Genomic DNA, 60593 nt, shown 5'->3' on the forward strand with positions numbered 1-60593 from the left:
CTGTAACAAATTACCACATGCTTGTTGACATAAAATGACAGAAATTTATTTTCTAACAGTTCTGGAGGCCATAAACCTGAAATCAGTATTACTGGTCAAAATCAAGTTATCAGAAGGGCTGTGCTCTATCCATAGGCTCTAAGAAGAATCCATTCTTTGCCTCTTCTAGCTTCTGGTTGCTGTCATCATTCCTTGGCTCCTGGTGGCATTACTCTAATCTTGAAGGCCAGCATCCTCTTATCTCTCTCTGTTCTGTCTTCACATTGCCTTCTCCTCTGTGTATCTCTTCAAATCTCCCTCTACTTCTTCCTCCCTCCCTTTCTTCTTTCTTTCCTTTCCTTTCCTCCCTCCCTCCCTCCCTCCCTCTCTTTCCTTCTTTCCTTCCTTCCTTCCTTCCTTCCTTCCTTCCTTCCTTCCTTCCTTTCTTTCTTTCTTTCTTTCTTTCTTTCTTTCTTTCTTTCTTTCTTTCTTTCTTTCTTTCTTTCTTTCTTTCTTTCCTTTCTTTCTTTCTTTCTTGTGCAGTCTTTATTTTCTCTAAAATTTGAGCTAAAGAGAACTCTTTAGAAAAAGAAACCATCTACATGATTGAAAATGGGAAGGGTCTAACTTACACAATGCTATATGTCAATTATATCTCAGTAAAGCTGGCATTTTTTTAAATCCTAAAAAAAGAACTGGAAAAAGAAAATGGGAAGGCACAACTTCATATAGTGACTCTAGGATGCTCAGAGGAAGGAACTAACATTGGCCAAGGTTAGCCAAGATTTTTCTGAGTTGCCCAGACTCCAGAGTTGTGACTGGTATTTCAAAGAGAAAAGAGATCAGTCAAAAGTTTGAGGCATATAGCACCTGATAATATGTAACCCTCCTGTCACCTCAGCTGAGCATGTTGGCTGGAGTTTCTGCTAATGGTGAGGTCATTGCTCTCAATTTCCCAGGCTCTTCTGCCTTCCCTGTGCCCACCTGAGATATGCCCAGACCTCTTGCTCCACGAGGGCAGTGGACTCTTGCAAGTATTCAAGAAGAATGCTCCGCAGATGTGAGCATCTCATGCCATGAGCCAGCTTCACAAGAGAGTTGGGTGTGCAAAGGTTTCCAGAAGGGTCAGCAGAATCAGAGCAGCACAGGCTTTGCAACAGTAGTCAGCCAGAAGGACAATCCTTCAGGGTGGGCCTTCTCCTTAGTCTCCTTTCATTATGATATGGACCCGGTCTGATAAAGCTGTGGCTCTTCCATCAGCTCTGCCCCAGCTGGATTCCTAGGAGATCACAGCTTATGTTCCACAGTCACTCAGCTATTTGTTACTTCAGACCCTTGGAGACACCTAGGTCCTCTTGTGGTCATTGAAATACTTGGCACTCAGGGGCTCCAGGCCTTCAGCCAGGGAACAGCGCAGTTTGGTCTGCGCCCACTCTCACACCAATTTGACAAAGGGGTGAGAAGAGCCGCCAGAGCAGGCAAAGCAGGGATGATTGCTGGACCAGCGCAGAGTGGACTATGCCTGGCTGCACCGCATAGGGGTGGCCTCATGCTTTGGAGCTTCTTGGCCAGCTCCCAAGTAACAAGCACATTGGCTAGCTTGCTGTGGCGGTATGAAAAACTCCACCTGTAGTACTTCTTACTCTGAAGTCGTGGAAGGGAATCTTGCCAGCATGGTGAGCCACCAGTGACAGGCTCACCAGGAGTGGATTCCTTCAGCAGCTCCAGCAGCGAGCAGGTGAGAAGGAAGTGGCCCAGGTGGTTGGTTCCCAAGTGAGTTTCAAAGCCATCGGTTGCCTTGGGAATATGAACACATCATCACTCCTGTATTGTTGATCAGAATGTGGAGCTGCTTTTGCAATGCCAGAAAGCCCTCATTAAAAGCTGGGATGGATTTGGTATTGGATAGGTCCAGTTTCCACACAAGCACCTGGGAGTTCTTTGTATAAGCTCAGGTTTCACTGACGGCCAACTCCCACTTCAGTACGTATCAGCAGGCAATGCCTCTCTGCTGGGGAGCTTTCTGGCAGTCTCCTTGCTGATGCCCGTGATCACCACTACCTTCCCTGGAAGCTTCGCATTCATTCTCCAAACCCCACCAGCAAAGAACTTCTAATGGATGGGGCTATCACAAAGCGAGGAGATGAGCACTCCTAAGATAACCAGCATATTTTCAACTTCTTTAGTTGCTGCTGCTTTAGCAAAAGCAGCTTCTACTCCAACTCTGGCTCTGGCTTCTGGTCTGGCTCTAATTCTTGGCTGCTTCTCTCTGCTTCTCCCTCCCACTCCTCTAGTTCCTCTCTCTCCCGGGATCTCCACAACAGCTTGGCTTGCCTCTCTTGCGTAAGGACACATGTGGTTGCATTTAGGGCCCACCCAGGTAATCCAGGATAATCTCCATATCTCAACAGCCTTAATTTAATCATAGTTGCAAAGAATTATTTTCCAAATAAGGTAGCATTTATAGCATCCAGGGATTATGACCCAATATCTTTGGGGGCCATTATTCTGCCTGCTGCCAAGAGTAAGTCTTGTTCTGAAGTTCTGAGGTCCCTGGGTTTGAAAAGGAGTGAATAGAGTTCTTTGAGGACCAATAGGATGGAAGGTAGTACAGCCTGGTGGAAGGGAGGTGGGCTCTGTAGTCAGACAGACCTGAGTTTACTTCCCAGCCCCAACATCTGACGACTGAGTGACCTTAGGCAAGTCACTCAACCCCCTGATCCTCTTTTCCTCCTCTGTGAAATGGGGTAATAACCACACCTCCTTCACAGGGCAGTTGTAACTTGTGCTTGTAAAGCACATAGCATAGGGCTAGGCGCATTGTGAATCATCAGGAAACATTAGACGTTGTTATTGTTAGCTCATGAACATGGTGATAATAATACTATGCATCTATTCTGGGTTCACAAGGAATCTTAACATATGCTCCCAGGAGCATGTGATAGAGATGGTCTTATTGTCCTATGTCACAGATGTAGATTTAAGAGGTCAGTATTTGCCTAAGTTCAGACAGTTAACAAATAGTAGAGGAAGGAATGAAGACCATGTCTGGCTAATTCTTTACCACAGTGCTAGTCCCCACTGTGGGAGGGAGATTTGTAAACGCCAGCAGCTGCAGAGAGCATATGTAAATCATGGACACATCTACAAGTAGGGAATTCTGTGGCCAGTTGTTTGGAAGGACTTGCTGACTGTCAGGGCTACAGGCTATGGTGTGGGAAACCAGGATGGTGGAGGTCTCCGTGCTCAGCACTTTTCCACAAAGGGAACAGGAAAAACTCTGCACTGGTGGTGGTGACAGACCTCTGTGTGAGGGCGAAGCCTGCACCAGGACCCAGGATGCTGTGGACCTTCTGACTCCAGGGTAGATGAATAAAAAAGCCAGCATTATGTGGCTCTGGGAGTTTCCTATGACTCCCTAAGAATATTGTTCATTGATCCCAATATTCTTTTGCTCTATAGTATATTTCCACCTCTTTTTTATTTTTAAATTTTTTCCACTTCTTTTTTAAAAGGGTAAACTTTATATTGAAGAATGACATAAAGATGGAATTTTGCACAAATCATAACTGTCCCACTTGAGAGAAGTTGGGGAACTCAGGATTTGAGAGTTAGTGTTATTTTTCTCAAGATAAGTTATTGCTGCTCAGTATAAGATCAGAAAAATATATCTATCAGTTTCATATTTCAACGTCTTAGATTTTCCTGCATGTATTTCTGGCATGACTGACCATACAGATGTTGCTATCAATGACATTAAGAAAAACTGCTTTATTGAGAAATCACTGCCATACAATAAATTGCACATATTAAAAGTGTACAATTTGGTAAGTTTGTATTACATATAAATATATTCACCATACAAGATAGTAAACACATTCATCACTCTCTCATCCCCACTTGCACACACCTAAGCACACATCTGCTTTCTGTCACTATAAAGATTTGCATTTTACAAAGTTTTATGTAAATGAAAACATACCCTATGTACCCCTGTTTGTATGGCTTTCTTCACTCGGTATAATTATCTTGAAAGTATAATTATCTTGAAATTATCTCCAATTTGTTTATTCATTCACCTGTTGATGGACATTAAACTGCTTTCAATTTTTGACTGTTACAAATAAAACTGCCATGCAAATCCTGTACACGTCTTCATATGGACATATCTTTTCTTTTCTCCTGGGTAAAAACCTAGAAGTTAAATCGCTATTAAGCCCCCCAACTGTGTTTATATGGTAAGTGCGTTGTTAGATTTTAAAGAAGCTACCAAACTGTTTTCCAGATTGGTTGTACCATTTTACATTCCCATCAGCAGTGTATGGGAGTTTCAGCTCTTCCACATCTCTGCCAACACTTGCTATGGTCAATCATTTTAAAATCAGCCATTCTAATAAGTGTGTAGTGGTATGTTTTTATGTTTTAAATTTATAGTCCCCTAATGATAGTGGTGCTGAGCACCTTTTCATATATTTATTTGTCACCTGTGTATCTTCTCCTCAAATCTTTTGTCTATTTTTTGTTGGGCTATCTTCTCATTGTTGAGTTTTGTGAGTGTATTTTACACTCAGATATATGTTTTTGCAAAGACTTTTCTTAGCCTGTGGCTTATTTTGTAAAGATCTTAACCGTGTCCTTTAAAGAATGGATTTTTCAGTTTGGTGAGATCTAATTTATCAATTTTTCTTTTATGAACTGTGCCTTTGTTGTCAAAACAAGTATTTCCTAATCCAATGTTAAAATTTTTTCCTGTGATTTCTTCTAGAAGTTTTATACTTTTAGGTTTTACATATAGGTCTATGATCCATTTTGAGTTAATTTGAAAATATATTGCAAAGTATGGATCCAAGTACATTCTTTTGCATATGGATATCCAATTGCTCCAGCACCATTTGTTGAAAAGGCTATACTTTCTCCACCATGATGCCTTTGTACCTTTAAAAAAAACTCAGTTGTCTATTTATGTGTGGGTTTATGTCTGGAGTGTCTACTGTGCCCTGTGGTCTGAGCTTCCTAGCAGTGAAACTGATGTATTAATGGAGCTGTATAACCTTGGTCCCTAAAACAGCAGCCCAAGCTAGCTGGATCACTAAGTCCAATATCCTTGACGGGTGGTGGTGACGCCCAAGCTCAGCACCCCTTTCAGGTGGACGTTGAGTTTCACACTGCCTCTTGGTAGCAAAATCCAAGTGTTGATCATCAAATCCATCAAATCCATCAGGTATTCTTTCTCTGGCCCAGGAATTCCCATGGCCCAGTTGGACCCTCATTCCTTTCAATCTTCAGGGCTGCAAAGCAAAGCAACTTAGGCCATCTGCCAAGAAGCCTGGGACACAACATTCTCCCCTAAGGCTTTTAAATCTGCTGGTGCAGCTGGTATGTCCTGATACCTGGCTACCTGGAGGCAGAAGTTTGGACAAAATGACCTGCTGGGGCATAGACAGCACAGAGAGGGGATACTTTCTGTAGCCCAGTCCCAAGGGTGTTAGATGTGGGTTCCTCACTCCTGCCCTGAGGATACCCCAGCTGCTCCAGGGCAGAGAGACAGTTTCTCTGCTTCCCTTAGTCCCTCCCAACCCCCTCCCCAGGCTTGTCCAGTGAGAGGGAGGCATCAGCCCACATTCTGAATTTTTTCCTTGAGAGTGTTCTCCACAGATTTTGCTGGCATGTGAATACATCCTGGAGGGGTGACAGTGGGCACTCAGTAAGACAGATGACAGGGCAACGGCTCCTCCAGAGAGAGGCAGGTGTAGCCTGATCCTGACTTGGATTCTCATTGATTCCCCTCCAGTTTCGCCTGTGAGTTGGGTGGCCGTTCCTTGGGCAGAAGACCCTCTATTCCTGCCTCCCCAAGTCGCCCACTCTCTGTCTGATTTTTTTTTAATGGAGGTACTTGGGATTGAACCCATGACCTCATGCACGCTAAGCATGCACTCTACCACTGAGCTATGCTCCCCTGCCCCTGAGTCTTTAGACAGAATAACCCCACAACCAAAAGTTTAGGTGAATCCCCTCATCCTTCAACACACCCCACCCAGGGAATCTAGAAGGCAGGGACATTTGCAACCAGGACTTTGGAGACATTTATTGCAGAAGGGAACTGGAGCATAGAATCATGGGGAACCCCTCTTCCAGGGCCCAACAGTTTTACCCTGAGCCTGCACATGGGATAATAATGAATGAATTGTTATCTAAAGGGTATGGGTGGGAACGTGGTAGAAAGACGGAGGGGATGGGAACTAGGGATAATTGGGAAGCAACACTTCTCTATCTTTTTGCAGAGCTTTGACTCTTAGAACCATAGTGATGTTTCACATACTCCAGAAAAAGAATAAAGGAAGTAAGAAAGTGGTTGAAAAAAATAAACTAGGATGACGGGGGCAGGGTATAGCTCAGTGGTAGAGCATGTGCTTAGCATGCATGAGGTCCTGGGTTCAATCCCCACTACCTCCACTAAAAATAATAAACCTGAGGAAAAAAAAAACACTAGGATGAGAGGGGAGCCCCCAGTGGAATGTAAACAGGAACAATGGAACCGAACTGTATTTCAAATGAATCATATAACCACACCAAAGGGCATGGGGAAGAAAATAACTAACCTTAGTAGTTTTGGGAAACAAGATTTATTTTGGCCAGATACTATAAGGCTCAAAGCAAAAAGAACTGTACACAAATATTGTACTTTAGTTAGTAAATTTGGTTTTACACAGGGGTATGGTTAGGAATTCTGAAACTACTTTATGTGTAAATGAAGATCTGAGCAAATAAATATATCACAGATAACGAGTCCTGTTTCTCATTGTCAGAGAAAGGCATTTCAAATATGGAAAGGAGATAAGGCTACAATAAACCCTGAGGTCTTGGATAGGAATCAGAGATATCAGTATGACTCCACAGGACTGTCTACAAAACAGCCTGCCTATGTTCTACAAATATGTCAATGTCATACAAGATGAAGAAAGTTTAGATTAAAAGAGATTGAAAGATGTGACAAGTAAATGCAACACACAATCCTGGACTGGATCTGGGAACAGAAGAAAAATTGCTTTCTTTTGCCAATAAGGGCATTATTGGGACTATTGGCACATTTTGAAAAAGGTCTGCAGATTAGATAATAGTGTATTGATGTTAGTTTCCTGACTTTGATGATTACTGTACTGTAGTTACATAAGATGATGATTTGCTTTTTAGGAAAAATACACTAGTATTTAGAGGCATTTCCTTTCAAATCTTTCAGAAAAATATACATATATATATAAAATGAATACATATGTCCTTCATCCAGATCACCCAAATGTCCAAGTGTTAGTATTTTACCCCATTATGTGTATTATTACTATTACTACTACTACTCTTGAAACTTTTTCCGTAAGTGTGAAATTATTCTAAATAAAAAGTTAAAATAAATATGCAGATTATTGGACCTCACCTTTGATCTGTTGGATCAGAAATTCTGGGTCTGATGCCCAGGAATATGAATGAAAGGCATTACACACTGAGTCAAAAAATTCTTGAGAAGGGCTTTAACTTTAACTTGATGAAAATTTTTGATTCCAAGGGGTCCTGTCATACTTAGTTCCCCATATATTTGAGGGAATTCTTAAAGATATACATAGCTTTGTATTAGTCTGTGAGGGCTGCCATAACAAAACACCCTAGACTGGATGGCTCAAACAACAGAAATTTATTTTCTCACAATTCTGGAGGCCAGAAAGTCCAAGATCAAGGTTCTGGCAGGGTTTGGCTTCTGGTGAGAGCTCTCTTCCTGGCTTGCAGAAGTATTGGTGTTGTGATTGTGGCTTTTGTCAGGACCACACTGAAGATTATGTGTCCCTGTTGCCCACACTGAATCTGGGTCTTGGGTCACACTTCTACCATCTACGTCCCTCAGATTTGAACCTTGATCCTGGTCCTCTGTGAATGCTTATACTTTCACTGCCACTCAGGTCTGACCTTGCATCTGGTTCTCTGTTCAATTTCCTCTCTACACAAGCTTCTATGAATACTTCTGCCACTAATGCGCCACTTGTTGGGGCATCTAACTTAAGTCTCTATTAAGTAACTATTCCATCATTAATTCAGTCTGGCATGAAAACCAAGCCTGAGTTCTCTTTTTGTTTCTTCCTTCATCAATGCCTCCTCTGATCTGTGAATCAAATCCAAGCCTCTTGACACTATCAGTTCCCTGCTCTGATCTACATATTAAACCTAGATCACAGTTGTAGATTTTACCACCAATGGCCCTCTTTTCTGACTTTGAATCTGGCTATCTGTTAAATCTTTAGTCATCAGTGACTCTCAGCTTTAATTTCAAACCCAGGGCTCTGTATTCCATCATCAATGTGTCTATGTTCTAGATCTTAAATTTGAACCTCTGTTAACCTTTCCATCATCAATGCTCCTGTGACCTTGGTCCAGAATCTTTATTGAGATTTCTGTCAATTTCCTTTGATCTGATCTCAAACCCAGGCATTTGAGATAATTTTGATGTAACAGCCTGAGCCCTTCATTGATGCCCATCTGGTCTGAATTCAAGCTTGATCTACCATCAGTAGTGTTTCCCTATTAATACCCTATCCTTCAATCAAATCTTCCACCACAATTGACCCTCTGGGTTGACCTCAAAATTGGGCGTTATGGAAGACGAAATAATGGTCTCCCAAAATGTTCACGTCCCAATCCTTGGAACTTGTGAATATGTTATCTTACATGGAAATAGGGACTTGGTAGATATGGTTAAACTAAGAATCTTGAGATGGGAAGATTATTCTGGATTATCCAGATGGGTCCAATGTCATCACTGGGGTCCTCATAAGAGAGAGGGAGGAGGGTCGGAGTCAGAGAAGGAAGTATGATGATGGAAACAGAAGGGCATGGTCAAAAAGAGATTTGAAGATGCCATATTGCTGGCTTTGAAGATGGAAGAAGGGGTCAGGTACCAAGGAAGCTGGAGAAAGCAAGGAAATGGGTTCTTTCTAGAGCCTCCAGAGGGAGTACAGCTCTGCCAATACCTTTATTTCAGTGCAGTGAAACCCATCTCAGACTTCTGACCTCCAGAACTGTAAAGTAATAAACTTGTACTGGTTTAAGCCAATTAGTTTGAGGTAATTTGTTAGAGCAGCAATAGGAAACTAATACAAACATCTTTGAAATATTCCACCATTGATGCCCATCTGGTCAATATTCAAACAATGTCCTTGTTAACACTCCACCACCCATACTTCTCTGTGTGACCTCAAATCCCAGCCATTGTTAGCCATTCCACCATCAAAATGCCTTATCCATATCTTCCAATCTAGGCCTCTGTTAACTTTTCCAACCTAAATCAATCTCTGATTTTACCTTGAACTCAGGCAGCTGTTGTCTAGTCCATCATTAATGGGTTCTGATCTAGGTATAGAATCTAGGGTTTAGAGGGTACAGAGTCAATGGTCCCTTTGTGTCTGTGTATTACACGTGGAGGTCTGTTCACTTTCTTACTATCAGAGCAATTTATGCGTGAATCTTTTCTCAAGTCTGTTAACTCTTTCCCCATCATTGCCCCTTGTGTCTGTACCTTGACTACAGGCCTCAGTTAAATCCTCCCCATCTATGATCCTTTGGTGTGTATGGAAAATCAAACCTGCGCTAACTCTTCCGCCGCTAGTGCCTCTTCTCCTATGGGCATCAACCCCAGCCCTCAGTTAATGCTTCTATTAGGAATTCGATTTGGTCTGACCTTGAAGTCAGGTCTTGGTTAACTCTTCCACCATCATTGCCCCTTTGGAATAGGTTGTGAATTGTGGGTTTTTGTTAATTATACCACTATTGATGCTTTTCTGGTCTGTCCCAGACTTTGGCCTAAGTTAACATTACCATTTTCAAAGCTTCTTGGGAATAACTTTGGAACTGGGCCACCATTCCGCCATCAGTGCCCTCCTAGTTTGACCTTCAAGCGAGGTTTTTAAGTTTTCTCCATCCATACATCTTGGAAGAGGTCTTGAATCCTAGGTCACTCGTAACTACTTTACCATCAGAAATCCTCTATTGTATAGGTATGGAACATATGCCTTTGTCAACTATTCAATCTCATTCTAGGCTGACTCCAATCTAGCCCTTGTTTTCTAAAACCAGCGCCCCTTAGGCTTTGCGTTGAACATGTGACTCTAACTCATTTAGCTTTGATAATGGGCTGCAAAAGGTCGCTTCTGCCAACTTTAATTGAGGCGGGCAGAATGTTCAGGTTGTGAGTGACAGAAGGGGGCGGGCCCTTCTGTGTTAGAAGGAGCCAATGGAAGACCAGGAGCGCAGAGAAGCCAGGGCGGTGAGTGATAGGAGAGGGCGGGCCCTGACTCGACTAAGGGCGGGAGGGCGGTGACGCTATTCTGGGAGTAGTGCGCGGGAAGTGTGTTTTGAGCCTGCAAGTGAATATGTATTATTATGTCAAAGGTCTCTCCACTTTCTCCAGATGCTTTAGAAATAAGGCTTCCGCAGAGCAATCTCTCAGGTGGTGCTTCCACCATCCGGCCTTAGTACTCCCCCTCTCTCCACCCGGTTCCCACCGAACCCCGCAACCGGCCGCGTTGCCACACCTTTGCTCAGGCTGTGCCTCCGCTGATGGTCAAGAACACCCATTCTCCCGCCGGGGACATTCGCGGCGCTTCCCAGTCTCACACTGCTTTTGAAGCACCGATTTTGAACATCCTGCCTAGGAAATATCATGGGGACTCCTCGGGCTCCAAAACGCATATTTCCTCTGGCTGGAATGGTAGCCTCAAGAAGCAGTGAGAAGCACTAGCCATTTCCCGGCCGGTGATTGGGTTGCTGGCACAGACCGAGTGGCGCCATTTTTGTTACTGGCAGAGCTGGGGGGCCGTGGCTGATTCTGAGCGTGCGGAAGATAATCCAATGCGTCACGCAGACCCACCGAGCAGGGCTAGAAGGGAAAAGGGAATTTCGGGGGATGTTGAGCCCGTCTGTGCAAGCGGGAAGCCAAGCCCGGTTTGAGAAGGAGCTTTTGGGTCCTGAGAACAGAGCCAGAGTGAGGGGCCAAGCTGAGTGATGGGGGGTCTGTGTGGTCGGTGAAAGGGACCTGTGGAAGGAATAGTGAGGGGTCCTCTGGGCTGGATGATGTGGACAACAGTGATAGGGGAGTCTGGAGGGTCAGAGATAATGGTGTGTGGGGTATGCGAGCTTATGGGGGTGAGTGATGGGGGATCCGTGTGGTGAGCAATGGTGTGTGTAGGGTGAATAATGGGATTTCAAGGGGGTGAGTGAAGGGGGGGGTCTATGAGGTGAGTGAAAGTGAGGCGGGAAGCCCCATAAAAAGACCGGCAGGACCCCTAGGCAGGGCCGCTGCTCTCCTCCCAGCACCGTCCGGTTCCCTGGCCCAGAGACTCTTATCTCACTTTTTGCCTCTAAAGCGGCTTACTTACACCTAGAATTCTATTGGTTCCCTGAGCTCACTTCTGATTGGCTATTTCCTTCACTTCTGATTGGTTATTACTCTCACTTCTGATTGGTTATTACTCTCACTCCTGATTGGTTATTCCTCTGACTTCTGATTGGTCCACTTCCCTAACTTCTGATTGGTCCATTTGTAGTACTTCATTTGCATGGAGCTCACTCCTGATTGGTCTATTTCTACAAAGCTTGTTCCTGGTTGGTCGACTTCTGTTATACTTCATTTGCATATGATGTTGCAAAGTGTAAAACTGGCAGCCTATAAAAGGCCTGTGTAAACTTACTGACGGGGTCTACAGCATGAAGTGTTAATTCCTTTGGGCTGGCTGGCGTGGTAAATCTGAGTTTTTCAACTCTCTGAGTGCTGCTTGGTCTGTTACCCGGATCCGGGTTGCTGTCACAACTGAGCTGTAACACACTTTTCCGCAACAAAAGGGGTTTGGAATGAGTGATGGAGGGTCTGTTGAGTGAATGATGGGATGTGTGGGGTGAACAATAGAGGGTCTATAGAGTGAGTGATGAGGGTCCACTGGGACAGGAATGGGAATGTGTAGGGTCATGTTGGGATTCTCTGCGGTCAATCATACATCCGTGAATAAACAAAAATCCCCGCCCTTGTGGTTTCAGCATTCCAGTGGAGGAGTCAGACATTGAGGTTTTAATTTATATTTCCCTGATGACTACCTTTTCATTTATGTACTGATCACTCGGAGAGCCTCTTGTGAGGTGCCTGTTCAGATATTTTGCTCATTTTTCTATTACCTTGTCTACCTTTTCATTATTAATTTGTAGGAATTGTTTTCTTATGTTCTGATAACATTTATTAGTGACATGTGTTTTGCAACTATCTCCTTAATTCTTGGTTTCATGGCTCTGAATATTAAGATTTTAAGTTAATTTTAAACTATAAAGTGCAGTGTAAGTTTAATGTTTTGCTATTCCTGAGTTAAAAGCCAGACAATGTTCTCTGTAATTTAGGAGGAAGATTAATTTTTTTAGGGCCTCCAGAAGCTGGCTGAGAGTTGCATCTCTGAAAACTGTGGTACATCAGCTAGTGAGGAGTTCTCTGCTTTTTGTTTTCTCACCACCTCACCCTCTAATCCCTGGCTGTGTGATCTCAGACAAGTCACTGTCCCTGTCCAGGCCTCAGTGTCCTGTCTAAGAAATGAGGATACTAGGGCCTATCCTGTGAGGGTTAGGATGATAATTAAGTGAGTTAATAACTGATTATTATCTATTCACCATGGTTTTGTGGTACTGATCTTTATTTCATGGATCATCCATGAACTCAGCGTCAGAGCTGCTCATGTGATATCCAAGGAAATCCAATGAAAGAAATTAAATACCAAGGAATAAGATTGCATCAGATAGAGTTGAGCCTTGGCGGGCCCCAAACCATTGTAATATCTGGGGGCCAGATGTCTGTTTTTTTAAAAAAATTTTTGGTTTTCTTCTTTTGTGAGGGAGGGGAGGCAGTTAGACTTATTTATTTATTTATTTTGGGAGGAGGTAATTAGGTTTATTTATATATTTTTAAATTAATTAAAAAAAATTTTTTAGTGGAGGTACCGGAGATTGAACCCAGGACCTTGTGCACGCTAAGCATGTGCTCTGCCACTGAGCTATACCCTCCCCCTATTTATTTATTTATTTATCTATCTATCTATTTACTTATTTATTTATTTTTCTTTTTTCTTTTAATTTTTATTTTAACCCAGGACTTCCTGCATGCTGGGCATGCACTCTACCACCAGAGCTATATCCTACCCCCTTCGGATGTTCGTTTATTAAACAGTTGGGAGCATGCTCTTGTGGCCTGCCATTCCTTCATTTCATAGCTATCTCCATGCCATTAACTTTATTTCCATAGTACTACTTAGTTTACTCTATGGAAATTTTTAAAAATTCACAAAAATAGAAGGAACTATATAATGAACCCCCATTATGCATATCACCCAGTCTCATCAGTCATCAACTCATGGTCATGGTCATGAAACTCATTGTTTCATCTAAACCAGGGGATGGAAAACTGCAGGCAGTGGGCCAGATTGGGCCTGCTGCTGTTTTTTTTTTTTTTTTTTTTTTTTGCTGTTTTTATACAACCATAAGCTAAGAATGTTTTTCACATTTTTTTAATGGTTGGAAAAAATCAAAAGAATAATATTTTGTGATATGTGAAAGTGATACAAAATTCGAATTATACTGTCCATAAATGAAATTTGATTGGATCACAGCCAGTAAGAATAATGGGGGGGGGTAAACAAAGTTTATTCTAGGAAGAGCAACTCATTGAGGGATAAAACCATTTTAAAATTTACATATGTTTACTGTTCATTGTTTCTAAGAACAGTTTAGAGCTTTAGCTTTTTAAACTTACATAATTATCAAAGGAATAAAGCCAACCACAAAATAAGAACCAACAGAATTTAGTAATCCAATCATAAAGGACAGTCAAATGAAAATACACAAATATTAAATATATAGCTTAATAAATTTTTATATATGTAGCCCTTTATTATTTTGAAACAAATCTCAGATATGTTGTTTTATTCATAAATATTCCATTATGCAGCTGTAAAAGATAAAGACTTAAAGGCCATACCATTATTCAAAGTAAAATAATTAATAATATCTTTAGATCATCAATGGTTAAATTCCTTAATATTGAATATCTAGTCAGGGCTCAAACTCTAATGATTATCTCAAAGAATTTTTTTTTGTCTGTTCAAATTATGATTCTAGACAAGGTTTTGGTTTCTGTGTCTCTTGAGCCTCTTAATCATCTATAGTATTGCTTTTAGTGGTCGCTTCCTTTCCATCCTTTGGAGGGTCCATAACTTATTTTCTCAGTCCTCAGTGATTGGGCATTTAGGTTATTTTCAATATTATGGTGTTAAAGACAAATTTGTGATGAAGATTTCTACAGTTAAATCTGTGCACACATCCATGATTATTACCTTAGGATAAGGTTCTAGTAATGGAATTACTAGTCAGATGAGAACCAGAAGTTATCAATGAATGAACAAGCAACATATTTCACATCCAGCCATTGAAGATTGGATAATCCAACTTGGTCTCTGAAGACTCTGTACCCCACTCCACCACAATTCCTTTCCAAAGAGAAAAAGAAAATGATTGAGTCCCAGGTAAGTTGCATTTGTTTCCCACCTGGTTCTTCCCACAACAAAATGGGAAAGGGCAATTAGTTGAAACTGAGAACTAGAGAAATTTAGAGAGAATAGAAGATCAAGATATAGGTAAAATTGCTGGGAAGATACACAGATCATCTGGCCTTGCGTCATATAAACTGAGGTAAACATTTTATCTGTGAGCTTTCTGGCAGCCACAATGAAAAGGGCAAACATGATCAGTAAGATGATTTGCATTCTCCATCAAGAGAAATCAGTTCATAAGTCCAGCTCCTCAGATTTCTGGGCCTTTTGCCTAAGAAATTTTATTGTTGTTTTCCTAAGGGCCAGTGGTTTTCAGGTCAGTGTGGCATCATCAATAGTTGTTCCAAAGAGGCTGTTTTTAGTTTAAAATTTCTGGCATGGAGCATGTGCGGTGTCTTGGAGCATGAGCGGTTTCTTGATTTTCCATGGCTCCTTTGCCGTCTCAGAGTTTGTGGAGTCATGCTCTAACTCAAGGCCATCTCTGCTCTTCCATTTTCAGTCTTTATTACTTTTTTAATCCTTGTAAGGGTAACATATATGTGGGGGCAAAGATTGTAAACAATATAGCAAAGTAAAAATTAGAAAGTAAAATATCTGTGTAATCTAACTTCTACCTCCTTCCCAAATTACATAAACTAGTATGTAATTTGGGAATGATCCTTCCATATTCTTTTTATTATACTTTTAACCTCATCTATGTGTGTAGGTGTGTATGTATAAGTATGTGTGAGTGATCTTGTTATAATCATGTATTTTTCTTTACCATACACACAAAATACAAACACTGCATCTTCTGTTCTGCAAGATTCTTTTTTTACCTGTTGATAAAATATATCAATAAATGTAATTTTAATATATTTTATTATAGAAATTTCAGTTTTAAAATGTATACAAAAATAGATTTTACTGACGCCCTTTGTGCTTATCAGCCAGTTGCAAATATTAATTGGTGGCCAGTGTTGTTTTCTCTGTCATTTATCTCCACACACCCCTATCATCATCATCATCATCACCATCACCATCACCATTATCACCATCCTCGTCACCTTGCCAGTTCCTTGTTATTTTGTTTAGGATTTTTACTACTGTGTTCATGAGACATGGGCATGTAATTTTCCTTTCTTGTATTATTCTTGTCATGTTTTGACATCACGATTATGTTGGCCTCACATAACAATTTAGGAAGTATTATCTGGAAAAGTTTGGGAAGATTATTGGTATTATTTCTTTCTTAAATGTTTGGAAGAATTCCCTAGGGAAGTTATCAGGGTGTGGAGTTTTCTTTGTGGGTAGGTTTTAATTTATGAATTCAGTTTATTTCAAAGATATAGTATCATTTAGATTATTTCTTTTTATGTCAAGTTTGGTAAATTGTGATTTTCAAGTAATTTGTCCAGTTTGTCTAAATTAGGGGCCAGCAAGCTTTTTCTGTAGATGACTAGATAGAAATATTTTAGGTTTTGTGAGCCATATGGTCTCAGTTGCAGCTACTCAAATCTGCTATTGTAGGTTGAAAGCAGCTGTAGATAATATGTAAATCAATGAGCATGGCTGTGATCCAATAATATTTATTTATGGACACTGAAAGTTGAATTCTATGTAATTTTCACATCATAAAATGTTCTTTTGGCTTTTCCCCCCAACCATTAAAAGTGTAAAAATCAGGGTGGGTATAGCTCAGTGGTAGAGCACATGCCTAGCATGCACAAGGTCCTGGGTTCAACCCCCAGTATCGTCATTAAAATAAATAAACAAATAAACCTAAATACCACCCCTAAAAAAAGTATAAAACCCATTCTTAGCTTGTGGGCCACATTTGGCTTGTAGGCCATACTTTACTGTCCCCTGATCTGCACTGTCAAATTTCTTGTCATAAAATTGGTCGTAGTACTCTTTTATTATCCTTTTAATGTTTGCAGTATACCAGCCCCTTGTTAATGGGCCTTTTTATTGTTTCTAATTTTTCTTTAATATATAATAGTATAACAATAATAATAATAATAAGAATCACAGCTACTGTTTCTTAAGTGCTTACTGTGTACCATGCACCATTATAATAAATTCTAAGATAATTAACTCATCTGATTTACCCAGGAACGCTTTGTAATAGGTACTATTATTATCCTCATTTTTCAGATGAGGAAACTGAGGCATAGCTAGTACATAGTCTAGCCAGGACTCTAAAGCAGTGAAGTCATAAATAAGGGAAGAACTGTAATACATCTTTGTATATTTGTCAAATATTTATGTAGGCCAAATTCTTAGATGTGGGTGTCTTAGGTCAGAGAGCAAGCATGTGTAAAATCTAAAGAGTATTTCTCAAATTGTAATTTGATGTTGTGTAATTAGCTTCCACACGTGGCCACAAATCATTTACAAGGAAGCTCTTGTCCCAGTATTTTCCCAACTACCAGATAAAATCAGTGTTTTTCATTCTTGCTATTTTTACAGTGGCATATTCTCTTATTTTCATTTACTTTTCTTTAATGGTTAAATGAGCACCAGCATCTTTTCACATATTTATTTGCCATTTTTTAATGGAGGTACTGGGGATTGAACCCAGGACCTCATGCATGCTAAGCATGTACTCTACCACTGAGCTATATCCTCCCCACCTTTGTTAGCCATTTTGTATTTCTCTTTAAGTCTCTCCTTTCTTTCTTTGTCTTTTGCTTACTGCTTTCTAACGGCTTTCTGTGTATGAGTAATATGAATTTTGAAGTACACATTAAAACCTTTGTTTTTCCTTTTGATTAGGTGATGTTTTGTCTCTCAAGCTTGTTGTGTGTCTCCCCTCACTAGAATATAAGATCCTTGAGGGAAGGTATTTTGGCTGGGTTTCTTTCCTTCTGTGTCCTCAGTCCCTAGAACAGTGTCTGGTATTCAGCAGGTGCTCAATAATTGCTTTCTGAGTGGATGGATGCTTTTTTTACTTAGCAATATAGCAACTTGTTACCTGTCAATCTACGTAGAGCTTCTTTGTTGCTTTTAATGGTTGTGTATGGTATTTCCTTGTGGGGATTGAAGCATAGTTGATACTCATCTAATCCCGCATGAGGCTGTTTTCATTCTTTTGCTATTATAAACAGTACTGTAGTGAAGTATCTTCGTATTTGCTGATTTGCTCACATATATATGTATTTATGTAGAATAATTTCCAGAAATGGAATTGCTAGTCAGAGATATGTACATTTAAAATTTTGGTGCATATTGCCCAATTAATTGCTCTTAAAATACATTGTACCAGTGTATACCCACCATTTGAGTGTGCTTGACATCTTCACCAACTAGGTGACTTAAGAAACGCTAATCTTTGATAATATATAAAGGAAACATGGTGTCTTGGTTTACTTTGCATAGCTCTTCATGTCAGTGAAGTTGAGCATCATTTCATATGTTTAGAATCCATTTGCCTTTCCTTTTCTGTGAATTGATGGTCATGTCCTATGATTATTTTTTGAGAAGTTAAGTTGTTGATCTCTTTCCTTTTGCTTTGTAGGAGCTCTATCTATTAAGTACATTAGCACTTTGTCCATCATATGTGTTGTGTATATATCTTCTCTCCAGTTCATTACTTGTCCTTGCGTTTATGGTATATTTCACCATATATTACATAAAGTAGTCAAATTTATCAGTGTGTCCTTTTGTGGCATCTGGGTTTTGTAGCATGATTTGATAGAAGAGTCTTCTCCACTCTAAAATTATTTTTAAAAATTTATCCTCTCTTTGTTTTATGGCTTCTCTTTTTCTTTGTTTAAATTTTTGTTAGATCTAAAATTTATTTTTGTGTATGGTGTGGAATAGGGAATCCAACTTTGCATTTCTTTCTGAAAACTTCCCAGTTTTGAGTAATCTGTCTCTTTGACACATTTAAAATGCCACCTGTATTATACATTAAATTTCCCGCTTTTGTTTGCATCTATTTTTAGACTCTCTAGTCTGTTCCACTAGCTGTTCTTGCTAATGGCAGGATTTTACATTGTTTTTCTCATTAAGTATGCTACACAAAGTGCAAAGTAGGCTTCCTACAGGTATTGCTGTGGTAAAAATGATCAGAAGGAGCAGATTGTACAGGAATATGCTGTTATAAGAACCAGTGACATTTGAGGATGTGGCTGTGGACTTCACCCAAGAAGTGTGGCAGCAGCTGGACCTTGCTCAGAAGACCCTACACAGGGATGTGATGCTGGAGATCTGCAGCCACCTAGTCTCCGTGGGTAAGGGCAAATTCTCCGTAACAATGAATCAAATCCTCTTTATCTTTCAGCGCTGTCAAGACCATGACCTTTGTGATTTTCCATTAAAAGGATGCTTTCTTTTATAGTTTCAGTTTTTTATGTTTATATTTTTGTTTTATCTGGAATTTATTTTTGTGAATTAAAGATTAATTTTTCCTGGGAGTTCCCTGAAATTTCTTCTTCTCCTCATGAATTTCTCAGCTGCCAAGGCCAAGGCCATTGTAATTTTCCCTTAACAGGGTGTTCAGGTATAAAACCAGATATAATCTCCAAGCTGGAACATGGAGAAGACAAGTGGATCATGGAGAGTGAGTTGTCAAGGTGGATCTACTCAGGTAAGTGAGAACTGGGGAGATGGTTGAGAAGGTGTTTTCTTCTTCCTGACATGAGTGGCCTCCTTTCTTCTTTAAAATTCATAAAGCCTCCTTTTTTAACATCCATCTTACGTCAGCCACCTTTTTAGAACTTCTGTCCATTGCTGTTTTCTTTTTGGTGTCTATTTGATCTTACCTTTTTTCCCTCCTTCTTTCAGACAGAGAGGAAAGCCCTGACTCTTCCCAGCAGATTATTTCTGGAGAACTTTCATTTCAAAGGGAGACATTGGAAAGAACCCTAAAGGATAATTCACTGTACTCTCTCTTTAAAGTCTGGCATACTGATGGTCAGATGGATAAATATCAAGGAAACCAAGACAGAGTTTTAAGGCAGTTCACTGTCATCAGCCGTGAAACAATGACCAAGAAGAGAGGCCCTAAATGAGATACATTTGGGAGAATACTCAGTGGATGTATAGATCTTGATCTTTCATGTAAAAAACTCCATCACTTTGATTCATGTGAAAAGAGCTTGAAATCTAATTTAGATTCACTGACTTGTAATAGGAGCTATGCAAGAAAGAGCCGCACTGAGAGATTTGGATGTGGGAGACCACCTAACTATAGTGCTTCTTGTTCTGTGCCTGAGAAAATTCACATTGGAATGAAATCACATGGACATAGTGTGAAAAATTTCTCAATCATAAGCAAGCCCATATTCAGTATAAGAAAGTTCAAGCTAGGGAGAAGCCCATGTTTGTAGTGTGTGTGGGAAGAGCTTTATTAAGAAGTCACAGCTCATTATACATCAAAGAATTCATTCTGGAGAGATACCGTATGTAGGTGGAGATTGTGGAAAAGCCTTCAGTGAGAAATCACACCTCATTGTGCATCAGAGGATTCATACTGGGGAAAAACCCTATGAATGTACCGAGTATGGAAGAGCCTTCTCCCAGAAGTCACCCTTCATTGTTCATCAGAGAGTCCACACTGGAGAGAAACCTTATGAATGTTTTGAGTGTCAAAAAGCCTTCTCCCAAAAGTCACATCTCATTATACATCAGCAGGTTCATACTAGAGAGAAGCTCTGAATGCAGTGAATGTGGGAAAGCCTTCGGTGAGAAGTCTCACCTTTTTATACACCAGATGACTCATACTGGGGAGAAACCCTAAGAGTGTACTGAATATAGGAAGACCTTCCCTCGGAAAACACAACTCATCATCCATCAGAGAACACATACTGGAGAGAAACCCTATAAGTGTAGTGAGTGTGGCAAAACCTTTTGCCAGCAGTCCCACCTCATAGGACATCAAAGAATTCATACAGGAGAGAAACCTTATATATGTACAGAATGTGGGAAAGCCTTCTCTCAGAAATCACCTCTTATTATACACCAGAGAATTCATACAGGGCAGAAACCATATGAGTGTAGTGAATGTGGCAAAACTTTCTCCCAGAAATCACCCCTCATTATTCATCAGAGAATTCATACAGAGGAACCCTACGAGTGTACTGAGTGTGGAAAGGCCTTTTCCCTCAAGTCACACACATCTCATTGTACATCAGAGAGCTCATACTGGAGAGAAACCTTATGAATGTAGTGAATGTGGAAAGGCCTTCTGTGAGAAGTCCCCCCTAGTTGTACATCAGAGAACCCATACTAAGAAGAAACCTGAATCTGCTGATTATGGGATAAGCTTTTCCCAGAAATCACAGATGATCACATATCAGAGAACACACATGGAGGAGAAACCCTCCAAATGCAGTGACTGTGGGAAAGTCTTCTGCCAGCATATACACCTCACTGGACATCAGAATCCACATAGGAGAGGAACCTTATACATGTACTGATTGTAGGAAGGTCCCCCCTGCCTCAGAAATCAGACCTCAGTGTGCATGGGAAAACTCACACTGAACAGAAATCCTATGGGTATGTTGGACATGAAAAATGTGGCACCTTCTTAACTGTAGAAGAGACTAATATACTCCTAAGTATATCTGATTATGCCTCCACAGAATAATCTGGTCAGGCCTCCAGAGTGTTTTTTTTTTCCCAGTCTTGATCATTTTTTTTTTAATTGAGGTATAGTCAGTTTATGATGCTGTGTCAATTTCTGGTATACAGCACAATTCTTCAGTCATACATGAATATACTTATATTCATTTTCATATTCTTTCTCACTGTAAGCTACTACAAGACATTGAATATATTTCCCTGTGCTATACAGTATAAACTTGTTTATCTATTCCACATATACCAGTCAGTATCTGCAAATCTCGAACTCCCAGTTTATCCCTTCCCACCCCCCTCCCCTTGGCAACCACAAATCTGTATTCTATGTCTGTGAGTCTGTTTCTGTTTTATATATAAATTCCTTTGTCTTTTTTTTTTAGATTCCACATATGAGTGATACCATATGGTATTTTTCTTTCTCTTTCTGGCTTACTTCACTTAGAATGACATTCTCCAGGGACATCCATATTGCTGCAAATGGCGTTATGTTTTCATTTTCTATGGCCGAGTAGTACTCCACTGTATAAATATACCACAACTTCTTTATCCAGTCATCTGTTGGACATTTAGGTTGTTTCCATTTCTTGGCTATTGTAAATAGTGCTACTATGAACATTGAGGTGCAGGTGTCTTTTTCAATTAAGATTCCCTCCCTCAGAGTGTTTTCAGTACTGTAAATAAGCAATGGATTTGCTCATCCTCAAGGTATCTTATCCCCTACACAGAATAAACATATCTGGAACAATTAACACTGCTTTTGTGTTGTTTGGTCCTTAAAGATTTTGTAGAATTCTCTTATGGATATATTTGGGCATGGTGCATTATTTGAAGAGTATCTCTTTGTCATCCTTCTCTATTTCTTCCTTCATATTTTCTTTGTTTAGATTATATATTTATTTACATTGTAATTTTCATAAAAATCATCAATTTCCTCAAGTTTCTTAATTTGTGAAATTTTGAATAAGTATTCTCTTATGATTCACTTAATTTTCTCTATATATGTAGTTATTTCTTCAGTATTATTCTCATAGAGTGTGTTTATGATTTCTTTTCCCTCAATTAGATAAACTAAAGTTAATGTATTATTTATTTTATGCCCCTCACCTAAGACTATTTCTTGCCTTTATATCATTTTTCTGTTTTCTGATTCATTCATTTGTGCTTTTATTTCATTAAAATCCTTCCATCCACTTTTCTGTTTTTTCTTTTTCTAACTTCTTTAGTTGAATGTGTAAATCAATTAATCTAACAATTCCTGGTTTATTTATAGATATATTTTGGGCTATGTATTAATCTGAGAAGAGACTTAGCCATTTGTGGTCCAATCTGAGTGTATTCTATTTTTTGATAGGTAGATCCTACTGTTTAGCCCAATTTTGCTTGTAAGTATGACAGATCTAATTAGTCTTAGGTATCCTAGCATATTTCCTGTTGTGCATCCTGTTTTCATTGCTTTTATGTCTTTTAATATCTCATTATGGGGCCCTGACTGCCTTGTACTGTTTTGGATGTGTTACTTGTGTCCCAGAGCATAGCAAAGAGAGGGTGCTTCCAAAGGGTTTTCAGGAAGCTAGCATAATCCTGATATCCATAATGTTGATAATCCGTAATACTTGGGAGATGGATTTGAGGCTGAAAAGAAACACGATGGCAGGCCTGTGGTTATAGATATTCAGAGGATTTTTTTCCTTACCTTTCCACCTAATACCATGATTTAAGATAGGTAATTTCCTTTACTGTCCATTGAGCGGAGGTGGTTTTATTTCTACTTCATTCTTACAATGAGAGTGAAGACTTTTTGTTCCCAGGTTTATGTCAGCAGTCTTTGCTCACCTTGAGTAGGACATGTCTTAAAACTGCAGTGTGAATAACCTGAGTTTGACAGATGCACTTGAAGTGAAGAGTAGGCAATAGTGGAGTGTCCATGTTTGCTGAGATTGCTGTAGTCAAGCTTCTGGGGTCTGGCCTCCTGTGGAGTCAGTGACACAGCAAGAGTGGGGAATTTCCTAAAAATGTCCCAGAGTGTGGATAGACAATTCTTCATATTCAGCAAATCTTTATTCAACAAATAGTACACGGCAGGCACAATTTTGAGGATTCTGCAGTGAATAAAGCAGACAAAAAAATCCCTGCCTTCATGGAGTGATGGATACTAAAAAAGTATATATTACATATAATACTACTATATATTATGTAGGTATTTTGATTATAATAAAAATAAAATAAAAAACATTAATGCAATATATGTAACTTTTTATTATCCATCTCTCCATGAAGGCGGGGACGTTTTTGTCTGTTTTGTTGCTTTACTTTCACCCACAACACTTACGTACTGGTCACTGGAGGATAGGAGATAGATAGATAGAATATGATAAATATAATGTATAAAATGTTATATATGATGCTATATATAACATATATTGTATATATAAATATAGTTATATAGCTGTTTCCTCTGTTGATAAATGCTTAAGTGCTGTAGATAAAATAAAGCAGGGTAAGGAAACAGAGAGTGGCCTGTGGGATGTAGGGTGAGTAGGGAAGGCCTCAATGATAGGGTGCCATTTAAGCAGAAATGAAGAAAGTGAAAGTGTGTTTGAAGAACAGTATGCCAGGCAGAGGGAATAGGAAGTGTAAAGGCCCTGAGGCAGAGGCATACCTGCCATCATGCAGCCTGAAATCACATCCCCAATGTGTTTCAAAAATACCTCAAGGATTTACCTTAAATGGTCCCAGATTCTTGTGACCCAGGTGCCTGAAAGAAGTGAATATAATCACCACTCCTATTCAACATAGTCCTGGAAGTCCTAGCCACAGCAGTCAGGCAAGAGAAAGAAATAAAAGGGATCCAAATTGGAAAAGAAGAGGTAAAAGTGTCATTATATGCTGATGACATGTTACTATATATAGAAAACCCTAAAAGGTCCACACAAAAGCTACTAGAGCTGATTGAAGAATTCAGCAAGGTAGCAGGTTACAAAATTAACGTTCAAAAATCAGTTGCATTTCTTTACACTAACGATAAATCAACAGAAAAAGAAAGTAAAGAAACAATCCCCTTTAAAATAGCACCCAAAGTAATAAAATACCTGGGAATAAATCTAACCAAGGAGGTGAAAGAATTATACACAGAAAACTATAAACCATTGATGAAGGAAATTAAAGAAGACTTTAAAAAATGGAAAGATATTCCATGCTCTTGGATTGGAAGAATCAATATTGTTAAAATGGTCACACTGCCCAAGGCAATCTACAGATTTAATGCAATCCCTATCCAATTACCCAGGACATATTTCACAGAACTAGAACAAATCATAATAAAACTTATATGGAACCATCAAAGACCTAGAATTGCCAAAGCATTACTGAAGAGAAAGAAAGAGGCTGGAGGAATAACTCTCCCAGACTTCAGACAATACTATAGAGCTACAGTCATCAAGACAGCATGGTATTGGTACCAAAACAGACATATAGACAAATGGAACAGAATAGAGAGCCCAAAAATGAACCCACAAACTTTTGGTCAACTCATCTTCGACAAAGGAGGCAAGAATATACAATGGAATAAAGACAGTCTCTTCAGCAAATGGTGTTGGGAAAACTGGACAGCAGCATGTAAAACAATGAAGCTAGAACACTCCCTTACGCCATATACAAAAATCAACTCAAAATGGATTAAAGACTTAAACATAAGACAAGATACAATAAACCTCCTAGAGGAAAACATAGGCAAAACATTATCTGACATACATCTCAAAAATTTTCTCCTAGAAGAAATAAAAGCAAGAATAAACAAATGGGACCTAATGAAACTTACAAGCTTCTGCACAGCAAAGGAAACCAGAAGTAAAACAAGAAGAAAACCTATGGAATGGGAGAAAATTTTTGCAAGTGAAACCAACAAAGGCTTCATCTCCAGAATATATAAGCAGCTCATACGACTCAATAAGAAAAAAATAAACAACCCAATCCAAAAATGGGCAGAAGACCTAAACAAGCAATTCTCCAAGGAAGACATACAAATGATCAAAAAGCACATGAAAAAATGCTCAATATCACTAATTATCAGAGAAATGCAAATCAAAACTACAATGAGGTATCACCTCACACCAGTCAGAATGGCCGTCACTCAAAAATCCACAAATGACAAATGCTGGAGAGGCTGTGGAGAAAGGGGAACCCTCCTACACTGCTGGTGGGAATGCAGTTTGGTGCAGCCACTATGGAAAACAGTGTGGAGATTCCTCAAAAGACTAGGAATAGACTTACCATATGACCCAGGAATCCCACTCCTGGGCTTGTATCCAGAAGGAAATCTACTTCAGGATGACACCTGCACCCCAATGTTCATAGCAGGACTGTTTACAATAGCCAAAACATGGAAACAGCCTAAATGTCCATCAACAGGTGACTGGATAAAGAAGTGGTGGTATATTTATACAATGGAATACTACTCAGCCATAAAAACCGACAACATAATGCCATTTGCAGCAACATGGATGCTGCTGGAGAATGTCATTCTAAGTGAAGTAAGCCAGAAAGAGAAAGAAAAATACCATATGAGATCGCTCATATGTGGAATCTAAAAAACAAAAACAAAAACAAACAAACAAACAAAAAGAAAGTGTAAATACAGGACAGAAATAGACTCACAGACAGAGAATACAGACTTGTGGTTGCCAGGGGGGTGGAGGGTGGGAAGGGATAGACTGGGATTTCAAAATTGTAGAATAGATAAACAAGATTACACTGTATAGCACAGGGAAATATACACAAAATGTTATGATAACTCAGAGAGAAAAAAATGTGACAATGAGTGTGTATATGTCCATGAATGACTGAAAAATTGTGCTGAACACTGGAATTTGACACAACATTGTAAAATGATTATAAATCAATAAAAAATGTTAAAAAAAAAAAAAGAAGTGAATATAAATCCACTCTGGTGTAAGCCACCTTTTGGCCCACAAATAAAATTCCAAGATGTAAGAGCTCACAGTGGAAAAAAATCACAGAACACACAAGCAAACAAGACACTACTAGCAAGAGCCATAAGAAACAACAAACAGAATCAAACCCATAACATTTCCTATATTAATATGATCAGACATAGACTATAAAATAACTAATTAAAGTAACAAAAGAAGGTATATTAGTTTACTAGGGCCGCCATAAGAAAGTACCACAGACTGGGTGGATTAAACAAAAGAAATTTATTGTCTCACAGTTCTGGAGGCTGGAAGTCCAAAATCAAGTTGTTTGCAAGATTGGTTCCTTCTGAAGGACTGTCAGGAAAGGCTCTTTCCAGAGCTCTCTCCTTGGCTTGTAGATGGCTATCTTCTCCCTGTGTCCTTCACATTGTCTTCCCTCTCTGCATGTTTCTGTGTCCAAATTTCCTGTTTTTATATAAACACTAGTCATATTGGATTAGGCTCAACCTAGTGATCTTATGTAACTTGATTACTTCTGTAAAGTCCCTATCTCCAAATAATATCACGTTCTGAGGTACTGGGGGTTAGGACTTCAACATACAAATTTTGTGGGGAAACAATTCAACCCATAACAGAGGGATGGAACATATAAGTAAAGAGCAGGAGAATCTAAAATGACAAAGCAGATTTTAAAAAGACTCTATCAGAACTTCTAGGAATGAAAAATATAAAAATTGTTAATAAATACTTAATAAGTGAGTTTAACAGCAGATGAGACTTGGCTTAAGATAGAATTCATAGACTAGAAGACTAATCTGAGAGATAATTGAGAATGTAGAGCCAAAAGCCAAGGTCATGGAAATTCCAAAGAGGTTGAAAGGTAGGGTGATAGAATAAGCAGGTCTAGCATACATCTTAAGCAGAATTATAGTAGAAGGTGACAGAGAAAATGGAACAATGGCAGTATTTAAAAAGGTAATAGCTGGGAGGGAGGGTGTAGCTCAAGTGGTAGAGCGCATGCTTAGCATGCATGAGGTCCTGAGTTCAATCCCCAGAACCTCCTCTAAAAAATAAATAAATACGTAAATGTAATTACCTCCCCCCTAAAAATCCGTTCCTAAAAAGGTAATAGCTGAGAGTTTTCCAAAATTGATAAGAGATCAGTCTACAGTGACAATTAGACTCTAAAGTGACTTCTGAAGAGCATCAATAGTCAGAAGACAGAAGACAGTGGATTTATATCTTCAATATGTTGAAGGAAAACAACTTTCAATATGCGATCATATACCCAATTATATATTTATAAAAATCTTTCAAGGGCAAGGTGAAAATAAAGACATTTTCAAACAGATCAACATTTAGGGAACTTGCCCTCACTAAAGGAAATTCTAAAAGATATATCTCAAACAGAAAGAAACTGTTCCCAAGTGAACAGTCAGAGATGCCAGAATGATGAGCAAAAAAGTGATAAATATGTTGGTAAATCTAGATGAACACTAACTATAAGAATCCAGAATAATAAATCATGGGGATACGAGCAAGATAGAAATAAAAGGTGGAGATGACAGCTAATAAGAAATATATTGACTAAGTTTAGACTTTACTAAGTTAAAATGCATGTTAAAATTTATAGGGTAACCACTAAGATAATGGAAAGAGTATACAATTTCCAAATTAATACAGTAAAGAAGTAGTTGGTGTATGCGTTTTCTATTGCTACTGTAAGAATCTACCACAAACATTGTGGCTTAAAACTCATATTATGTATGTATATTGTATGTGTATTAAACAAATCTGGCTAGATTTTATTCAGACCAGATAACTGTGGTTATGCTGGGTTGGGGGTAAGGCAGTATATTATGGACGATTTTCATTTTCATTTTCATTTTACAGAGGCTTTTCCTTTCTCAATGTTTACCTATTTATATTGCTTACATTTTTTGCTCCATGTATTGATTATGTTTGTAGGGAGAAAAATAAGAATACTTGTCTAGTGAAAGACCATAGGAGGAGGAACCTGTCTTGAGTTGGGGCATGAACTCACAGAGATGACAGCAAAGAAGCCACGGAAAACCCAGAAAGGCTACCGTCTACCCTGTAAGCTTTTGTGAGAAACTTTTTTTTTTTTTAACAAAACACAGTATTACTAGGAGAATCCTGAGCTGAAAATCACTGATCTTTAGAAAGAACCAACAATAAAATTTCACAGGCCTAAGTTCCTGGAATCTTTACTTTCTTAGGAACTGATTTGTTTTCTCTGTACAGAGAATTTAAATCATGTAGCTTATCATGCTTCCCCTTTTTACTGTGGCTGCCAGGAAGTTCACAAATGTGCACTTTATATAGAAGTAAGGACATATGAGCTATTCATCTCTTTATTCTCTCTAAATTTCTTTAATCCTGTTTTTTCCCCCAATTATTTGCCCTTTACCATTTTGTTGTGTGGAAAAACAAGTGGGGAATACTGTGTTGGGGGCCCTCAAGACCACGATCATATTGGATGATTTGCTAGAAGAACTCACAGAATTCAGAAAAGCTGTTATACTCATGGTTATAGTTTATTATAGCAAAAGATACAGGTTGAAAACAGCAAAGAAAAGAGGTTCATAGGGAAGAGCCCAGGAGAAACCAGGAGCAAGCCCCCAGTTATTGTCTCAGAGTAGAATCACCTACTTAACACTTAATTTTCCCAGCAATGATGTGTGAAAACGTATAAGAAATACAGCCAACCAGGGAAGCTCACCTGAGGCTTGATGCTCAGGGTTTTTGTTGGAGGGGCAGTCATGTAGGCATGGAATGTCCACATTACTCACCTTAGCTACTCAGTCTCCAGCTCCTGAGAGTCAAACTAATACAGTGTAGCCTAAAGCTCCAAGCATACAAAAACAGGCTTTCACATGAATCACATTGTTAGCATAAATGATCTGGCATGAACCAAGATCTCAGATATACAAAGACACTCTTCTCAGACAAGATATTCCAAGAGCTCAGAGATTATCTCCCAGGAACTGGTCAAGTACTGAAGACATTTGGAATGTACGGGGTTTGGGCAGCCCAGGCCCTACTGAATTAACCACTACTGCAGAGTCCATCCCCCTGGCCCTTGGCCTAGGGTCTCTTACAGCAAAATGGTCATCTATGTCTGGGCATGCACATTCAGTGTAGTATTTAACAGAGCATATACTAGGTAGAGGAGGAGTATCAGTATGACTATTCCTAACATTTGGAGGAGCCATCATGGGGTAGGGGTGGATTTTAAGAAACAACTAATCTATCCTATAAATCCATCGTACTTTTGTACTAATTTGATTACTCATTTATCTTCTTGATTTAGTATTTGTACCTTATAATAAACCTGTACAACATTTAGCATAGAAATTAGCTGATGGCAAGCTAAATCCAGTTTTTCTTCAAGCTAGCTATTCTTCATCAGTCTTCCATCCTGAAGAGGCTTTAACTCAATCTCCCAATACATTTGATCATCAATATATATCAGTACTATTACATGAGTTACTTACATAAGGCAGTTGTAATCCTACCAATAGTGACACTATCTTACCAATAGTGCCAGTGTTGCACCATATCACAGTATGGTCAGGGTGCAGTTTGTTCCAAGTCAGTAAGAGTTACAGAGGTATTTGCTAGCCCTTGTCAACAGAATCAGCTCTTGCCCATATACCAGATATTACTCTAGACAGGCATCATTACAATTTGCCATAACTCGGTCATTTCTGAGCTCCAAGTCATTTGGGGACAAAACTAGTCATCCTATTTCAATTCATGGGACTGGGACTGATTTCCTTTGTATGGGATCATATGCTGCTTTGTATTCTGTGATATAGCAGGATCCACCTCCCTCTTACTCAGAGGACACAGTTGGTATTCAGGGATAGGTTCCTGTCTCTGCTAACTATACTACAGGATATATCTCATTCCAATCTTTTCCTGGGGCAATGGTAGTCATATTACATTGACACAGGTTACAGGGATCCCCAGAGACCTTCCGTAGGCTTGGAGGTCCATAAGATTTCCATAGGTCTGTCCATTGAACCTCAGCAGCTGGGTGGAGGGCTATTGCCCCATGACCATTTCAGCCTCCATCTGTATTAAAACAGTTAAGTGGTCCTGTTGGGTTAGAGTTCAAGCACTTCTCCATGCTGGATCCTAACATCATCCAGTATTATTTGTTGAGTCTGCCTGATCTAATTCGTTAGAGTGCTAACTCTCATCCTTTGCCTTCTTCCTGGAAGAGAATCTCTCTAGTCTGCTTATTCTGGATAATAAATCTTTTTCTTCTGAATGCTGCTCCTCATTAAAAACGAATTTAACTTGCCTCATGACACCTACACTAGTACTTTTCTCCCCTAAAGCCTTTTTCAGTCTTGTGGGCCAGTGTTGTTTAATTCACCATGCATGCTGTTATCATCGTGTACTAATGGCCTGAGTGCAGTTAGGATACATGTTTCATACCCCACTAGAGTTAGATGAGTGGTAGGCACATCTAGATGTAATCTAGTTGGAGTACACCATATAGCCTCTCATAGCCTTCCTCATCTCAGGGTGGGGCTGTCCTCCAAAGAATTTGGACTCACCATGTGATGCCTACTGCTTTAATCCCATCTGAAATCCTTTTTTTTTTTTTTTACTTTGTTTAATAGCTTTCTATCTACAAAAACAAGGACGATATATACCTGTGTACAACACACTGCCATGTCAGGCATGCTGCTGTTATATTTTGTCCATTATAACCAGGGACCTTTCTAAGCATTCTATCATCAAGGTTTATAGTGACATAGAAATCAATTTGCTGAAAGCTGTAGACTACACAATCTGATGGCCCAGTAGGGAGTAGTTCCCAGATACTCCTTCTCAAGGGATATACTTTATAGTAGACGTATCCTGAAAAACAAGAAGCAAAAGATACTGGCATGTTGAGTTCCATTCAGTCATCAACAGCTAGTCCAGGTCATCATCATATGGTATGACCAAAATGTAACCCAGAGTGATGCCACTCAGTTTGCAGGCTTCCTTCTGACCTTGATAGTTTCCAAAATAGGGGTGGTCTCGGCAAACATGGCTTCACGTTTTCAAGCATCTGGTATAATTGTACTAAGAGACAATATCATTCTTTTGCTCTGAGCCTTTCTCACGGCACCAGTGTTATATTGAATTTCACTCATTGCATAAACCATTTATTTGTTCCTTTCCCCTCAGTTACCATTTGTCCTTGTCTCTGTTTGTCATTGATTTTAACCCAAACGTTTCCTCTTTTGGAAGGGATATTAAAATCAGCTGCTGTGCCAGTACAGATTGCCAACAGCAATACCAATCTAGCAATGCATCTTCCCTCAGTCCATTCCCATTCATACGGGTAGAGTTACATGGTACAGAATTAGTGGGCTACTTTGACCAATAGGTAATAGAGCTGTATTAACTGTCAGATCCTGCTGTCTTCACCCAGGTATTTATGCTGGTTTCTTGGACCCTTTGTGTCCTTTTCTGGTTGGAAAAATAGGGATCTATGATGGTGAGTAACACCTTCTAATTTAGTCCAGTACTCTGGACATTTTTGTAGCATGGTAGTAAGGGGTTACTTTTCTTTCTGGCAAAGAGATGTTTCTTTGCCCCTCTGTAAGGCCTCTTCTGTTTCCCCTTGGCTCCCCTAAACTGGGGATTGTGCATGGGAATTTCCTCAGCTTCCCAAACCCATGGATTTGGTGTGGGACTTTCCTTAGCTCCTCAATCTCTGAAGATTGCACTTGGGGGTTCACTTGGCTATTCACCCCAGAAATTATGCATGGGGGCTACCTTGGCTCTCTGCCCTGAAGACTGCATGAAGGGGTCCTTGAGCTCTCCAATCTCAGTTTAACTATCTGCTAATCCCATGGGTAACTCATTCTGTCAGGCGTCTCTCCTTCTCTTCTTCCCTGCTTACTACATGCTTTGCCATTACTGCACTTATTTAGTTTAATAGTCTCACAAACAGCAGAAATTTATCAAAGGAATTTTGGAACTTCAATGATCTCTTTGGGAAACTTGAGGCCTTCCCAAACGGACCATCTGGCACCTGTCCCTTCCCATCACTTCCACTTCTTTTTCCTTCTTCCTCCATTTACTACCTATGCTCTTCACCCCTTAAATCCTTTGATCTGTCCCCCTTCAACACCCCTGGCCGATCTTTCTCTTCCCACTCCAGCCCCTCAATTTCCTGTACTCACTAGAGCTTTAGGCCTCCTGAATTTATTGGGAGACTCTTGAAGGGTTCAGGGAACCCAGAAACAACCACATGAGGCTGAAAAAATCTAACTGGAAACAGACTGGCTATTTTATCCACTCAGATGTCTTTGGAGACACTCAGATAGCTGCTGGGTGTCTCTTTGGTCCCTCACCCCATATTTATTCCACGGCCTCCATAAGATTACACATTAGGTCAGAGAAGATGATGGGAGACTTTAAGCCCTCATATTGAACAGATAACTTCAATTTGTTCCATCTGTCAGAATAATCCTGATAAAAATATAAAGTGGGGCAAAGACAAGGGCCAACTCTGTTAAATAAACCAGGGAGCTTTGTATTTCTGTGTTTATGCCTGACTCGACTAAAATTTTAGACTAAAAGCTGTAAAATCTTTGTATCTGTCTGCATGTTTATGTATGTATGTATGTTATGTGTGTGATATTTTCCTGCCTTCAGATGGCATTACCAAATTGTTCAAATATTCTGACAACCTTTGACATTTTGCCTTCCCAATAACTAATACTGGTTGATACCTTTAATACCTAAAACTGACTTTGAGATTTCCCACAGGGCCACTGAACAATCACAAAGGATTTGTTCTTTCATCTTGAAAAAGAGGTGCTAAAAATAATTAGATTTATTTAATATTATATAAATTACTATATAAGTTGCATGGGGGAGTGTTATCAAAAAAATACTTAGCCTTCCCTAGATTAAAGTTGTCTGGGTAAAATGTTATTGATATAAATATTTCAAAAATTATATAAAGCTCCTAGAGATTTGTCAGTGCACTCACCGTCCATGATATCTTTCTATTTATTAGAGTTCTCATGCTGTTTTATCTTATATTAGGCAGCAACAATATAATTTTACCAGTCATAATTTCAATTATTTAAAAAATGTTAACTTGGTCACAATTTTACTTTTCAAAATCCAGTATATTCTAGGCTAACTGGGGATTGTAAATTCCAACTGGAAATTTACATCACTTACCTATAGAGTTCTATTAATATATAGATGCTTAGGACCTTCTCTTCAGCTCCTAAGTCTCATGGTTATAAAATAAATATGTTCTTACTATCATATATATGTTTTCTCTCTGGCTTAAAACTTTCCCTTGTAAAAGGGCTGCTGCCACTATGGTTACTAAACTTTTATCGGGACAAGTGTTCCACACATGGAGAATTCCACTGATTCTTTCAAGTGACTGAGGGACCCATTTCACCAGTAGAGTCATCCAAGAAATCCAACGACATCTTCCTTTATCACAAAAATTACATGGTCTTTATCATCCCCACTCATCTGGAATGATGGAGCTAATGGACTATTAAAATGAAAGCTTGCTAAATGGATGGAAGAACTCAATCTCCTATGGCCTAAAGGTTTTATCCTTATCTCTGATTGCCCTCTGGTCCTTTTCTGCTGGGTCATACCCACTGTCCCCATATAAAAATAACTGACTGGCCCATAGCATTCTCTATTCTGTTTGGGCTCTTCAAGACCCTAACTTGGTCAACTCAGATATTCTAAAATATGGCAAGACATTTATTAATTATTCCCAAACTTATCTTCAGCAGGTTGAAGCTGCTTTCCCCCCAGTTCTCCCATGCCAACCACTATAGAACCTGGAAGCTGGAGACTTAGTTCTCTGAAGGCAACATCACCAGAAAACTAATCTTGAACCCTGTTAAAAGGGCCCTTGCATCATCCTCTTTACATCATTAACACTACTGCCAAACCCCAGGGAGCAAATCCTGGATTGGTACTTCTCAGCTGAAAAGATATTAAAGTCTCCTCTAAATGAAGTCCATCCTAACTGCAGACTCTAAACCCAGAGTCTCTCAAGAGCCCCCAGAAGCAGACGTTGCCACAAGGTAGACTGCTTTCCCAAGAACTTCAGACCAAGTAGATGGCATCATGAGGTGGTCAATGTCTGCTCAAGATGCCAAAACAAGACCCTGAAGGATGCTCTTGCATTCTTCTGATTCTCACCATTAAAAAAAACTGTCCTTTTGTGCAGTGTCATCCTTTTTCTCTAGTCCCTCCAGCATCGTCTTTGCTATCCACATAACTCCCCTCATTACAACTGCAGCTTTCCATAACGAGCCTTCATTTGTAGTATCTCCTCTTCCTCTTCACCCGAGCTATTCTCCCCTTTACAATTCTGCCATCCCTGCAAAGACCCAGAATCTATGGCATTCCTTCACTCAACTCACAGAACAGTTTCACAACCCTACTTTAGATTGCTGGTTATGTTCTCCCTTCTCTTTGGAAGCCTCCAGCTTCCCTTAAATTCCTATGCCACCTCAGATTTAAGGGCATCCTTTGTGCTATCACTCAGGGTCCCTTTAGTAGCTTTTCTCCATAGACTTCAAAAGAAATCTCCTTCAATCTCAATACTTTTCAAAAAGGGCAGCCTATGCTTAAGAAGACTGCCGCCTTTTCTCACCCTAACTACTTTATTACCTCTGATTTAAGCTTTCCAGACTCTAGATGAGCCAAAAAATCACCAAAACATGTTACAACTACAAGGCTAGGCAGAATCCAAGCCCTGGGAGGAGGCTGTGGCCTTCCTGTCTCATCAGGTTCTCAAGAAGCCTTTGAACAAGAGGCTAAGAGACTGGGAGTAAATATAAAAATCCTGTTGCAGCAAGTCATGTGTGGGCAACCTGCATGCCTAGAGCTGCTGCTGTGTGGGCCACTCAGAAGCTCACTGGACCACCTGCATCTTCCATACTCTGCTACAGGAAATAACCATGACTGTGGATGATCTTACGAAAACCACCAACATCATTACCAGAGAACTACAGAACTCCGATGAGTGGTCCTTCATAATTGCCTGGCATTGGACACAATCCTAGCTTCTCAAGGGGGGACTTGTGCAATGGTCAGAAGCCACTGCTGTGCATGTGTTTCCCAAAACTTTTCTGATGTCTATGCCATTGCCAAAAATATTCAGAAACTCCAGGACATTCTTCAGATTGCCACTGTCATCCTCACTCCACTATCTGAATACCCTTCAGACTCGATATCTAGGAATCTTCTCAACCAGCTCTCTCTAAACCTCAAATCTTGGTTTTACTCCCTTACTTGACCTTTAATAACTATTATTTTATTTTATTCCTAGGTATATCTCTTATTAAATGCCTAATCTCTAAGACCCTCCAACAGCTGTCAGCCTGACAGCAGAATCAACACATGATACAGTCATCAGTCCTTCAAGAACTATTTGGACCTAACTCAACTTCCCAAAGGCTCTTATTCCATCCCTAATAGTGTTTAAGGACAGATTTTTGTCTGACTTACACAACAGGGAGGAGTAAGTGTTCATAATTGCCTATTACTTACTGTCTGCTTTGTCTTGACCAAACATGAGTCAGGCTTCTCTCTTCCTATAGGTTCCCGAACTCTGCTTGCCCTCAAGCCCCAACAAAAACAACAAAAAAGAGAAATTTGCCTGTCTTCTCAGTTTCACCAGGGGATCAACTGGCAACAGTTGGACACCTTCCTGTCAAACCCCACTGGTCATTTCCCCTTGCTTGTCCAACTTCCCCTCCAAAGATTCTGCTTATCTCTGTTCGCCTCCTCTGTGCCCTATAAAAGAAAAGCCTTTTTCTGCTTGATTGTGAAACTCTTGCATACTTATGGTCACAGCATCCTTCCTATTGCAACCACCACATCCTCCCATTGCAATGGTCCCTTTCCCTCCCTTATAATAATCCTTTGGGGACAAAAAAATTTCTCCTTCCTAAGTCTTGATTTGTTTTTCTTTGACAACCAACCTGCCACAAGATGTGTTAGTAAGGACCCAGAAATAGGTAATCTAGGGCTATGCTATTAACATCATGGCTGCTAAAGTATGGGGAGATACAGCCAAGTGTTCTAGCCCTTGGGCAATTTATTTAATTTGTGTGGGTAACTCCTAGGACATGGCTGTCTGTGTTTCTTTCATTGCTGCGTGGTGTCCTGCACATACGCTATTCCTGCTGCCCCCTCCCCATTCAATTAGTGACCTGAAAGATTGTTTGTGGCGTTGAAGAATTGTGGCTAGTGTGGCTGGTGAGGGCAAGTCCTTGAGGGGTTCTGCTGCTGAGTAAAAATCTGCTGAAAGTTTGAGTCAAACCCAGTTTCCAGTGTGAGATGAGGGGAAGGGAAACCCTTTACAAGGGATTCCATTACAGGCCCACCAAGGCTCCCTCTGTTGCCTGTAATCTTTGTTCCTGTGAAGGCAAGTTGTGTGGCTTAGTGCAATTCCAGGCGGTGTTAATAGAAGCTTATGATGTTACAGCCAAGCACACATGCCTGTTATCCACCTCATACTCAGTATCTGATCCAACTCAGTTGGTTATAGGTTCAGCCCATGATTGGCCGCATATTTGAAGTAAAAGTTGATCTGCAGGGTTAGAAGGCACCTGTGAGTCACAAGCTGTATCTTAGAATCTGGCTTAGCTAGAATGGGTGTTGCTGTTAGTAGTAGAGATGGGAGGAAGCGGAGGGGGGAAGAGGAGAAGGAGGAGGAGGAGTGCTAGCCTCAGTGTTGGCGTCTGTGGTTGTGTTAGTAGGACTGACTGATCTGAATAGCCAACAATGTACTCCCTGTCATCCCATTCTGACCCATATTGTGTGTCTTTCTGTGTTGTGCATGGAACATGTTTCCAGATCTTGTCAACACTGGTGTAGGTAGGAACTTCTCAGGTATGGAAGGGCCACAGCAACAGAGTAGGGGTGAAAGTCAGAGGTCATCTGTGGGCAGCAGGAGGAGTTCTGATTGTCCCTTGGATACTGTCCAAATGGTGTTACCTGGCCCAGGGGTAATTAGTTCCACCTCCTGGGTATTGGGAGCCGGTCCAAGATTGTTCTATGGTGATTTAGTGGAGTACGTGGGCAGCAGATGAGAACACCTCTCTCTCCAGAGAGTGGTGAGTGGTTGGCTTAGCTTACACTGGGTGAGGAGCAGAAGCACGCTGAGTATGGTCCCAGAGTTGGTGGTCCATGGTAAGCGCCCTTAGGGATCAAGGAGGAAGTGGCTGCCAAGACTTGGGATTTTCTATGAGGGAGAAGGGAAAGGTGACAGTACCAGGTAGATGTTCCTTTGCTGTGGGCAGCATGTCAGGGCTGCCATGTCCAACTAGTAGTTGGGTTGTTCCAATGTGGATGAATCCACCAGCAGAGGTCACAGCATCTCTATTGGTGGTCTCTTCATTTGTTGTGAATTTTTAAAAATTACTTATTTTTAAATTACTGAAGTATAGTCAGTCGACAATGTTGCGTCAATTTCTGGTGTACAGCATCATGTTTCAGTCATCCATATACATACATATATGCCTTTTCATATTCTTTTTCATTATAGGCTATTACAAGATATTGAATACAGTTGCTTGTTGCTATACAGTAGGACCTTGTTGTTTATTCTATATATAGTATGTCCAACAGAGCCCGCCAGTGTGTTTATGTTTTGGAGCCCAAACTACAGTTAATGTGATACAAGGGCAATTGTCTTCCAGATGGGGCCCCACTTCTGTGGCTGCTGGATCCCTGTGTGGGGGCTGTCGTGGCCACTGGCAGGGATCAGAGGCAGGTTCCAAAGATGAGGCTGCCTCTGAAGGGGAAGCCTGCTGCAGCTTGTAATCTAACCCTAGTAAGTAGTACTATTACTCCACTGATTTATCAGAGAACATCCAATTCGGGACCCTCTTGTCCCTTAGGGTTCAAGACAACCTGTGATGGTTAAGTTTGTGTCAACTTGACTGGGCCATGAGTGCCAAGACACTCGCACTCGTCAAACATTATGCTGCGTGTGTCTGCGAGGTTCTGGATGAGATTAACATTTGAGTTGGTGGGCTGAATAAAGATCACCCTCCCCAGTGTCAGTGGGTCTCACCCAACCAGTTGAAGGCCTGAATAGAACAGAAAGGCAACCCTCCCGAGGAGTAAGAGGGAATTTCTTCCTGCCTGACAGCTTTGAGCTGGGACTTTGGTATTTTCCTGCTTTTGGACTCAAACTGAAACACTGGCTCTTCCTAAGCCTCAAGCCAGCAAGTCTTTGGACTGGAACTATACCATGGGCTCTCCTGGGGCTCCAGCTTGAGGACTGTAGACCTTGGGACTTGCCAGGAAAAACCTGTGAGCCAATTCCTTATAACAAACCTCTTTGTATACGTACATCCTATTGCTTCTGCTTCACTGGAGAATTCTGACTAATATATAACTTTTGTTTTCTCAGGGTTCACGCTTAAGCAGAGGCCAGGCTGTAGGTTTGTTTGGCTTAGGAATGGGGAGGGGTGGTGGCTTCACTCTTGATAGTGATTTTGATTAAAGCCAGGTGGCCTAAACATTTGGTTCTGAGTTTGTCTTTCCTGACTTTCCATGAAATCCAGGGCAACTGTGGCTTTTGAACTGTTTTAGTGTTAAGCATCATTGCCGATAAACAGGACTCACCTTTGTCCGGAGCCCCTCTGAGCAACAACCCTGTGGACTCAGGACTCTATTCAGCCTCCCCGCACATGCCCAGTCATCCTGCTGCACACCATCTGTTACCTGATAAGCCCACTCCAGCATCCCTAGCTGATGGAGGAGATCTTTGGCCTCACCTGGTATTTTCCGTTGACAGTCTGCGCAGGTGGTCATGAGGCCTCATGTGGGGTGCGTGGCCCTCCAAAGCCATAAAAATCCACATCAACAAGGTATATGTGGACTGGGGTCCAAAACCGCCTCTGGAGGCCCTTCCCACCTTCCTCACTAATTGTGCAGGGACCCCCTCCCTTTTAGCAGGGACCCACTTTTCCATCCCATATTGTGGCAGCCAGTTGTTGAATTCCAGCCCCTGTTAGGTGGAACTCACTCTCTGCCTGATACATTCTATATACTCAGGAAGCCCCTTTTTCATTTGGTTTCTGGGATCTGTCCTTAAGGAGGGACTGGGCCTCAGGAAAAGTGTTTCCTCCCCCTGAGAGAGAACTGCTCCCTCCTTCCTGACTGTCCCCTCCTGTCTCTTCTGTCTTTATTACTCTGCAGGCCATGCTGGCATCATGCTGCCTGGGCCTCTAGAGGGCGCTAGTCCTCTTCTCCAGGGCCCTTCCTTCCGTCTGGTCTTCCTGGGAGCATCAGCTCCTATCTCCTCTCCAGGCTATGTCCTGCTGAGAAGCCGCCCAGAGAAAGTTCTCACAGGCCTCTGGTGTTCAATAGGATGGCCCCCTGTTTAGGAGTCCTGGGATGAGCAGGAAGATGACTTCCTTGTTTCTGTCACTTATTAAGTAATGCTTTAGCCATCTCAGCCCAAGAGTTGGGGTCCAGATACCCCTACAGGGAGGGGCTAGAATGATGCCATCTGAACAGCATCAGTCAGGCTAGCTGTTTGCAGAGGTGCTTCCCTCAGCTGCACTTAGGGGACTAACCTTGGCCTGATGCCTCTATCTTATAGGCTTGTTTAGCTGCCATTATGGTCCGCAGCCGCAAGGATATCCTCTCATCTCAGAGTACCTCCAAATCACTGGCCAGTGTCAGGGAGCTCCTCCCATTATAGCCCATTATGGGGTCAGGGATAAACCTCCCTCAGTCCAGAGGTGTGCACTGCTCCCCTTTTTATTTTTGGGGGGTAATTAGGTTTATTTATTTATTAATTTTTAAATTTTTTTAATGAAGGTACTGTGGATTGAACCCAGGACATTGTGCATGCTAAGCACACGCTCTAGCACTGAGCTGTACCCTGCCCCCTACCTCCCCTTTTTTGTTCAGGCCCACAGGTCTTACAATGTCCACCACCTACACTGAACGGGTATCCGGGTGGGCAGGCTGACATCCTATTCCATGCAAATCAACCCCTCTGACCTCCCCCCCACCAAGAATCAGTTCTGGTGACATGTGTTCACTCAAATACCAATGTTATCACTTGACCAGGCTATTGAAGCACAGGGGGATACTCCCCAAAATATAGAGTGTGATATAGCACAGAGCAATGCCATGCCAAACCGTTGCAATGACATTCCAAATGTTGAATCCCAATCATCTGAGGCCATCCAGGATTTTTGTTGATTGATTATCCTGCTGACTAGGTGGTCCCCACATCTATTTCCTAACCATCTCCAGAAATTCTCCCCTTCTCCTTATGGCCACTTGTAGGGGTTTGAGGTATTTGGGGGTTAATCCAGAAAAAATGTATGACCACAAGGTGGCAGTAGCGCACACAAGCTGTATTGGGTTTGCAGGTAGAAGTGTCTCCCAGCAAGAGCCCGTACAGAGGCTATGGTCAAGGGTTGCTACTAAGAAGGGGAGGAGGGCAAAGGAACTGTTGGGGGCTAGGGAGTTAAGAGACGGAGCTTATGCATCTAGGTGATGTCGTTCAGCAGCGAAGTGGGGAGTCTCTGGGTCAGAGAGCTCTGAAGGGCAGCAGCAACTTGGGTCTTTCATAGCCTAGGGCTTAACTTAGTGATTGCCCACAGATGTAGGGTGAGGTTTCATGGGGTATGCAAAACAGGTAGGCTCTAGGTGGTGAAAAATCTGCTTGTTTGGGCTATTTATAAAATAATCGGATGTGTAAACATTTAGTTTGGCACCAGCTGGCTTTTGAGCTATTGCGCCTCAGCCTGCAGTGAAGAAAAAACAACCTAGGCGCCAAAACACAAAGACCATCTTTGACCTAGCTGTATAACAGGTGAGCACACAATCCATCCCATTAGGTCCTTAGGAATTCTGGCATAAAAGTTTCAAGATACAGTTACAGACCTCTCATTTAGGGGTCATCCCTGCTTCTGGCACCTGCCATGGTAGCCCTGGTCCGAGGACCACTACATCAGGTAGGAAAGAAGAAAGTCGAGGTGATGTGGGGAAAGAATTGTGTAGCAGGAACAGTAGCTTCCCTGCCCTCTCTGCCTCAGACCTCTCAAAAAAATGGAGGAATCTTGTCAGTGGGGACTCTCCCTTGGCTGGTATCATGTTAAATGTGAGCATATAGTCATGAAGGGGGTAAAGCAGCTCTTCATGCCTTTATCTCCCCCATTTTATTTTTATTTTGTAACAGTGATTAATTTTATTTATTTATTTTTAATTGAAGTATAGTTGGTTTACAATGTTGTGTTAATTTCTAGTGTACAGCATAGTGATTCAGATATATATATATTATATATATATATATATATATAATATATATATATCTCCTCTCCATTATAGGCTATTACAAGATATTGAATATAGTTCCCTGTGCTATATGGTAGAAACGTGTTGTTTATTTTATATATAGTAGTTAGTATCTGCAAATCCCAAACTCCCAGTTTATCCCTCCACCCCTTCCTTTCTCTCTGGTAACCATAAGTTTGTTTTCTATGTCTGTGAGTCTGTTTCTGCTTTGTAAATAAGTTCTTTTGTGTCATTTTTTAAAGATCCTACATATAAGTGATACCATACAGCATTTTTCTTTCTCTTTCTGACTTACTTCACTTAGTATGACGATCTCCAGGTCCAACCATTTTGCTGAAAATGGCATCATTTCGTTTTTTATGGCTGAGTAATATTCTATTGTAGACATATACCACAACTTCTTTATCCAATCATCTGTCAGTGGACATTTAGCTTGTCTCCATGTCTTGGCTGTTGTAAATAGTGCTGCTATGAACATTGGGGTGCATGTAACTTTTTTAATTAGAGTTCCCTCTGGATATATGCCCAGGAGTGGGATTGCTGGATCATAGGGTAAGTCTATTTTTAGTTTTTAAAGGAATCTCCATATTGTTTTCCATAGTGGCTGCAGCAAACTACTTTCCAACCAGCAGTGTAGGAGGGTTCCATTTTCTCCACACCCTCTCCTGCATTTATTGTTTGTGGACTTTTTAGTGATGCCCATTCTGACTGGTGTGAGGTGATATCTCCCATTTTAGACATCTGCCTGTTCCAGTTCTCTATCAAACCAGTGCTCGGAAGGTGATCTGCCACATGATATATTCATTTAATGGTCTATCTCTTTGCTCATTTTTGGACACTGTGAGCTGTAAAGTGTGTTCTTTGGTTTGAAAAAAATGTAACTCAGTGGTCCCGATTGCTGCAGTAACTTCTATTCCAGTCCATTTATAGTATTCTGAGCATTTGCATCCACCATTGAGTATGCAAAGCCCAGTACAGAGTGTCTATTCCCGTCATTTATAAAAGAAATGATAATTGCGTGATGTGATAGAGGTGTTAGCTAATGCTACAGTGGTAATCATATTGCAATATACAAATGGATCAAATCGATGTGTTGTTCTCCTTCAACTTACATACAACTTATATGTCAATTATATCTCAATTTTTAAAAAGACTCATTTATAGCCTCCTGGAACAACCAGTAGCGGTCTGACAGAGTCTACTTGCCAGCTATGTGTGGGGCCTTCCCCCAGGGAATCTGCCCCATGGTCAACTGTCTCTTTTGCCAGACAGGACAATTCTTGTTGCCATTTTGTGTCTCAGTGGTACCAGAGGAATATGTCAGTGATCGGCTCATCTCTGCATTGCTGCATCTTTCCCATGTCTGTTCATTTCATGAACCTAGGTGGCTACAAGCAAGCACATCAGGATGTTCACTTGCCAGTTCCTTTGGTTTCTGGAAAGGGGTTCTTTTTTTTTTTTTAACATTTTTTATTGATTTATAATCATTTTACAATGTTGTGTCAAATTCCAGTGTTCAGCACAATTTTTCAGTCATTCATGGACATATACACACTCATTGGCACATTTTTTTCTCTGTGAGTTATCATAACATTTTGTGTATATTTCCCTGTGCTATACAGTGTAATCTTGTTTATCTATTCTACAATTTTGAAATCCCAGGCTATCCCTTCCCACCCTCCACCCCCCTGGTAACCACAAGTCTGTATTCTCTGTCTGTGAATCTATTTCTGTCCTGTATTTACGCTTTCTTTTTGTTTGTTTGTTTGTTTTTGTTTTTGTTTTTTTAGATTCCACATATGAGCGATCTCATATGGTATTTTTCTTTCTCTTTCTGGCTTACTTCACTTAGAATGACATTCTCCAGCAGCATCCATGTTGCTGCAAATGGCATTATGTTGTCAGTTTTTATGGCTGAGTAGTATTCCATTGTATAAATATACCACCTCTTCTTTATCCAGTCACCTGTTGATGGACATTTAGGCTGTTTCCATGTTTTGGCTATTGTAAATAGTGCTGCTATGAACATTGGAGTGCAGGTGTCATCCTGAAGTAGATTTCCTTCTGGATACAAGCCCAGGAGTGGGATTCCTGGGTCATATGGTAAGTCTATTCCTAGTCTTTTGAGGAATCTCCACACTGTTTTCCATAGTGGCTGCACCAAACTGCATTCCCACCAGCAGTGTAGGAGGGTTCCCCTTGGAAAGGGGTTCTTCTGATGGGCATCGACATGTTCTATTTCACAGTGCCATTTAAATTCCCCTAGTGTTTTCCATAGGGCTGGGCCCCATATGGGAATCCCTTTAATAGTCCAGTTTTCTGTTGTTCACCTGCCTGACCATATGGCCAGGCCACTGGCCACTACCCATTAGTCAGTAAAAACTCAAACATAGTGGCTCTTATCTTTGTTCAGTTCTTCCATTATTGCGAGGAAAACAACACACAATTCAGACCACTGAATTAATTTGTTCTCAGCCTTCTTCAGTCAGAGTTTTTAAATGAGTCAATTGTAGTGTGGTGGCTTTCCAAACAGGGTGTTATCTGTCTACCTTGAAACTGCTGTCTGTGAACTAAGCAGCTTTCTGTTATTCAATAGAGAGATGTTCCTAGGACACCACCCTGTGGTGATAGGACTTGGCAGCTCCTTAGGTGATTTTAAAGTCAGCCCTAAGGAAAAGAGTCTACCTGCTTGTGAATATGATTTCTTGCATTCCTCTTGTAGCATGTTCCTATATAAACCATTTCCATTTTATTGTGGTACTCTTCTGGGCACTGCCTTCCTTCTTGGAGTGTTTCTCTGACATCACCCAAGACATTATGGGTACTTCATATTTCAAGATTATTTTATATCTTTCAGTCATAGGGATAGTTTTAATTAATGCCTGGTAGCAAGCTAGTTATTTGTCTCTCAGCTGGTGTCTACTATACTTGCAGTGTCTGGAAATTTTCTGGTCTAAAATCCTAGTGGTTGCCACTGGATAGCACTCATGGAGTTTTGTCATATGCTCTAGTCTATTTCTCTTTGTCCACCAGGTATTCTATACTTTAACTTGTGTGGACTCTGGCAATTGTATAGGTTCCCATTTAGCATGTTCAATTAATACTGGCTGGAGGGTGAACTTACATGCCTTCTGTTTTTCTGTGTGTGTTGTTGTTGTTTTTGTTAATGAAGGTAGTGGAGATTAAACCCAGGACTTCGTGCATGCTAAGCATATGCTTTACCACTGAGCTACAGCCCCTGCTTCTGCTTTACAGTATTAGTAGGAGAAGCGTTTCCAAGTCAGACATCATCTCAATAATACATTCAGGTAAGGGAGCTGCAACCACTTCACATAAAGTCCATTCACACATTTAAATCCTCATCCAAACGTTCATCTTAATCTCATCAGCTATTGCATCCCTATATCTGCCCAATCTAGCTGTAGCCCCTGTTAGGACTTCACCAACAAGTTTCATCATAACTGCATTGGTCTCCCATTTCACAGAGTTCCAGAAAGTTTCTTTTCTACTCTGGCCATTTTACCCGCATGTGTGCATATGGCTTTGGGTCCACAGGCTTAGGATTGGCTCAAGGGAACTTGTGGCTCCTTCATCAGTCTTCATCCTGATTAATTTGCCAAACCATCACCCCCAGCAACTCAAGGTCAGTTTCCCCATTGTTATGTTGCCTTCTGACATGTAAAAATTCCTCCAAAGTAGGGAGAATGGAGTCGATTAGTTTAGGGCACTTCAATGTTGGGGGACCAGCAGAGGGTCCCACTGGTCCACCCAATCTCCAATAGAGCTGAATTAATGCCTTGATTTTGGCCCCATCGATGTCCCCGTTATTAGTCCTATTTTAAAATAACTGTTTAAAGACTTCCACCCTGCTTGGACAAGTAAGTCCCTTGACTCTCACTATTGTAGTTCCCCATTCTTTTGTGAATCACTCTAATTTTCTTAGCATCTGTAAGACCTATAAAGGGAAGGTGATGATACTGATACACAAAATTAGAGAACTCCTTGGTATGAATTTGTTAAATTAAAATTTGTTAATTTGAGTCCTGGAGAGCTGGATGGTGAGCCTAGCTTCAACAAAGGAGCCTAGGTTCACATAAGGAGGTTTATTAGTCACAGGTCCTGGAAGAGGCACACCTTGATAGGCCACATGGGGGAGGTCAAGGCAGGGTGCAGGTGGAGAGAGGAGCAGGATCTGGGGCACGTGCCTTTATTAGGGTCCGTAGGTAGAGTGTTTTGTGGTTCCCAGGCTAAGGCTGGATTGGTCAATTTAAACCCAAAAGAGCAGGGTTTTGGTAAGTTCTGCAGGGATCTTATCAAAGGGGTGCACAAGGGGAAGGTCCTAGGAAGCAAGGAGACTGGTTATCGCAAGGGCTGTTGAGGAAGTCCTATCAGGAACCTACATTTTCTTGTGATGCATGTGCTTGCATGAGTGGGCTAGTGTCAGTGTTTGGCTAAACAAAATGGATGCTGAGGTAGCAATACCATGGAGTTGCTTACCTAAACTCTTGACACTCCTTCACATGATACCCTCTGGTTTCAGTAGTTTCTTGTTTTGCTCCCCTGCCACCTGCACTACCTTCTTGGTGACCAGAGGTTGTAGAGATACTATCTGATATTCTGGCATACTTCTAGTTATCTATCTATCTATCTATCTATCTATCATCTATCTGTCTATCTATCTATCTGTCTGTCTATCTATCATCTGTCTATCTATCTATCTATCTATCTATATATATATCATCTATCTGTCTATCATCTGTCTATCTATCTATCTATCTATCTATCTATCTATCTATCTATCTATCATCTGTCTATCTATCTATCTATCTATCATCTGTCTGTCTATCTATCTATCTATCTATCTATCATCATCTGTCTGTCTATCTATCTATCTATCTATCTATCTATCTATCTATCTATCTATCTATCTATCATCTGTCTGTCTATCTATCTATCTATCTGTCTATCTAATTTGGTTCTGTTTCTTTGGAGAACCCTGAATAATACAGTGATGCAACTCCTCAGGAGTTAGGTCTGTCATTTCTAAATTCCATTGGCAACTTTTACCTCTAGGAACTGATCACAGCACAGCTGCTGTTTTATACCATGGGCAACTTAGTAACTATCCAGGCATCAAAGATCGTCAGTTCCTACCCTCTCATCCTTCCTTATCCCAAACAATACTTTTGCCATGTTTCAGTGAGTCAGGGTCGTTTGGGTGAATGTCACTTCTGATACCAAATGTGGGGCCTCTGGACACTCTCAGGTTTGATGATTCACTAGAAGGACTCACAGAACTCAGAAAAGTTAACAGTAACCCAGGATTTGATACCTAGACAAGAGAGTCATATCATATGATCTTTGTCATTCTCTGTCTCATTTACTTCACTTTGTGTGATAATCTCTAAGTCCATCCATATTTCTGTAAATGACATTATTTCATTTTTTATATGGCTGGATAGTTTTCCTGTGTGTGTGTGCGTCTGTACCTCACAACTTCTTTATCCAATCATCTGTTGATGGACATTAGGTTGTTTCCATGTCTTGGCTATTGTAAATAGTACTGCTATGAACATTGGGGTGTATGTTTCTTTTTGAATTAGAATTTTCTCCGGATATACGCCCAGGAATGGGATTGCTGGATTATAGGGTAAGTCTATTTTTAGTTTTTAAGGACTATCCATACTGTTTTTTTTGTAGTGGTCGCACCAATTTATATTCCCACCAATAGTGTAGGAAGGCTCCCTTTATCCAAAGCCTCTCCTGCATTTATTATTTGTAGACTTTTTATTTGTGTGTGTGTGTGTTTTAATAGAGGTACTGGGGATTGAACCTAGGATCTCATGCATGCTAAGCACATGCTCTACCACTTAGAGATTATCATACAAAGTCAAGGTGTAGAAGAGGGGGTCACTGATGGAATAATTTTAAGAAGCCCAAGCTAAAGGTCATCCCAGAGCTGTATTGACGTTGCAATACTAAAAAGAAGCTTGATATCATCTGGGATTTCAGCACAGCTTGAGCAACCCATAGGTCTACCCTTTTCCTTTTCAAGCTCAGAATTCATGATGCCCCTGACAATATTCAAATCTTTCCCTTCTGCCATTAAAAAAAGTCTTTATTGTTTTGTCATTTTCCCCTCTCACTGCAAAAGTGATATAGAAGTGGCAAAAAATCTTCAAACTCTTTTAGGAATGTACAACCTAAAAGGAAAAAATATCCCGCGATCTTATATCACCACTCATTCCAGATAACCAATTCTATGGCAAATTTGGTTAATTTCCATCTATACACCTCTCTTTCTCCCTTTTTCTGTAGGTACACAAACATATAGTTAACATATGTCTTCCTTTTGCTCAGTTGGCTCGTAATGTACAAACTCTTTTTCAACTCCCTGTTTTCCCTTTACATAATAATATGGATAATGGTAGTAGAAGTAATGACAATGATAACACAGATGATGATGAGAATGATAATATTAGTGTCAGTAATTGGAGCTAACATGTAAAGAGTTTACACTGTACCTGGCACTGTACTAAGCCCTTTGTATGCATGACCACCTTGAGCCTCACAATCACCCTAAGAAGTGAATACTATTATTTTTCACATCTTACAGATGAGGAAACTGAGTCCCAGGGTGGATAAGCAAGTGGCCATGGGGTTGCACAGCTGGTCACTGGCATAACTGGGATAGTCTCTGCTCAATGAGTACTTGTTGATAGAAGGTATTTTGCTAGCAGGACATAGAGGTGTATTAAATAGCTGTATATTTTCCTCTTGTGTGCATACGCCATGATTTACTGATCAGCCCCATATTCAAGGACTTCTGTGTAATTTCTATCACAGCGTGGTAGCGATCTTTCTTGTCATCTATCTTTGTATACTGTGGTGAGCATTTCTAGGCACATTTTGAACTTTCATAGACATTGCCAAATTGCCTTTTGAAAAATTAGTGCAAGTTTATACTCCCACTAATAATGAATGAATTTTTTATTCATTTATTCATACTCCCACTAATTACTATTTTTAATATTTTTTATGGAAACATAACTTAGATAAAAGCCTTTTGGCGTAGATGTTTTATTGAAGCATAGCATGCAGAGAAAAGTGTATCATGTGTACAGTTTCGTGAATTTCTGCAAATTAGAAACACCTCTGTAACCAGTGCTTGACTCAAGAAACAGAAAATAAGTCACCTGGAAGCCTCCTATCCCCTGGCTCACGGCTTTCTGATTTCTATCATCATAGATTATTTTTTCCTGTTCTTGAATGTCATATCAGTGGAATCATGCTCTATTGTTCTTCGGGTTTGGCTTTTTTCATTTATCACAATTTTTTGAAGTTCATTCTTTTCTTGGATTTTGTGTATCCATAGTTAGTCTTCTTTGCATTACTGTGTATGACTATTGTATAAATATATAGCAGTTCTTTATCTATTCTGCTGCTGATGGATGTTTCCATTTTGGCTATTACAAATAATAATTCTATGAATATTCTTGCACATGTCTTGGTGAGCATATGTATACATTTCCATTAGCTATATACCTAGGGGTACAACTGCTGGGTCCTAGGTTAGGGGTATGTTCAGCAATAGTACATTCAGTTAATGTCTTCCAAAGTGGCTGTAGCATTAAAAATCTTTTTTCAGTTTTATTGGGTAGAATTGTTACAATTTGACTGCACATATACAATGTATTGCATGTAAATACATATACACAATATACTGCACATATTTTAAAAATTTACATATATATACTGTCCATTGTTTCTAAGAACGTTTAGGGCTTTAGCTCTTTAAACTTAGTTATCAAACGAATAAAGCCAACCACAAAATAAGAATTAATTCAATAAGATATATACACCTCCCTATTAACAGCAACATTATTTATAATTGCCAAGATATGGAAGCATCCTAAATGCACATCAATAGATGAATGGATAACGAAGATGCAGCATATATATCTAATGGAATACAACTCACCCATAAGGGAGGATATTTTGCCATTTGTGGCCCTTCGTTCACTTTTTTTTTTTTTCACTTCAAAACCCAGAATTTTATAACTGGCATAAACATTCCCATTGCATCAAAAAACAAAATACCTAGAAATAAACTTAACCAAGGAGGTTACCTATACTCTGAAAAGCTGTAAAACACTGATGAAGGAAATTGAAGATGATAACAAAGAAATGGAAAGATAACTTGTGCTCCTGGATTGGAAGAATCATTATCAAAATGGCCATACTACCCAACGCAATCTACAGATGGCCCTCTGTGGGAGATGTCCTATGGCCCAGCAGTGCACTCCTCTCTTGTCATCCAAGGGCCAGGGCCCAGCCGGTCCCAGCATAGAGTCTGGCCTGTGTTTGTGGATTCTTTCCACAGGCTTTGGAATTATTGTTTTCTTATTTCTGCTATCTGCCCCCTGGTGGATGGAGCTGGTTTTATGCAGGTTTCCTGACAGGAGGAGTTTGTGCCTGCCCACTGCTGGGTGAAGCTTGGTCCTGGACCTCTGGTGGGTAGGGTCATATCTAAAGGTGTTTGTGGCTTAGAAGTCAGCTGATGGGTGGGGCTGTGTTCCCACCCAGTATGTTGTTTGGCCTGAGGCTTCCCTACAGGCTGTTGGGTGGGGCTTGGTCTTGGTGCTAATGATCCTGTCAAGACTCCAGCCTCCAGGAAAGTTCATGTAGGTGAACACTCCTGAAGTGTCTGCTGCTAGCTTTTATGTCCCCTGGGTGAGCTGCAGCTGGCCCCTATGTCTCCAGGAGACCTTCCAAAACCAGCAGGCAGGTCTGGGCCGGGTTCCTATGAAATCACTGCCTCTGCCCTTGGACCTGGTGCATGTGAGATTCTGTGTACACTTTCCAAGAGAGTGAAGTCTCTGTTTCCCCCAGTCCTGTGGGGCTCCTGGAGCTAAGCCCTGCTGGCCTTCAAAACCAGGTGTCCTGGGGTCTCCTCCTCCTCCCAGTGCCGGAGCCCCAGGCTGGGAAGCCTGACGTGCGGTTCTCACTCCTGTGGGAGGGCCTCTGAGACTTAATTAGACTTCAGCTTGTGGGTCGCCCACCCGGGGGGTATGGGGCCCTATTATATCACGAGCACGCCCTCCTACCGTCCTGCTGTGGTTCCCCAGTTGAAGAAAATCTTTTTTGCTAGGTTCCAGTCTTTTTTTTTTTTTTTTTTTTTGATGGTTGTTCAGCAGTCAGTTGTGGTTTTGTTGCAGTCACTAGGAGAGATGAGCTCATGGTCCTACTACTCCACCATCTTTCCAAAGCGGCTGTGGCATTTTACTCTAACCATATATGAGAGTTCCAGTTGCTCCACATCCTCACCAACATTTGGGTTTTTGTCTTAATTTTAGCCACTCTTTTGGTATATAGAGGTATCTCATTGGGGTTTAAGTTTGTATTTCCCTGATGTGTTAATTGGCTATTTATAAATCATCTTTTGTGGTGTGTCTGTTCAAATCTTTTTCTGGGTTTTCTGTTGGATTGTTTATATTTATCTTTCTGATTTGTAGGAGTTCTTTATAGTTTCCTATAGTATAAAAGTCCTTTCTTAGATATAGATTTTGTGAATATCTCAGAGAAGGTATTTTTGAAATTATTAAACAGTAGCTTTCCTCTGAAGAATATTCTCTTCTTAAAAATGTTATTATTTTAATTTCTATCAAGCTGATTGAACAGAAGTATGCAATTTCAGGGATTGGTGTCATTTGAAGATGTGTCTGTGAACTTTACCCTGGAGAAGTGGGATCATCTGGACCCTACTCAGAGGACCCTGTACAGAGATGTGCAATAGAGAACTATAATCATGTGGTCTCTGGGGGTGAGAACAACTTCCCTGAGTAATTCATAGCGTACCCAGTAGAATAACTTCCCATCTCTGAAGTTGTATTAATACTTTGGCCTCAAGTTATAGGAACTAAAGATTTAAAAAAATTTTTTAATTGAAGTATAGTTGAGTCATAATACTGTGTTAGTTTCAGATGTAAAGCAAAGTGATATATGTAATTTTCCATTATAGATTAGTACAAGATATTTAGTTCTCTGTGTTACGCAGTAAATCCTTGTGGCTTATCTATTTTATGTATAGTAATTTGTATCTGTTAATGCCATGCTCCTAATTTATCCCTCCCCACCCTCCCTTTCCCCTTTAGTAACCATAAATTTGTTTTCTAAGTCTGTGAGTCTGTTTCTGAGGAACTAAAGATTCTTAATCCATTTTAGACTGAACAAGGTGTTTGTATTTTCAACTCCCATGAGAAAGTTATATTTATTAAAATGTACCTTCCTAATTACTTTGAGGCTCTGAAGCCCATGCAGATGTGGCCAAGTCTTGTATCATTTCCCATTACAGGGTATCCTGTTACTAAACCAGATATGGTTACCTCTTTGGAGAAGAGAGGACTTTGGATCATAGGGAGAGAAATCCCAAGTTTGAGTTGTATAGGTAAATAAGAAATGAATAAGTGGGAGATGATGAGAGTAAGACCCCAGTGGGTCAGTGAGGTCTAGACATCTCTTAAATCTCAGAAATATCTTCCTAAAGCGTATGAACTTTCCCCCCACCACTAACTCTAAATTGTTAGCTTTGTGAGTTACCATCTCATAGTAATCTTGGAATGATATGGTGAGGACCTAGACTATAATCTGGCCTTACCTTTCTGTTTCTTCTCTTGGTCACCTCAGTTGTTTTCAGCCTTGCTAAAAAGCTCTTTCCATTCTGTGTCCCCTCCCTCCAAATCCTAGATGCGCTACCTTTTCACAAACCCTTTTTTTCCCCTACTCAATAGCTCCTTAAATCTATTTTCACTTTCTCTCCTTAAGTTAAATTTTTTTTAAAAAATTGAATTATAGTTGATTTGCAATGTTTTGTTCTATTCTGGTCTCTCCTTAATTTTAAGGTATTTTTCCTAAGCAATCAAAGTCACTTATATTTGTTATTTCTCTCCTGTTCCAATTTCTATTAGAGTAATTTATGCTTTCTTCCCCCCTCAAGCTCAGCATAAAGGAGAAACATGTACTTTGAATTTCTTTTTGATTGGTGTTGAGACTTAAAAGAAAATAAAAGTCAACCCTACAGAGGTCTGCTTCTGCCAAAAGGTGCACTCACAGGGTATGGTTTAGCATTCTATTTTCTAGAAGTCTGGCAAGTTGACCAGCTGGAGAGGTACTAGAAAAACCGACAGACACCCGAGGCACGCTATATCCATCAATGAGAAAAATTTGACTAAGGAGAGAGGTCATGAATATCATGGATTTGTAAACCCACCCCCTCAGAGCACAGGGATGTTTTCTTCATTACACACTCCCTGTATATATGACTCATATGAGAAAAGTCTTTAAGATAATTTGGGCTTAGTCATAATAGAGGCTTTGCAGCTCAAAAATTATGAATGTAATGGTTGTGGAAAATTATTAATTCATGGCAGGCTTGAGAAGAATAATGGAATGAAATCCCATGACCATAATGTGGGTGGGAAAGGTCATAAGCATAACCCATTCTTTGTTTAACATTGTGGAACTCAAGTTGGTGAGAAATGTCTATGAATTTCCTGAGTGTAGAAAAAACTCTCAGCGAGAATTCACCCATTACTCCTCATCAGATCACTCATGTAGGAGAGAAACCCTATGAATGTACAGAATGCAGGAAAGCCTTCAACAAGAAGGCACACCTCAGTGTACATCAGAGAACACACGCAGGAGAGAAACCATATGAAAGTAATGAATGTGACAAATCCTTCGGAGAGAAATCAACACTGCATAGACATCAAAGAATGCGTACAGGAGACAAACTTTATGTGTGTTCAGACTGTGGAAAAGCCTTCACCCATAAGCTGAGTCTCAATGCTCATCAAATAATTCATACAGGAGGAAAAAACTTATCAATTAACTGTGTGTAAAAAAGTCTTCTCCTGGAATTCATATATCATGTTACATCAGAGAGCTCATACAGGAGAGAAATGTGAGAAATCTAGTGAATGCAATGAATGTGATAAAGCTTCCTTCCAGAAGTCTTATCTCCTTATTCATCAGAGGCTTCACACAGAGGAGAAACACTATGAGTGTAATGTATGTGAGAAAGCTTTCTCCCAGAAATCATATCTCATTATACATCAAAGACCTCATTCAGGAGAGTAACCCTATAAATGTGACAAGTGTAGTAGAGCCTTCAGAGGGAAGTCAAAACTCACTGTTCTCATTGGAGAACCCATAGAGGAGAGAGACCCTATGGCTGTCCTGAATACAAGAAAAACCTTTCAGAAGTTAAAGCTCATTATGAATTAAAGAACCCAGAGAAAACAGAAACTTTGCAAAAGAACCAAAAATGGAAAATCTTCCATAGAAAAGTCAAAGAGAAAGGAAAAGGTGAGGTGGGAAGATCATGCTTTATATAGCTTAGGTGGTCGTGGAAGGCTTTTCTAAAAACGGGGAGCCAGCCATACGGGGGATATAACATTCCAGGCAAGAGGAATAACAGAGCCAAGTTCCTGGTGCAAAAAACAAAAACAAAAAAACTTGGCCTCTGTACTTGTTATTATGAGTGTATAGTGAATGACTATTTCACATCAGAGAGGTTGTTCAAGACTGCCGTCCTTTGAAGCCTTGAATATATGAGAGCCTTCAGCTGGACGCCAAGCCTCATGGTAAATCTGGGCACAGGTATTAAGATAAACCCAATTGAATTAATTTCAAGAAACACAATCCCATGAAAATGATATTAAAGGAAATATTTCAGATTTAATATCAAACTCTCATAGAAAAAAATCAATACAATCTATTATGAAGAATAGCTGTTTTGCCATCTGTCATGATGGGGACCAAGTATTAGCTACTGGAAAAGGGGGTTTATGAAATGATTTAAAATTAGAGAATGAAAGATAACCACTAAAGGAATAATGATTATATACTACAAATGTCGATTATTAGAAAGGGTGCATAATCAGAATAATGTCAAGGAAACAACATGAGGGCTTCAAATCTAGTTTTCAGAAGTAGCAACAGTTGATAATGCCAGTATTTCTGCCCCAACCTGTTCTATGGCCAAGATTTTGACTGTTTTTATGTGTGGACCTTCCCTTTTTCTGAGCTTGATCACACAGTCTTCCCTATGAAATACTATGAGCTACCTGATAGGCTTTTGGGAGATCTGCTTTTTAACTTAAATTTACCAGAGTTTATTTCTGATGCTTTTGGTGATTAACTATCACATTCAGAAATTGGTACCCAGAGTGCCGGTACCTTTTATGGACCCTCAAGGAAATATAAGATTTGGTTATCTAGGCTGGTTGGGGCTGAAGGCAAGGGAAATTCAGGTGGCATTTTGGAAGAGGGCTCTGGCATTCCTTGGCATGCTGTGGCATTCATGGTGCTCTAATGATCATCTATTCTTATCTTGGATGAAGTAAACACTGAAAACAAGGCTTTGGGTAGTTGAATATCCATCCCTAACCAAAGAGTACAAAGGACATGAGGGACTGCTTCCTCAAAGGGTAACTGCTTCCAATGGGGCTGGCCAGCAGAAAGAAATAGAATGGCAAGTCAAATCCCTTAATTCTCTGCTCAAGACATAGACTGAAACCCAGGCAGTCTGTAAAAAGACATTATTATCTTGTGCATCCATTGAATTCCTGGCCAAAATTTCTAGTTTGTCATTTGAAACTTTGGGTACTGATTGGAGTGATTGGATACTGAAAGGAGTGAGGGGCTGAGTTAGAATACTAATATGTGGGACCGTGTGAATGCTTTTAACTCCTAATACCTGCTGAGCTTGCTGTATAAGCTGAAACCAATTCCATTTTCCTCTGAAGAGACTGTATCTGCCTTAATTAAAGACCCTGTAGTTACCTCAACTGAGAGTGATACTTTTTAAGGGAAGCCAATTTTCATACCTCCCCATCCCCACCCTTCTATTTCCAGACCTCTATTTGCTTGATGTACCAAGCACTTTATGTGCTTTACAAACATTAATTCATTTAATTCTCCCAACAACCCCATGAAATATGTACTACCACTATCATCCTCATTTTGCAGATGAGGAAACTGAGGCACAAAGAAATTAAGTGCCTCACCCAAGACAACCCAGCTAGTAAGTGGTAGAGATAGTATCTGAACCCAGGAGAACCTATGCTCTTAATTACTACACTATCCTTCACCCCGACCCCACCTCCCACCCCAAGGGATCTGGTGTCCCCTGATTAGTTAGACCTTTGAATATATGGAAGAAGTGATTGAATAGGGGTAACTTCAGGCATTGCAAAAATGAAGAGAGTCAGACATCGGAGATCTCTTGCATTGTTTATAGATATCATCCTTTATTAAATCCACCAAAGAAAGAACAGAAAGGAAGATAAAATCTCTATCTCTGGGAATCCGAGTCACGAATTAATTTTTCTTGTGTCAGGTTTTGCATACAGACGACATCCCTTGAGCCATTCAGATACATCATGGCCAAAACAGTGCTGGATCCAAGAATCCCTGGGAAATGAAGGGAGAGAGGGAGGATAAAGTGGACAGGCTGATGGGGTGGCAGTGCCACTATCCCAGCTGCCCAGGGTCTGAGCCATCCTCATGAACTTACCAGGCAGCCATACCATTCTGTGAGGACACTACCCGCTTGGCACACATGATGTCATCCAGAATATGGCGGTTGAGCAGGTCTAAGGGGAAGAGAGGGACATAGTGATTTGGTGTACTGGGGACACAGTGACAGTGTATGAAGGGCCCAGGGGTTCTGGGTTCCTTGGGGCCAGAATAACTTCAACCACTATATTGTCTGATTCTCAATGACCTTGGTTCACTTATCAGCTGGTTATGAATTACCTCAACCACCATACTGGCTGGTCCTGGACAACCTCAAATTCTATGTTGGCCAGTTCTGGATGACTTCAACTGTCATGTTGTGTGGTTATGAATGATCTCAATGGCAATGGCTATTGGCTGGTAGGGGACCAGTCAGCTGCAAGGTTGGTCAGTCCTGGGGCTATCAAACACTATGTTTTCAGGTCCTGGATAACCTCAACATGCATTTTGACAAGTTAGAAGTGACCTCAGTCTCCATGTTGGCTAGTCCTGTTCAACCTCAGCTACTATGGTGTCTGGACCTAGATGATCTCAACTGCTGAGGTGGCTGGACCAGGATGACCTTAACTGCCATTCTGACTAGTTAATGATCTCAACCACTATCTAGACTAGTCCTGGACAACCTCAACCTTCAAGCTAGCTAGTCCTGGATGACCTCTTCTATCACTGTGGCAGGACTTGGACAACTTCAGCTTCCACTTGGGCTGGCCCCAAATAAACTTGGCCTATCTTGGACAGCCTCAAATGCCATTTTGGCCAACCCTGAACAACTTCTACTGCTATTCACTTTTGTCCACAACAATACCACACTCTTGTCTGGAAAACCCTCTGCTTTCTGCTTGGAGGTACTTAGTTTCTGTTCTTACAGATGGATATCTGCTTCTTCCCTCAGGGTCTGAACCACCCTAACCCCAAATCTTGACAGTTTCCTCCTCCATTCCACGTGGAGCTAAGTGTCTTGTTTCCTGAGTCTGAGAAAATGGCAGCCTTCATTCTAGGTGAGGTTTAGGGGCTCTGAGTCCTCCTGACCTAAACAACATCTCAGTGCACTCTGAGTAAGGATACAGGATGGTGTCTCTAACAGCCCAGGAAATTTGGATCCTTTCCCTATCATTTTTCTGGTTGTTATTCAAGATTATGGCTTAGACAATCTTGCCCCCTGCATGTTAGGGAGTGAGGTCAGGCAGGGCTTCAAGGTATCCCCAGTGCTGCCTCACCATGACACTCCATGTGACAGAAGTTCTGTGTGGGTGTAACACCATTGTCACACCACCAGGCGGAGTTCAGCTGGAAAATGCCATATTCACTGCTGCCATCAGGATTGTGATCCACGAAGGAAGTGTCAAAGCCACTCTCATAGTGTGCCATGCACAGCCCTGGGGCAGGGAGTGGGGAGGTAGCAGATAGGCATGGGTCCTGGGAATGAGGGAGGGTAGGATGAGGGGGGCATGGGGCAGGGATGATTTCTATCTCAGTTGTGGAGGTGATGATCTTGGTTTGGTGGTAGTGTTGATGTTGGTGATTCTGGTGAGGTAACAGTGATGGTGGTGGTAATGGTATTCATGGTGATAACAGCAGTGATGATGTTGATGGAAGTGATGGTGGTGGTAGTAGAGATGAGGGTAAGTGGTTCTGAAGGCAATGATGATGAAATTAGAGTTAGTTAAACTACTCATCACAGTCAGGGGGTGACTGAGAGGATCATTCCCTAGTCTGGCAAGTAGGGCCTGGGTTTGAGTGTGGTGGGAGGTTTGGGGTGTGGGTGGGGGACTTGGGGCAGCTGGTATCTCACAGTCTCCAATGGTGTAGCCCTTGAAGCCATTCAGGCCCGCCTTTTGCAGCTTCATTGCCAGGTCACAGCGTTCGTAGATCTTGGCATCCACAGTGGCAGCCATTAGCATGGCCAGGGTCACCACTACAGTGCCCCAGGCCTGCATGATGACACCCACAAGCTCTCCTCACTGACTCCTCACTCCAGACCCACTCTACAGTGTTGAGAACTCGGAGCATTCTGGAACTCTGGGCTCTATGAGCCAAGATCTAAGTGAAAGATTCCAGAACACAGAAGCCAGAAGGCTGGGCACCTCACCATCTTCCCCAGTGCCAGCTCTGTTAGAGACACACACAAAGAAAAAGAAAGATACTGATGTGTACACAGAGGTGGAATGAGATACAGACAGGGAGAAACCCAGAAATCTCAGAAAGGGATGTAGGGAGAGAGAGACTGGGGACACACAAAAGACAGATGGGACCCAGGTTCTAGGCTTCACACTCAACCCACATTCCCCTACATTCCTTAACACTGTCCCACTCTCCTCCCGTTAATCATACTCTACAACTTGGGTACCTCCATTTCCACTCACTCTGCCCCTCATCAGCTCCATTCCCCCCAACTCTGCTAAGTAGTCAGCTCTGTTTACTACACTGTGCCTACTTTCACCTCAGGTTCCCCATGTTCTGTAAAATGTGGCCACCATGCCCTCGCCCTCTGCCCCACATTACCTCCATTTACTCATTCTCAGCACTGTTGGTGGACAAGGCGGGCCGGTACTGCGGGTGGTAAAAGAATTTACTAAAGACAAAGAATGAAAATAGAAAGGGAGTTTATTAGGCTGTGCTGCCATAGACAACAGCCAGCCACACAGATGAGCAGGCCAACAACTGAGGGTCGGTTGTTGGGGTCTTTTATAAGATGGAGTCACAAAGTGCCTGACTGGCTTGTGCACAAGTCTCTGATTGGTTGTAGGCGAAGTAAGAAGTTTAGGGTCCATGAAGGGTGGTAGGGTTTATGACTCTGAAAAAGTGGGCTGAAACAAACCAGCCTGAGCCATTGTGAGATTAGGCATTACCTAAGGCTATTAGTTTGTTAGGGCAAACATGCCCAGAACGTACGTTATCTGTTGAGAGATCACAGGTAGACATCTGAGAGCCCAGGAATGGGGGTTGTTGGACTTTGAAGGACATCAGTTGGCCCCACAAGCACCTCCTTCACGTCTCTTCACTTAGTGTGCCCTGTTCAGCCCTCATATACTGGGATCTGACCCATGTTACCCCATTTAATCAGACCCTGCTCCACATTCCATATTACACATTCTCTATTACATGTACATATTCACTCTACTGCTTTTTCACCCTGATTCTCACTTTACCTTTTATTTCCCCATCCATTTGCACTGCCTCTTATCCACTTGTATTCAGTCACCCTGGGCCTCATGTTACTGCAGTTCCCTAATCCTCTACTTCTCATTACCCAAGTTCTTTGACATCACATCCCTTCTTCACCTCCATTCGCTTCCACGCAGACTCTCGTTTCTGACTTTCACCTTCACTTCCTGACACTGCATCACATGACTCCCATCTGCTCTCATGTGGCCCATTCTTCTGTTTTGTCCATTGACTCTGGGCCTCATTCTCTCCTTCATACACTCTCTTTCTGCCCCTGTATTCTTTTCTCTCCAGTGCTGTCCCCGTATTACTTGCATTTCCTGAAACTGCCCTGTCTTACTCCCAAAATTACCCACAGAAACTCTGCTCAGTCACCTCCATTCTTTCTCAATCTTCTCTTCCTTGCCTCCATTTGCTCTCATTCTGCCTCAGTCATTTAAAGTCACTGCCAATATAAGCCCTGTTCCCACTCATCACTCCCGTTCTGCTCCTGATTCCTGTCCAGTTGCTCCCACTCCGCCTCACAGTACCCTCATTCAGTTACACTCTGCCTTGGATTTACCACATTTTGCTGACAGTGGACCCCATTTCCCCCCACTTTACTCACCATGGGCCATGTGACCTTCATCCCCTCTCCCTTGGCCTCACAACACCCGATTACTCATCTGCTTTTGACTTCCATCCCCTCTCACTCTGCCCACTGTTACCTCCATTCATGCATATTCTTCAGCTCATTCACCCTGGCTGATTCCCACTGGGATCCCCGCACATTTCTGGAACGCTGTCCCGCATTCCCGGATCTAATCCCAGTCTGCTCCACATTCGCTTCCTGTCACTCTCATTCTTCATAGTATCCCCACTCAAACAAACTCAACCCGATTCACCTATTCACATTCTACCGCATCTTCATTTCCATTTCCTCTTCTGTCCCTTGTGCCCCACATTCTTCCCTCTGTGCCTCAAATTACCTCCATTCACTCCTACTCTCCCCCTAAATTCGCTTCTCCTTACTCATACCGTGCCCCATAAACCATCGCTCATTTACACTCTAATCCTTAATACTCATATCAACGTGCACTCTATGTATAGTTTGTTCTTTTTTGTTTTAATGGAGATACTGGGGATTGAACCTAGGACCTCCTGCATGCTAAGCATGTACTCTACCACTGAGCTATAACCCCCCCTCAACTTGCACTCTAATGCTTCCATTCACGTTCACCACCGTTCATTGCCCCATTCACTCACAGTCTGCTCCCAAGGTCACATTCTGTCACTTAGACTGTGTCTCATTTCCCCATCATCTACTCAGTCTCATCCATAATCTTAAATTAATTCAAAATCAAACACCTAGTCACTCCCTCATTCTGCCCCACATTGCCCACATTGA

General features: G+C 40.9%; 1 protein-coding gene and 1 pseudogene across 1 annotated transcript; both read right to left on the bottom strand.

Moving 5' to 3' along the window:
* Positions 1-1324: 1324 nt before the first annotated feature.
* On the bottom strand, positions 1325-28877 carry LOC105105501 (retinol dehydrogenase 12-like; annotated as a pseudogene).
* A 26875-nt stretch (positions 28878-55752) lies between these two features.
* LOC105105496 (sperm acrosome-associated protein 5) lies at positions 55753-58526 on the bottom strand. The gene is made up of 4 exons (XM_010999288.3): positions 57834-58526; positions 57259-57417; positions 56040-56118; positions 55753-55936 (listed from the first exon to the last, which is right to left on the bottom strand). Exons 1-4 carry the CDS (start codon positions 57976-57978, stop codon positions 55837-55839), a joined length of 483 nt encoding a protein of 160 aa, XP_010997590.1. The 5' UTR covers positions 57979-58526; the 3' UTR covers positions 55753-55836.
* Between the last annotated feature and the right edge of the window lie 2067 nt (positions 58527-60593).

Source organism: Camelus dromedarius, chromosome X, assembly GCF_036321535.1.
Source record: "Camelus dromedarius isolate mCamDro1 chromosome X, mCamDro1.pat, whole genome shotgun sequence".
NCBI classification, from domain to species: domain Eukaryota; kingdom Metazoa; phylum Chordata; class Mammalia; order Artiodactyla; family Camelidae; genus Camelus; species Camelus dromedarius.

Bases quoted from the DNA above. Each gene is read 5' to 3' on its own strand.
- LOC105105496 (XM_010999288.3), bottom strand. From the start codon at position 57,978: ATGCAGGCCTGGGGCACTGTAGTGGTGACCCTGGCCATGCTAATGGCT. The intron at 56,119-57,258 runs GTGAGGCAGCAC...TCTTCCCCTTAG, and splicing joins CTGTCACATGGAGTGTCATG to ACCTGCTCAACCGCCATATT. The intron at 55,937-56,039 runs GTAAGTTCATGA...TTCATTTCCCAG, and splicing joins CAGAATGGTATGGCTGCCTG to GGATTCTTGGATCCAGCACT.